This window comes from Heptranchias perlo, chromosome 23 (assembly GCF_035084215.1).
Source record: "Heptranchias perlo isolate sHepPer1 chromosome 23, sHepPer1.hap1, whole genome shotgun sequence".
Classification (NCBI taxonomy): domain Eukaryota; kingdom Metazoa; phylum Chordata; class Chondrichthyes; order Hexanchiformes; family Hexanchidae; genus Heptranchias; species Heptranchias perlo.
Genome location: NC_090347.1, coordinates 13955263 through 14027351, shown reverse-complemented (window position 1 = coordinate 14027351; position 72089 = coordinate 13955263). Strand labels below are relative to the sequence as shown.

Below are 72089 nucleotides of genomic sequence, written 5' to 3'. Positions count from 1 at the left end.
TATCCGATCATTATGTCGGATCATTATATCGGATCATTAGAACGGATCAATATATCAGATCATTATATCCGATCATTATGTCAGATCATTATATCGGATCATTATATCGGATCAATATATCAGATCATTATATCCGATCATTATGTCGGATCATTATATCGGGTCAATATATCGGATCATTATGTCGGATCATTATATCGGATCATGAGAACGGATCAATATATCAGATCATTATATCCGATCATTATGTCGGATCATTATATCGGATCAATATATCGGATCATTATGTCGGATCATTATATCGGATCATTAGAACGGATCAATATATCAGATCATTATATCGGATCATTATACCGGATCATTATACCGGATCATTATGTCGGATCATTATATCGGATCAATATATCGGATCATTATGTCGGATCATTATATCGGATCATTAGAACGGATCAATATATCGGATCATTATACCGGATCATTATATCGGATCAAAATATCGGATCATTATATCGGATCATTATATCAGATCATTATACTGGATCATTATATCGGATCAATATATCGGATCATTATACCGGATCATTATGTCGGATCATTATATCGGATCATTAGAACGGATCATTATATCGGATCAATATATCGGATCATTATATCGGATCATTATACTGGATCATTATATCGGATCATTAGAACGGATCATTATATCGGATCATTATATCGGATCATTATACTGGATCATTATATCGGATCATTATATTGGATCATTAGAACGGATCAATATATCGGATCATTATACCGGATCATTATATCGGATCAAAATATCGGATCATTATATCGGATCATTATATCAGATCATTATACTGGATCATTATATCGGATCAATATATCGGATCATTATACCGGATCATTATGTCGGATCGTTATATCGGATCATTATATCGAATCATTATACTGGATCATTATATCGGATAATTATATCGGATCATTATATCGGATCATTATACCGGATCATTATATCGGATCGTTATATCGGATCATTATATCGGATCGTTATACCGGATCGTTATATCGGATCGTTATACCGGATCGTTATATCGGATCATTATACCGGATCGTTATACCGGATCATTATACCGGATCGTTATATCGGATCATTATATCGGATCATTATACTGGATCATTCTATCAGATCATTATACCGGATCGTTATATCGGATCATTATATCGGATCGTTATACCGGATCATTATACCGGATCGTTATATCGGATCATTATATCGGATCATTATACCGGATCGTTATATCGGATCATTATACCGGATCATTATACCGGATCGTTATATCGGATCATTATATCGGATCGTTATATCAGATCATTATATCGGCTCATTATATCGGATCATTATATCGGATCATTATACCGGATCGTTATATCGGATCATTATATCGGATCGTTATATCAGATCATTATATCGGATCATTATATCGGATCATTATATCGGATCGTTATACCGGATCGTTATATCGGATCATTATATCGGATCGTTATACCGGATCGTTATATCGGATCATTATATCGGATCATTATACCGGATCATTATATCGGATCATTATATCGGATCATTATACCGGATCATTATATCGGATCATTATATCGGATCATTATACCGGATCGTTATATCGGATCATTATACCGGATCGTTATATCGGATCATTATACGGATCATTATATCGGATCATTATACCGGATCGTTATATCGGATCATTATACGGATCGTTATATCGGATCGTTATACCGGATCGTTATATCAGATCATTATATCGGATCATTATACCGGATCGTTATATCGGATCATTATACGGATCGTTATACCGGATCGTTATACCGGATCGTTATATCGGATCATTATATCGGATCATTATACCGGATCATTATATCGGATCATTATACCGGATCGTTATATCAGATCATTATATCGGATCATTATATCGGATCGTTATACCGGATCGTTATATCGGATCATTATATCGGATCATTATATCGGATCGTTATACCGGATCGTTATATCGGATCATTATATCGGATCATTATATCAGATCGTTATATCGGATCGTTATACCGGATCGTTATATCGGATCGTTATACCGGATCATTATATCGGATCGTTATATCGGATCGTTATATCAGATCATTATATCGGATCATTATATCGGATCATTATACCGGATCGTTATATCGGATCATTATACCGGATCGTTATATCGGATCATTATACGGATCATTACATCGGATCGTTATACCGGATCGTTATATCGGATCATTATACGGATCATTATATCGGATCGTTATACCGGATCGTTATATCAGATCATTATATCGGATCATTATACCGGATCGTTATATCGGATCATTATACGGATCATTATATCGGATCATTATACCGGATCGTTATATCGGATCATTATACGGATTATTATACCGGATCGTTATATCGGATCATTATACGGATCATTATATCGGATCGTTATATCGGATCATTATATCGGATCATTATACCGGATCGTTATATCGGATCATTATACGGATCATTATACCGGATCGTTATATCGGATCATTATATCGGATCGTTATACCGGATCGTTATATCGGATCATTATATCGGATCATTATTCGGATCATTATACCGGATCGTTATATCGGATCATTATATCGGATCATTATACGGATTATTATACCGGATCGTTATATCGGATCATTATATCGGATCATTATATCGGATCATTATATCGGATCATTATATCGGATCATTATACGGATTATTATACCGGATCATTATACCGGATCAATATATCGGATCATTATGTCGGATCATTATATCGGATCATTATATCGGATCATTATATCGGATCATTACATCGGATCATTATACGGATTATTATACCGGATCATTATACCGGATCATTATATCGGATCATTATGCTGGACCATTATATCGGATCATTATACCGGATCAGCAGCCTGTTATTCATCTCCCCCGATTTTCATTTCCATTGACTTCAATCAGGAGAGATGTATAATGGACGGGTGATCCAATAAAATGATCTGATATAATCATCTGGTAGAATGATCCAGTATAATATTCCGATATAATGATCCGATATAATGATTGGATAGAATGATCCGATTTAATGATCCGACATAATGATCCGATATAATGATCCGGTATAATGATCCGACATAATGATCCGGTATAATGATCCGACATAATGATCCGATTTAATGATCCGATATAATGATCCGATATAATGATCCGATATAACGGGCGGATGATCCGACATAATGATCCGATGTAATGGTCCGATACAATGATCCGATATAATGATCCGATACAATGATCCGTATAATGATCCGACATAATGATCCGGTATAATGATCCGACATAATGATCCGATATAATATTCCGATATAATGATCCGATATAATGGTCCGACATAATGATCCGTTATAATGATCCGGTATAATGTTCCGATATAATGATCCGGTATAATGATCAGATATAATGATCCGGTATAATGATCAGATAGAATGATCCGTATAATGATCGGATATAATTATCCGATATAACAGGTGGCTGGTCCAATATGGCCCGTTTTACACTATTGCCCAAAGTCAAAATGACCCCACTGTCTGGACTTGAAGAAAGGCTACCTTGATGAGGCAGTGGAGGGCTGCCTGTGGAATCGTACCCCAGTATGAGTCAATGCTTTCAGGAAAGGAAAAGAATAAAAGGGGAAGAAAATTATGGGAAACAGGAGAAGAATGACTTATTCAGAATCCCATCATTTTGTGAATAATGTTTATTTCTACATCCTCAACCGAGGAAGAAAGCACCTTTAACACAAACACCGTAACTCATGTCTAATTACAGGAGAATGACTCAAATTCTGTGTTAAAAAAATATTTAATTCTCAGAGGAGCGTGTGGGTTCAGGCCCATAATACATCTAAATGTACAGTCTCTTCGACTGACCTCCAATAAACTGAACATGGTCAGAGGGAATTCTTTGAAGTATTGTGTACGACTTTGTGTCTAACAAACCCCACCTAACTGTTTAGACTTGAACTGTGGGTCACAGCTGGGCTGCCGGCAGGTTCTGGCACTTCAGTAGTCACCAAGGTAAGCTCTAGCACAGCGGGAACTGGCACATACAGGAATCAGAGGCGTCAGGCCGCCAGTGGAGCAAGCAAATGTTTTTCCAACAGTACATGTACATACACACATCGGCTGACTACGTTCAAGATTTATTTTTGCACTCGGTTTGAATCCCATGAGCTGTGTGTGGGCCGTTAGAATCTGCTCCTGGTGACTGTGCTGAATCAATAAAACAAACGATGTAGGAAATGTTACGTTTCTTTGGTTTGTAATTCAGATTTGTATTTTTTGCACCTAAATGTTTGGTCGTGCAGGACAACAGGGCTGGAGGTGGAAAGTAACACACAAAAAAAAACCAACCAAAAATAACTAACTGGTATGGAAAGAACATTGATGCCGTGATCAGCATTTACGATTCTTGTCTTTACGTCTGGTCATTTACTTTAAGCTTCACTTCTGTTAAACATTTGTACTTTGGTTTGAGTGAGGAAGGGATGTACAGCCATGTGTTTCCTGAGTGGTCAGTTCATGACGTTGAAAGGAACAGTTTATTCAAAGCACCCCACTGTTCACTTCAACAACGTGCCTGGTCCGATGTGCCTCAGTGCAGCTAGGCTTTGGTCTCTCCTCGAGCTTTTAACTCTTTAAAGGTCTGACCCTGAGGGTACCACGGCGAGTGCTCCCGCGTGATGTTCTGTGGAATTAATGGCTTGTGTCCATAGTTGCCCTGTGGTAATGTCCTGGTGTTGACTGGGTTATTGGGAAAGCGACAAACACTGAATCGGGAACCTGGCCAATCCTGGAATGAGATGAGGCAAATTCGTGATTGATTCAACCCAGAGCTAGCACCATCTAGTGGCTGGTTATACACAGCACAGGCAGGGGACTGAGTCCTGCTCCTCAGACCTCTTTGTTGACTGGGGAATGCTGTGTGATAATGGGCAATGTGGGGAGGGCCATCATAAAGAGATAAAAATACATTAAGAATGGGGTCAAAATAAAAATCTAATCATTCTCAGTCTTCCATAATCTTGCTCCATCATCCCTCACAGGTCTCACAGTTGAAATATTTCTTTATCTTCTGTCTTTCCTTATTGGCAGATACATCACAGCACCATTTTGATCACCATTCATGCAGATGTGCTGACTTAGAACCTCACTTATTTGTGTGTCAGCGACAAAGTCCCATTGGCCAAAATCAGTACAGAGAAAGCTCCCACTAAATCAAAAATAAATTAAATGGACTGTCTGTTTAAATTTGTCTTTCGCAGGTTTTTATCTCATGGAATTTATCTTAACAATTACATTTTATTTTGTAGTCAACAGGGCATTTTGATCTAAAGTAGGGTTTTAACTTATATGATTGAATTTAATTCAACTTCATTGTAGCTTTTCATGTTCCCTTTGTTAATAAATCCTTTAGAGAGCAAGTGTGACCATCGCCCTGTTGCTAACACTTGTGGTTTTGTACCATTGTTTTAATGCGCAGGATTCATGGGGACGGAAAAGAGAGAGAGAAGTGGTCGCTCCCCCGGTGATTCTCATGCATGAAAAAATAGTATAAAAACAAAAAATGGTTAACAAGTTCGCAAGTGTTGAAAGTGCTGCCATTAGTTAAGGTCAGTTTGGAGTATCTCATACTAGATGTGGTTCTCACTGTCACACAACAAATTCATGCTGTTGTTTTCATGGAGCTGCAGATTCACATCTCCTTCATACAAAAAAGTACAAGAAAGGTTTAAATTTATACTGTTACAAACACGTTAAATGTAAGTCTATTACTGAACATTGGGGTAGATTTTTAACTTGCTGCCCGGATGTTGATGATCAATGGAAATGATATCGGCCGGTCTCTATATCGGCCGGTCTCTATATCGGCCGGCCTCTCCATCGGGCGGCCTCCACATTGGCCAGTTGATCCGCAATGCCAGTATTATGCTGAGGTGGCAAGTTAAAAATCCACCCAGATAATTTCTAGCCTGGTTCCCTTCTATAATCTGTAATGCAGGATATTAATAGGAAATAGCCCAATGATGTAAATGAAACTTAATAGAGGAGATTTCTTTGATTTCTGAAAGAAATGCGAAAGTCAAAATACTCTGCAGTGTTTTTTGTAGCTGCAGTTCTTTTCATGTGAACATTCGCAGTTCCTTTCTCTCGCCCAAGAAGGTTATAGTTAAAAAAAACATCCCACATCACCTAAGCACAACATACCCTTTTACCCTTTGCTTTCAACAAGCTGTTTTCCCATTGTAGCTGCTACTGTATTTCAATGGGAGTTTGTGGGATCAGGGCACAGGCTCAAAAAAGGGGCCGTATTTCATTGCGTGTATTGCTGGTGGTAGAATTGCCAATCCAGCGATTCTATCGCTGGCAATCTGCCAAATACAATATCTTACTTTTCCGGGCTTATTTTTGCAGTAGCAGAGTAGCACTCCTGCCGCTCCGCCATTTTGCCCGCCGTGCAGGCTGCAGCCGTGCCTTCCCTGCCATCAGGCAGCCCTGACCCTGCCTTTCAGGCCACGTATGGCAGGGTGACAGACATGAAAGGCTCACAAGTCGGCCTGTTAATCCAGCTGACTCGCAGAATACCTGAGGTGGGATTGATTGGATTAGGGAATTGGTTCTACCACTGTTAAAACATAAAATGAAGTATGTATAAAATAAAATAAAAAAACCATCGGAGGAACGAGCTTAAAAATAATATTTTCGAAATTAAATTATCAGGAAACACAGCTGCCTCACTGGCGGTCTGCGCCCCAGATAGCTCTGTGTATTTAAATTGGTGGGGGGAGGAATTGTTAACTACCACATGAGTGAGAATTCAGGCCAAGAATGACTGCAGAGGGGCTCGTGGGGTGGTCCAGCAACATCCCACCCAGGTTAAGTGGTAACGTTCCAGCCATATCCATGATGAGGCCTGGCATCGCATTCTGACCCGCATGTCAAGGGAAGCAGCAAATTTTACAGTCTGCACAATATATATAAGTTACAATCTTGAAATTCATTGCTTGCCCCTCTTTTCAGGCCGCTAAAGGTCACTTTTTTTCCAACGTTCTACCGTCCCCACCGCTGATAGCGGGCACGCTGGCGTCAACGCTGTATGCGGTGGGTGGTGAAACCAAAACAGCGAAGTGACTGACATACTTAAAAAACTTTCCACTTAGCAACTGCCTCTCCTACTTGTTAACAGTTGCACCCAGGATCTCACCACTAAGGTGATCGCACTTTACTGAGGTGCAAACAGCTGATTGGAGTTGCTTGAAGACCCGACCTTGGCAGAAATGGGTAAATGGGTAAATACAGGGTAAGCACTTATTGAACAGTTCCCAAAATAGTCGGCGTGCTTAATACATTATAAGTCGTGCCTTTGTAATTGGCACCTATGGTGATGGCAAATGATTGGCACTATTTGCCCGATATAGGCAGCTGCCCATGATAAGCACAGACGGTGTAAATGGTGGGAATTGTATATTCAGCCCTCTCAGGTTGACAGTTCCCAAGGCTCAGCCTGGGCTGTTTTTCATCTGGCTGCTGAGAGATGTACTATACTGTGCTGGCAAATATCTCTCCTCTGCCCTGTGGGGACATGCCTGACCAATGCTTGGCACCTCCTCAAAGTTACATGACTAAGATTTTCAACTTAGCGACGTGGTGCAATCAGGCGACACACCACTCTGTGACATTATGTTAGGAACATAGGAAGCCTAAGTACTGAATGCAATTGCATTTATTTTGGTGTCAACAGAGAAGGGAAAGCAAATCAGAGGAATTCAGAGCCTGGCTTATTCCCATGCTGGTGATACTATTTTATGTTTGTTTTACACTGACCCGGATCATAGGAAAAAGAAATAAAGACTTGTGTTTATATAGCGCTTCAAAGGTACTTCATTGGCTGTAAAGCACTTTGGGACATCCTGAGACTGTGAAAGGCACTATATAAATGCAAGTCTTTCTTTTCTTTCTTTTATGTCTTGTGTAAATTTAGATGAATTGTAAAGAAAGAAAAGGAAAGACTTGCAATTATATAGCAGCTTATCATGTCTGTTTGAGCTATCTCAATGCGCTTCACATGCAATCAGTTACTTTGAAGTGCACTGACTTTGTTACGCAGGCAAATGTACATATTTGTATCCACAAAAGAGAACATTTTGGTGTGTATTTGGCTGTGTAATCTAATGTCAGTAAACACACGAGCTGTATCTGGAAAGCCACAGTTTGTAAGGGAGGAGGTGACATTCAGTTCAGCTCATCTCACTGTGAATTGAGTCACATTAGTGTGGGGCTGCAACCTAATTTTTAAATAGAAAGAAAGAAGGAACATATTGTTAAGGATCTTGTAGATTCAAGCTTTATCTAACTAGCCATTGCAAAAGAGTCCTTAATGTAAATCTGAAGATGTATTTATTGTGGTGCAGGCAGCCCTGCCCCTGTCTGGTTATCCTGAGCTGTCTCTGACCCTCACTGTTTTATCAGTATGTGCTAATGGGCCTGACCTAAGGACCCTAAGGGGGTCCTGGTCATTTCCCTGAATACCAGTATGTACTCCGCCTGAGAGTTTGGTGTGACAAGCCATTCAAAATCAATTTCACGGAGTAAAAGAAAGATCGGCTCCTTCACAATTATTTGTCACTAGACCTGTACTGACTACAGCTCCAGGCCTGAGCTGCCTTTTTGATGTAGTATTACCAGTGAAAAGAGCTACAAGGGGCTCCAGCTGGGCCAGCTTTGAGGGCCTGTTGTGGCGGAAACAGGGTTTAATATTGACTTCTTGATAAAACAGTCGCCCATTATTGCTATTAATCAGCCAATTAGAGGCTAATTATTAGTGTGGAGTGCCAGGGCTACTGGCAGCCAAAAGCTGTCATGCTTGACTGTGCTGATGGGTGACTTTCCTTCCAAAACAATGGCTGGTGGTTTTTTTTTTATCAGTTAGTTGTGAGCTGTGTCTGTGTTTTACCCAAAGACTGTCAGTTCCCTTTCAGTGCACGTATTGTCCAGATCAAAGCAAGGCAGGCCGGATTGCAGACTGGCTGGGTCCAATCCTGACAATCACTGTTTATGTGAAGATACAGTAGGATATTAGTACTTACCAAGCTGCGTTGGCAATTAACCGTTTAAGTACTGACATTCTGTTCCAGCTCTCACACAGCTCCTGTCGCGTAGCAGCTAGAGTTTGTGTCAAGTTTCCACGGCTTCCATTTTCAAAATGCGACCGACGGTAAACACTTTTACACCCCTCGTACTTCTTGAATGAATGACAACTTGTTAACTTCATTCTTTTTCATCATTGCCACCACAATTTCCATGTGATTATATGCTGCAGGTTTCTTTCTTTATTTGGTTTTGCTCCATATCTTAAACCTTTTCTCACCTCTCGAGAAGTTCCTCTCCCACCCTCCCGTTTACCAACAGCAGACATGGGAAGATCCTGCCTGATCAACCTTCTCGATTTCTTTGAGGAGGTGACAACCCAACATGACTGTGGTAAACCCTACACCATTGAGTACTTAGACTTCCAAAAGGAATTTGATAAAGTTCCACACAAAAGATCGCTAACTAAGCTAATTAGCTAACGAGCGTGCTGCCTTGCAATCCCTTACCTCTACTCATCATTATTTACTTCAATAATATGCCATCGCTGAATCATCTAAACAATGTAGTCTATTCCTTTACTGTATAGAACACCTACAGTTTATGACAGCCCTGGGCACTTGTAGCTCTGTTCTCCACAGGAGAGCTGGAAGTTTCTCACTAGCTAAGGGTGCACTAGCTTAATGATGGTTTGTTTCTCCATTTCGGACATCAGCTTCACATGATGTGAAGATAGATCAGGTCACAAACAAAACAGTACAAGGAGGATTTTGCATACCTTTCAAAGTGACCATTGCGGATATGATGTTGAGCCAAGTCATATCAAAGGATGAAGGAGAAACTGACTCAAGAGGCTAAAAGAACACAAATTGGTATGGACCACGGGTACTCATAAACGTCTTGTTGAGGGGCTAAGCAATGCCTTGCATAAAGGTCATCCTCAACAACAACAACAACTTGCATTTATATAGCACCTTTAATGTAGTAAAACATCCCAAGGCACTTCACAGGAGCGATTTTCATGCAAAATTTGACACCGAGCCACATAAGGAGATATCAGGACAGGTGACCAAAAGCTTGGTCAAAGAGGTAGGCTTTAAGGAGGAGAGAGATGTACAGAGGTGGAAAGCTTTAGGGAATTCCAGAGCTTAGAGCCTAGGCAGCTGAAAGCATGGTGGAGCGATTAAAATCAGAGGTGCGCAAGAGGCAAGAATTGGAGGAGGGCAGAGATCTCGGAGGGTTGTGGGGCTGGAGGAGGTAACAGAGATAGGGAGTGGTGAGGCCATGGAGGGATTTGAAAACAAGGATGAGAATTTTTAAAATCAATGTGTTCCCGGACCAGCAGCCAAAGTAGCTCAGTGAGCACGGGGGTGATGGGTGAAAGGGACTCGGTGCGAGTTGGGAAACGAGCAGCAGAGTTTTGGATGAGCTCAAGTTTATGGAGGGTGGAAGATGGGAGGCCGGCCAGGAGAGCATTGGAATAGTCAAGTCTAGAGGTAACAAAGGCATGGATTATCCTCAGATGGTTACATAAAACAACTCCATGTGCCACGGTTTTGAATGCTGGTTTTCTCTCCATCCCTTTTTCTTTGCTGGTGGACAACAAATTTAGGCCAATAGACACATGGAGCTGCACATTCACCGAGGGCCACAGGTGAAGAGGGGAGCTGGCCCTCAATTGGCCCCTGGGCTGTATAATGAGTGTATAATAGTAGTGGTGAATTGTTGTTTTTCGGACTGGAGGGAGGTGTCCAGTGGTGTTCCCCAGGGGTCAGTACTAGGACCGCTGCTTTTCTTGATATATATTAATGACTTGGACTTGGGTGTACAGGGCACAATTTCCAAATTTGCAGATGACACAAAACTTGGAAGTGTAGTGAACAGTGAGGAGGACAGTAATAGACTTCAAGAGGATATAGACAGGCTGATGGCATGGGCGGACATGTGGCAGATGAAATTTAACGCAGAAAAATGCGAGGTGATACATTTCGGTGGGAAGAATGAGGAGAGGCAATATAAACGAAATGGCATAATTGTAAAAGGGGTAAAGGAACACAGAGATCTGGGGGTATATGTACACAAATCATTAAAGATGGTAGGGCAGGTTGAGAAAATGGTTTAAAAAAGTATCCGGGATCCTGGGCTTTATAAATAGAGGCATAGAGCACAAAAGCATGGAAGTCATGATGAACCTTTATAAAACATTGGTTCGGCCACAGCGGCAGTATTGTCTCCAGTTCTGGGCACTGCACTTTAGGAAAGATGTGAGGGCCTTAAAGAGGGTACGGAAGAGATTTACTAGAATGATTCCAGGGATGAGGGACTTTAGTTACGTGGATAGAATGGAGAAGCTGGGGTTGTTCTACATGGAACAGAATCAGTTGTGAGGAGATTTGATAGGGGTATTCAAAATCATGAAGGATCTGGACAGAGTAGATAGAGAGAAACTGTTTCCATTGGCGGAAGGATGAAGAACCAAAGGACATAGATTTAAGTTGATTGGCAAAAGAACCAAAGGTGACATGAGGAAAAACATTTTTACACTGCGAGTGGTTAGGATCTGGAGTGCACTGCCCGAGGGGGTGGTGGAGGCAGATTCAATCATGGCCTTCAAAAGGGAACTGGATAAGTACTTGAAAGGAAAAAATTTGCAGGGCTATGGGGATAAGGCAGGGGAGTGGGACTAGCTGGATTGCTCTTGCATAGAGCCGGCATGGACTCGATGGACCAAATGGCCTCCTTCCGTGCTGTAACCTTTCTATGATTCTATGAGTACCACTGTTTCAATCAATAACACACTAGACTTTCTCTCTCCATAAGGATGTCCTTAGGAGCAAATGAATAGTATGTTCTAATCGAAGGAATATTATGGACAATGTTTAAATGGCTTCTCTGCAGCGAGGGTGCTGCATACAGTTCTTATGAAAAGGTGTTGTGGTACAGCAGCATATTATAGTGAAAGCTATGACCATTCCAATTACAATGGAACTTCCATTATCCACCCTAATGAAGAGGAACCCCCTTCCCCCCAGGTAGAAAAAGGAAGTTGGCAGCTAATTGAGTGTCTTACATGCATGGTACCTTCAGCATGGGAATCACGATGAGTACAATACATATAATGAAAGAAATCTAGCTAGTTTCCATGTCTCTTACACAAGACTTTGTCTTGGGACCTTCTGCCAAACAATCGGGACGGTGAATAATGCTGGTTCCACTGTGCTGAGTCATTTCGAATTAGTTTCCATAAATCTGTGTGTAATTCTATATTTATTTTGCTTTCTGCTGTGACACACTCAAAGGTTTCCTAAGTTTGATGATTGAACAGGATAATACACATGTATTAAATAACACCAAGTGTCTGCACACAGCACTCCGGGTTCCAAGATTTAATTAAAGATGTGCTGGAGGTGCAGGTAGTGAGAGTAAGGCCAATCTGGTCAGCTGTGAAATACTGCCTGAACTGGGGGTTTTCACAGTCGAGCTGCTCTCGCTCCCTGTCACTATTTTCGTTGGCCAGATTGAAAGCTCGCCAAAGTCCCAGACATGTGCCATTGTTTAATGCAATGATTCTGGAGAGGTTTGAACTCAGAATAAAAAGCTGAGCTTCTTAGCTAGGGGCTATTAGATTGCTTGGGTGCTGCGTGTACAGTAAAAGTGAGTGGGGAGGAACACAAAACTGGAAGGGAGCCCGTACAATTTTCTATCCATTTAAATTGGGGCTGCATCTAGTGACACCACAAGTCCCAGCCAGAATGGAGATGATTGGGTAATTCCCCTGTCAATCATGCCTGGAGCCCTCACTGCTGTAAGTGACTGGGATTGATTTTACACACATCATTTGAATGTAACTATCCTCCACTCACTGCATTTTGCTGGGAGAAATAATCCTGCTTTTATCGGGAGGCTTTGTTTGCCATTTGCTGAGTAAGTAGACTCTGTTTGCTGTAAAATAGACTCTCCTTGCGGTAAATCCCACTGTAGGTCTCACCCCACCTCCAACTCATTTGCTGACACAGTGGTGTCAAAACTCAATCTGTTTAAATTGTCGGATGGAAAAATCAGGCAGACTCCGCTCGGGGGGAGCGGTGGGCGTGCAATCCTCCCCATCCCAATCTGCTGTATTCCCAACGCCCAGGCAACCCAAATAAGCCCAAGTGCAGGAATAGGAAAATCTGCCCATAGAATTGACTGAGTCCTAAATCAATCTGGAGTGAAGAGCCCGTGTGGTGAGAGGGCATCACTGAATTGATACCAGTGCTGCTAGCCTTTGAGGCGCTGCACACTGTTGCTGATTTTTATGCAGGCCATGGCTCATCCTGAAGCAAGCTGGTGACCAACAGCGAAGCTAAGAATAGCCAACGGAGGTGCAGCGCACACCAGCCACCTCCTCTAAAAATAGTTGCAATCTTTCCTCCTCCTAGCTGTTTATTTGGACCAGCCGCAGCTAGGAAATTGCTGATAAACAGCTCCCACTCCTCACCCTACAGTGGTTACTTGGACTGACTCCTCTGCTTTGGGCTTTACATGTGACAGCCAGTTTATAAATGGAAGCTGAAACCTTTCTGTTTAGTGTGAAGAATTATTCCCTGGTTTAACACCCATTATTTTCAATGGAAGCACATACACAAGTGTGTTATGAAAGGCAGACACTGCCCCATGAAATCTGGGCTGGACACAATCCAGTACGTATTACACTGAACTGTGTTAAATTAATAGTCAGTGAAATGAATATTGAAAAATTGGAGCAAATTATTGCCTACAAATTATTCATGCAGGAACAACGCTTCACTTTAAGGTTTTTAGGTGAATTTGAAACCCTGTTGGGGAGTTGCAGTACCTGCAGGTTAACTGCATAAATGTCCTGCTGGATCTTTTGAATACATGATTAGATTCACATAGTGACAGTAACAGAAATGTCTGGCTCACGGGCCAAGATTGATCCAACCCAGAGACAGCTGTCTGCGGTGGAATTCAGGAGAAAGGCAGGAAATTCGAAACTTGTGCTTAAAATTCACATAGCCTTTGTCAGCTCGAACCCAGCAAGCTTAGCTTTTGGCCTCATCGAAACTGAAGAAGTGACACACAGGCTAACCCCTGCATGTCTTATTCGGACAAAGCTCAAAGGATCACCATTTTACCTACCAGCAAATAAATTCCTGATTACAAACACGAATATCCTGGCTATTTGTTAAGTGGAATTTTGAATAACAGTGCCTAGTGATTCTACACTAACAGCAACAAGAACTTCCCATTGCAGAGGTTCTTGACAGCAATCTTTAGGCGAACATATTGACTGACTCGATCTGGTTATTGCTGAATGATCAGGTATCTGGTTGACCAGATTGCTGTATAAGTGACCAAGACGTTATGATTTTCCTCACTCATTTTTCCTCTCCTCTCCTTGCTGGGGTACAGATCCATGGCATTCGTCAACCTCGGGTAACTTACCCAGGATTTATGTTTGAACCTCAACAGTGATTGTTGGCAGAGCATTCAGTCATGGAGGCCTTTTACATCCAGGCCAAGTCTTGTCCTCACATGTCCTTCCAGCAAAGATCATCAGTCAGCAATCAAGAAAGGGAAGACTGGCTGATTTTCCCTTCACTAACCCATGACGAATGCCATGGATCTGTACCCCAGCAAGGAGAGGAGAGGAAAAATGAGTGAGGAAAATCATAACATCTTGGTCACTTATAGACCAATCTGGTCAACCAGATACCACATCATTCAGCAATAACCAGGTCGAGTCAGTCAATATGTTCACCTGAAGATTGCTGTCAAGAACCTCTGCAATGGAAAGTTTTTGTAACTGTAACTGCCCTACCACTGCCCGGCATGAGATCAGTGAACTCAGCAACAACAACAACAACAACTTGCATTTATATAGCACCTTTAATGTAGTAAAATGTCCCAAGGTGCTTCACAGGAGCGTTATCAAACAGAATTTCACACCGAGCCACATAAGGAAGTATTAGGACAGATGACCAAAAGCTTGGTCAAAGAAGTAGGTTTTAAGGAGCGTCTTAAATGAGGAGAGAGAGGTAGAGAGGCGGAGAGGTTTAGGGAGGGAATTGCAGAGCTAGGGCCTAGGCAGCTGAAGGCACGGCCACCAATGGTAGAGCAAATAAAATCGGGGATGCGCAAGAGGCAAGAATTGGAGGAGTGCAGAGATCTCAGAGGGTTGTAGGACTGGAGGAGGTTACAGAGATAGGGAGGGATGAGGCTGGGAAGGGATTTGAAAATAAGGATGAGAATTTTAAAATCGATGCGTTCCCGGACCGGGAGCCAATGTAGGTCAGCGAGCACAGGGGTTATGGGAGAACGGGACTTGGTGCAAATTAGGATACAGGCAGCAGAGTTTTGATGAGCTCAAGTTTATGAAGGGTGAAAGATGGGAGGCCAACCAGGAGACCACAGGAATAATTCAGTCTGGAGGTAACAAAGACATGGATGGATGAGGGTTTCAGCAACAGATGAGCTGAGGCAGGGGCAGAGACAGGCAATTGAAGATTGAACATGGCTGAGCTACATACAGGATAAACTCATTGAACCATCAGGAGAGCTTGACCATGTGTTTTGGTATTTGACATTAGTAAGCTTTTCCTCACAAGTGAAAATTCTTGACAATGCAAAAGCTGTGAATTCCCCGTCAGACAATACTTAAGATTAATTTGATATTGTAAATGGTTTCCTCTTCTCAGGTACTGTCTCCCTCACTTTCAAATTTGACGTCATCATCTGCCTCAAAAATCCCACCCTTGACTCCTTTGTCCTTGCAAACTACCATCTCATCCCCAATTTACCTTTCAACTTGAATGTGTTGTTACTTCCCAAATTCATGCATCTTTCGCATAGTTCCATGTTTGTAACTATCTGATCAGGTTTCCATCCCTGCCACAGCACTCAAATGGCCGGAATGAATTCCCTGTCAGCCAATAATTAAGATGGAGACAGTACCTGAGAAGAGGAAACCATTTACAATATCAAATTAATCTTAAGTATTGTCTGACGGGGAATTCACAGCTTTTGCATTGTCAAGAATTTAATTTGATATCGTCCTTCATGATTTTCTGTCCAATTTCCACAAATGACATTCTCTGTTTCTATAACCATGGTGCATTTTCCTCCTTATCCTCCTTGACTTCTCTGCATCCTTTGACCACACCATTGTCTTCCAATACCTCCCCTCCGTTGCCCAGCTCAGTGGGACTGCCGTCGTTTTGTTCCATTCATACTTATAGCAAATTGTAGCCAGAGCATCTCTAGCAATGGCGTCTCTTCCCGCCCCCTGCACTGTTATCTCTGGAGTCCCCCAAGGATCTATTCTTGGCTCCCTTGTGTTCCCCATCTACATGCTGTCCCTTGGCGACAACATCCGAAGACATCGGGTCACCTGCACATGTACACTGACAACACCCAGCTCTACCTCGCCACCACCTCTCTCAACTTCTCCATTGTCTCCGTGTTATCAGACTGTTTGTCCGACATTCAGTCTTGCATGAGCCACAATTTCCTCCAGTTTAATTGGGAAGACCAAAGCCATCCTCTTTGGCCCCCACCCCAAATGCCGTACTCTTGCCACAGATTGCATCCCCCTCCCCGGCCACTGACCCAGGTTGAACCCGATAGTTCGCAGCCTCGGCATCCTAGTTGACCCTGAGCTGAGCTTCTGACCCCATATCCTCTCCATCGCAAAGGCCCCCTACTTCCACCTCCATAAGATCACCTGCCTCCACCCCTACCTCAGCTCATCTGCTGCTGAAACTCTCATCTTTGCATTTGTCACACTTGACTATTCCAATGCTCTCCTGGCTGGCCTCCCATTATCCGTGCTCTGTAAACTTTAGTTTATTCAAAAGTCTGTTGCCTGTATCCTATTTCGCACCAAGTCCCGTTCACCCATCACTCCTGTCTTTGCTGGCCCACGTTGGTTCTCGGTCCCCCAACGCCTCCAAGTTAAATTTGTTATGCTCATGTTTAAATCGCTTTGTGGCCTCACCCTTCCCTATCTCTGTAACGTACTCCAGCTCTACAACACCCCCTCGAACTCTCTCACGTTCATCAGACTCTGGTCTCTTGTGAATCCCCTCTCCCTTTGCCGAACCATTTGTGATCGTGCCTTCAACCATCTAGGCTCCACGATCTGGAATTCCCACTCTAAACCCCTCTGCCTCTCCACCCCCTTTCTTCCTTTAAGACCTGCCTTAAAAGCCACCTCTTTGACCGAGCTTTTGGTCACCCTTCTTAATATCTTCTTTGACTTGGCATCCATTTTTGTCTGATTACACCTCTGTGAAGCACAATGAGACATTTAGTTACATTAAAAGGTGCTTTATAATCACAAGGTGTTGTAGGTAGATGGGCAGGGAGCTAGTGAGTGGATTGCTTCATAACTACAGTATTGATCAAGATTCACGTTCACTGACGTACTCCTCACTTGCAAGTATTATTCCCCTTTTGGGGGATTAACTCCAGAATAAAACCTAGGGCACTCTGATAACCATGTTACAGTAGATATTTAGTGAAATACATCTGCTGAGATCTTCTAAAATGCAGCAATTATCAGCATCTGCATCCTCTCCCAGTGCTCCCTAGTTCTTTGAGCTGGTTCAAGCAAGACCTCTAGCAAGTTTTTGTTTCGTGTATCAACCGTACAAGGTGAATTGCGATGCTGAAGCAACTAACAGACAGCTCAGATATAGCTTCTTAAAACAGCACCCTCCAGTGTAAGGCTGAGAAATTGCCTGTACCTAGCAATGGCAATTGTGAGAGTTGGAAGCATGAACCAGCAAAGGTTCTTTTGGATAAAGTGCTCTTGCTTGGAAATGTAGGGGCCAACTTTCCTCAGCTGCGAGCCTGGGAGATGCTCAGTTTCCAGGCAGACAGGAGTGGAAAAAAGAGTGGTGGATTTCCAAAGCTTTCCCGGAAGGGTGCGGAGTGCTTGCACCTAGTCTGGAGCACCAACATACAAACATACAAAATTGTCAGGCAGGGAAAGACCAGCTGGTCTATCAAGCCTGCCCCACACCATGATGGCCAGAGCATCACAACTAAATACTTCTTCCCTCCCCACCTCCCACCCACCTCAGCCATGTAATCTCCCTGCCCCTGAAGGGAACCTTGGGGCTCCCCATGACCCGGGCTTCCCTCTACGTCAGTCAACCCCGATTGCCTCCGGACTCCCCTGCCTCGTCACTTACCTTATGCCGGAGACCATTCTCTCAGGTCCCCTGGCAGAGGCCTTGTACCTACTCCCGCCAGCCGGCCACCTCTTCATTCCCACCGGGTTCAGGGGGCGGGAGTTCCAGCTGCTACGTGGAAATCAGGCCCCCGCAATTAGAATCTGCCGAGCCTCGATCCAATTTCTACTTCTGGGTACGCCACCTACCTCAGCTCCCCCACCCCAGATTCTGATCCCGCTCTGGGTTAAAATCGCTCCCTATATTTTAGCTGGTAGTAATAAATTTGATTTGATTTTCAGGAGGTTCAAGTATTCATGAGACCACGTCCAAAGGTCCAATAAAAATATGCTACAGCAGGGCAGCCAGTACAAGCAAGACAAATATTAAGTAAAAGAATTTTTGTGTGTTTTTCTGGCCTAAAATTGACCCTCAGTTGTCAGTTTGAAGAAGCCCATAACTGTTTCATACCTGGTAACTGGCCATAAATGTCATGAAGTTCATTAGCCGTGTGCCAAAATCGGTCTCTCCTTCATTGTACAGATGTAGTCGGGATTACACCATCACAAGCAATAACACATGGGTAGTACTTGTCATTGGCTATATGTCAGGATGATGATAATACAATACCGGCCAAGTTGGATAACAACCATGTTAGTCTCCATCAAGGTATCCAATTTAAGCCTGACATGCACAAATAATAATCATAGAATGGTTACAGCACAGAAGGAGGCCATTCGATCCATCGAGCCTGTGCTGGCTGATAATATGATGACTGGCGTGTGTGGCCTTAAGCTGTGCACTTCATATGCCGTAATGGTATGTCCTGGGTGGATTGACTATCTGCGAGAATTGTTTCTCTTGAGTAGATTTGCTTGTGGATTGCCTACCATACTATGCCCGAGGAGAAAGAAGCAAGCACGATTATTAGTGTTGCCCATTTAGCTCATCTATGTTGTCATGGCTACCTAGCTAATGCTTCAAGTCCATGATATGCAATGTTGTTTACTGGAGTAACTTTTCCAGCATCTATAATGTTAAATTCTACCTGGTTGACTGTCCCAATTTTTTTTACTTTATTCATTCTCGAGATGTGGGCTGTACTGGCAAGGCTGGCATTTGTTGTCCTTGAAAAAATGAGTGGTTTGCAAGGAAACCAAGCAATTTCAAGATGCAGTTAAGAGTCAAGCATTGGGACTGGAGTCACATATATACCAGACCGGGTAGGAATGGCAGGTTTCCTTCCCTAAGGAAAATTAATGAACCGGTTGGGTATTTACGACAATCCAACAGCTTCATGGTCACTTTTACTGATACCAGCTTTTTATTTCTAGATTTTTATATTAAATTCAAATTCTGAAACTGCCATGGTGGGATTTGAACTTACATTCCCTGAATTACCACTTTATGAAACATAATCACTTCACTGCCCATAGTGGTGTTCAGTCACTAATTACTGATGCTGGAACTGATCAGGTTGTTCAGTAGTTCTGATGGGGTACTGGAGGGTACCTTTACTAAAAAAACTTGCATGACTTCTTTAATTTAAATTCAAATGCATCTACTTTCTATATGTTTGTGTTGGATGTTTCTTGATTAATTTTGATTGGAATTAGTAGATGTGTAACATAAAACATGTGGCAGGGAGTCATTTAAAAAAGTTGCTAATTTCAATGAGGAGTTATGTGAGGATTTAAGACTTGAGCCTGAAGCTGTTTTATTCCAGCGATGCATCTGAATCAGCACCAGCACAGGACTTTATCTGATAGGGAGGGGGTGTGTATGCTTTAAAATGGGGCCGATTCAGACAGTTAATTTGGCGAAAGGAAATATTATTTCAGGAAGAATTCAACCTCGGTTTGCCACTAAAATGGGGTATCATGTGTGAGATTTTAATTTAGATCAGCAGCTGATTTGAATTCAATGACAACATGATTCATCCTGTGGAGGCTTCATAGCTATCCAATCAGGAATCAAGCTAATGGGCCTTCAATTAACAGGATCCTCTCCTTAATGGCCTTTATCAGGAAGTGCTAAGCTGTGATAAGAGGCTTGGAGTGAGCAGTTGAAGGGGAGGGGGGAAAGTAAGAGGAGAGAGTTGTCAAACTTTCTTTTGTCACCTCAGATTAAGGTAATTGAAATTGATGAGCACTGCCTTCACTTTCACACAGGAACACTTCCGAAGTACATTTTCCACATGCATTTTGAAGGTAATACTATCTCGTCGTGAATTTTTGTCAATACCCACTTCCCGAGTTAGTTATTAAAAAACGCTTTCTTTCCAAAAAAAGCTGCTGAAATATACAGTAAGTACTTTGAATTTCAAATATTGTTAGTCTGCTCACATAGTTCCTTTGGGTTTGTGTGGCGCTCCAAGGCTGTCTCGAGGGCAGATTGAATAAAAATGGGAAAAAAATTAACCCTACATTGCAAAGGTCTGTCATTGCTGATTGGCCAACTCAAAAGCTGCAAAGCTGACTTCAGGAGGACCAGAAGGGTTTATTTTATATGAGAAACAATAATAGATTCAGACATCTCCAAAAACACATTAATTCTAACCTTGTCGTCATTTAGCACTCAAAGGCTGTTTCAAACTAAATTGACCTTTGGTGACCTCCCCACAGATTTTTTTTGCCCCACTTAGGTTAAATAGTATTGGAGCTCACCTTCTCCAAAGATGCTTATTTTAAGTTGTACAAGACAGTTAAAAAGGGATAAATTATTACCATGAGTTCTATTTGGGAGCTCTGAAATAAAGAGAACAAGCAAAAATAACCCTCTGAAGTCCAACAGTGCAAACCTTTGATGAATTTCCTCTGACATTAAAGGACCTGCAGCCAGTGTAGTTCACTGCCTGCGACAAAACACGTGGTAAATACAAAATTAATCCATTAGCTCAGGGTAGTTTCCCCATAAATCCCATGGTTCAATGGGTATGAAACTCAATGTACAGAACTGTTTGTGAGAAATTCTGTACTAACCTTGAAAAGTGTGCAAACATGTACTTGTATGAAACTGTCATTGCTAATAGATATTCCAGTTTAATACACTTCTGGAGGCTGTTGAACACAATATCAGTAAAGTACAATGCAGTTCAACACTAGGATTTTCCCTCGAAGCCTGGTTGAGGATGTGCTCCCACTTTACTTTCATGCTGATCATCTGAATAGGGAATTGAGACCCTGTCTCTGCTTGCGGCTTCTTTAGAAAGGACTTGCATTAATACAGCACCTTTCACGACCTCAGGACATCTCAAAGCACTTTACAACCAAAAGATTACTTTTGAAGTGTAGTCACTGTTACAATGTAGGAAATGCAGCACCAATTTACAAACAGCAAGGTCCCACAAACAACAATGTCCAGATAATCTCCCCTGCTTTTCTTCAAAATAGTGCCATGGGGTCTTTTACATTCACCTGATAGGGCAGATATTGGTTTAATGTCTCATTGGTTTAATGAGACATTGGTTTAATGTCTCATTAAACCAATATCTGCAGGACTTCCGACAGTACTGTACTAAAGTGTCAGCCTAGATTTTTATGCTTAAGTCTCCGGAGTGGGACTTGAACCCACAACCATTCTGGCTCGGAGGCTCGGGTGCTACCAATTGAGCCACCTGCGTGATGCACAAACATAATTCAAGTACAGGCCTCCTCTCAGACTTTAGCAGTGGTTTCCTGAAAGAGTTATTTGGAATCGGTGCTCGCATGGTGTCTGGCTGTGATAGATCAGTGCTGTGAAAGAAGTGATTGACAGGACATTGTCAGGCTGCTGTTTGAAACAGAAAATATGTTTTTTGGGCTCTGTACTGTTTCTCCTGGCTCACAAAGATGGCTGAGGCTATGTCAAAAAGCTTAACATAACACCACGAAGTGAAATACAACGACAGTCCAAATAGCTCTTACCTCTGTGGTTCCCAAAAGTTGAAAAAAAAAGGTTAACCTGACCATAATTACAGTGGTCATGTCACGCAAATTTTATTTTTCTGTACCCGCTGAATTTGAGAATTTGTGCTGCAGAATTCTGTTTGGTCTTGTCAAAAAAATCCCACTGTCACTTGCCCTGAACCCCCATTCATTTTGTCAAGGACTTGGAGTGAATGATACATCTGTCAAAGATCTCAAAAACTGTGTTAAAGGTCAATCAACTGTTTTACAACCAGTCCCCGTTTGTCCAGGTGGAATATTTTGATGTGCTCTGATATTTCAACTTTGCAGAGGTCATATACGCAAAGAAAAAAGCAGATAATATAGTCACATTCTGATACTAGTCCATTTGATCCTATGGGTTAGTTGAGTGCAGGAGGCATTTGTGCAGACGCTCTTAGATTCCATTGAGGAACCATTGCGAGTATCACTGTCCTTGTGAACAAGTTACTACCTGGCATTGCACAGTATAGCAATTCTGCACCGAAACATTTGAGGAAAAGAATAGTGCCCTACTTTTTCAAAGAATGCTGTACATTGAACATATTTTAAATTCTACTTTATTATATTCAGATTTTTCTAGGTTTTTTGCCTGTTTGTTCTGTGTCTTAGATAGATCCACAGGCTAAGGTAGCAAGCACGGGGAGGAAGGAAGGGAATTGCAGAGGCAAGGCTAACAGGGCCATGCTTGCGGTCCCTTTCAGTCACCTCAATGATAGTGCAGGAGAGATCTGGAACCAAGTACCAGCGTTTTGGATGGGGATGGGTGCGTTATACAGGGAACTCCTGAGGAAAAACATAATGTTAAGTTTACATAAAATTGAGTTTTATTTGCAGAAAGCTGTAGCACCCATTCTCAGAAGGTGGTGACTTTGAGTGTCTTGGGCTAAAAGATGTGAAGCTGCAATTTTGTTTTCACTTGAGTAAAATAACAATGCTGTGCAGAAGAAATCTAACATTTCTGGGCACAGAATAAAATAACCAGCAAACACTGCTTGAACCATTTATTATATTCCACAAACTGTTCCCATTTCTGTTCCCATATAAAATTCCATTAAATAGTTCTTAATGTCTCACAAAATGGTGTGGTCTGCCCTGGCATCTCAAAGTTAACGTGAATGATAAAGGGTTATGCTAGTGCATTGACCTCTTATTTTGTTCAGGCTCTTCTGGAGATTTGCTTTTTGTTTTATATTGTTGGATCAACGTTTTACCTGTAAAAATATTCCTCCGTAAACCCAGCCACAGCGAGACATTCCATTTCTGGAGGGCAACCATTTGTAACGTGCATTCTACAGCCAATTGCAGAATCTTCCATATACTCATGGTGAGGGGGGAGATGATAGAGAGATAATTCACAGAAGTCAGTCTCCATGTATTGGACGCAGTGTTAATCTACGTTTCCATTGCCAAACAGCCAGGAGATCAATACAACAACATGATAAACACTGCTCACCCCACATTCTGAGATATGTAGTCCTCACTCTATCCACATTGGAAGGATGAAATGTTGAGTGGACACTGCTGGGATTTGAAGCCAAAACTTCCTGGCCCATGTCCGGTGCTCAACTGACTAACCTGCTCAATCGTAACATAACATAGACTTAACTTGTGCGAGGGCACAATTGATTGTGAGCTAGTTTGCAAGTAAGAGCGAATGGGTGTTTACAAATGTGTCAGTGTGCATAGTAATGCAAGGACTCTCGCATCTGCACCCAGCTTAGATGAAGAGCAGGTGATTTTTTGCATGATGTAACAAGCCCTGCCTGCCTATCAACCCATACTCAAGTATTATGGATGATGTTTTTAAAGAAATGTTACTGTGAAATCTGGACGGGCTAAGAGCTATTGTGTAAGGAACAAAAGTTGAAAACAGTTAAAGTGGAGGTGAGTAGTGATTAGGTGATGCCAAGCTTGGGTTTTAAAAGCTTGAAGATTGTAGGAGGAAGGAATGGCTGTGGGTGGTAAGGAGTTTGAGTAGTGTGTGATAAGTATTGATTTTAACACAGTGAGGGCAAAGATAGGAGGAAGAATGTGCAGGACGGCATATTTTGGAGCCGAGGAGAAATCAGTGAGGAAAGTTCTCAAGAGCAATGACCAGTAGTTAAAAAAAGAAAAAAGGATGGGCCTACATCAACTTTTTCTCCTTCTGAAGTTTTACTTAACATTATATGAGTGTTATATTATTTCAAACCATCTCATCTCATAGCCCAGGCAAGAACTAACAAATTTCATCATAAAGTGTGACTGGTGTGCTCCAGTGATCCTCAATCCACATCAACCACTTTGATTGATATTCTTCCAGGCAGATTATATTGTAGACTTCCCTTTAGGAGAAATTCAGAGGTAAGACTGAACAAATTGACTTCTTTTGTGTGATAAAACAGCAGAAAAATGTGCTCATATTATTGAGGAAATAAGGATAAACCAATTGTCAGTGCGGGCAAATTGTTAATGATCATGAGGAGTTGAAATAGATAAATTCCAGATAAAATGGTTTCCACAGTTGTGTGACATTGAATCAATTAAAGTGATTTCCATTGGTTTAAATTTTGGCACACAGTCTTTGACATCACCATTGTAACTCTTAGTCATGAGTATTAAAAGGCTTCATGTATCAATTTAAGAGTAATATAATGTCAAATTTAACAGTCATTTATAAACGTTTGTTAAAAAATCTACCTTAATCCAAATTTTTTTTTAATTCACCGCTAAAATATATAGGTTCTGTATTACAGGATATCAAATTAGCTCTTTTTTCTCTTCACAGTAAACCATGGGGAAATCTCAGTACAGAATGAATCACTCTGGAAAAAAAAATAAAAAGGCCAGCTTTGTTCTATACCTTGTTTTTTAATTTGACGAGGAGCTCATTTTGCAACTTTCCCTTCGAGGAGAAATGCATCCCAGATCGGTAGGAAACAAATGCTGAAAAGGAGTCAAAGGACTGTTGTCCAAGAATGCTTAGTGTGCTCGAGGCGTTGATTGACTGACCCATTTCCCACCAACATTTAGCCATGTAAAAGGAGCTCATGTTAAAATATGTGTTGTGGGTGCTTTCAGTGCGTTTCGATTACAGTGGAAGGATTGATAAAATACAGTTGACTCCTGATAAATGCATAACCAATTTAGTATGAAATGTTCTCCTTGGATCAGGTATGTGTTTATCCAGACTCAACAGTATAAACTATTTAGCACTGCCTCTTAATTCACGATGATATATTTTGGAGAGAAATTGCAGCCACATTAAACATAACATAGTACAGGACTGTGTGTAATTTGGTATGGGAGCATGTTTAGGACAAAACAGTGTTGCATTAAGAAAGGAATGTGCAGGGAAACAATTTTAGATAATGAGAATGAATCCGGCGAATGTAGACTGGAGAAGTGTCCACATTTATTCCGTTCTATTCACAGAATTGACTAGTACTGAATGTCTGAAGCTCATTCAGACTATCACACCGATGATGTATGATCTCACCATTCTCTAAATGTCACAGTCATGTATAAAATTTACAGCACAGAAACAGGCCATTCGGCCCAACTGGTCTGTGCCATTGTTTATGTTCCACACGAGCCTCCTCCCACCCTACGTCATCAAACCCTATTTGCATATCCTTTTATTCCTTTCTCCCTTACGTATTTATTCAGCTTCTCCTTAAAAACATCTATGCTATTCGCCTCAATTACTCCATGTGGTAGCAACTTCCACATACTAACCAGTCTCAGGGTAAAGAAGTTTCTCCTGAATTCTTTATTGGATTTATTAGCGACTATCTTATATTTTTGGCCCCTAGTTTTGGACTACCCCACAAGTGGAAATATTTTCTCTGCATCTGACCAGTGAACATTGAAATAGCCTATTCAATGTGAAAACAACACCAGCAACATAAATGCCATGATACCAGTCCATAACTGCACTTGAAACTATTGGAATATTTCCTTGAATATCATGTTTTTCCCTCTTGTGCATCCCCGATTTTAATCGCTCCACCAATGGCGGCTGTGCCTTCAGCTGCCTAGGCCCTAAACTCTGGAATTCTCTCCCTAAACTTCTCCGCCTCTCTACCTCTCTCCTCCTTTAAGACACTCCTTAAAACCTACTTCTTTGACCAAGCTTTTGGTCACCTGGCCTAATACCTCCTTATTTGGCTCGGTGTCAAATTTTGCTTGATAACGCTCCTGTGAAACACCTTGGGACGTTTTACCACATTAAAGGCGCTATATAAATGCAAGTAGTTGTTGTTATATTCCATGGGTACAACATCACATGACCAAGTGTTGCTGGGAGAAGAATTGCCCTGAGTACTGCGCGAGGGCACAACAACAACAACAACTTGCATTTATGTAGCGCCTTTAACGTAGTGAAATGTCTCAAGAGGTTTCACAGGAGCGTTACCAAATGGAATTTGACACCGAGCCGCATAAGAAGATATTAGGACAGGTGAAAGAGGGAGTTTTTAAGGAACGTCTTAAAGGAGGAGAGGAAGGTGGAGAGGTTTAGGGAGGGAATTGCAGAGCCTAGGCAGCTGAAGGCACGGTTGCCAATGGTAAAGCGATTAAAATTGGGGATGCGCAAGAGGCCAGAATTGGAGGAGCGCAGAGATCTCGGAGGGCTGTAGGGCTAGAGGAGGTTACAGAGATAGGGAGAAATGTGAAATCAGAAATGTGTTTGCACAATTCCCTCTGGTATTCCAAACATTCTCTTATAATATGCGTTTACAATTTTGTTACAAAGGGTGAAGAGAGGAAACCTCCTCAAACGCCATTTATGATGCTGCTACAAATAGTGACTGGAGGAATTCTTACCCTTTCAAGTTCATTGAAGCTGATGATAAGGAGCCAGAGGATCATTTCCAAAACACATTAAAGACATGTAGTGGCAGGTAATAAACACTGGACGAAGTACAAAATAAAATTAAATGACACCTTTGTGAGAGCCAATTTTTTATAACTGGGATACCCCTTATATTTTTCAGTCTGTAACAGGTTTCCCTCCAATCAGATAAAACACAGCTAAAACTATCAGAAATAAGTATTACAAACTTGATAAATGCTTCTGCAATATTCCCTGAGTTATTTTTTACAAGCCGAGAAAGAGAGAGATCCTCTCGTATGTTCTCCTCAATGTGCTTCTATCAAATTCTGTTCTCCTCTATTTTAGCAGAGTCCTTAATATTTTAACGGGTTAATAGTTCCATTGAAATAGTGGAGAGAGGAATTTATACAAACATCAGTCATGGTCATTTCCAAGTTGTACTACTCGAATTCAATGAAAATGCGAACAGAAAAATGAAAATACAACACAGTATATTAATTAACTGTACAGTTCCAGACAATAGGAGCCGACATAATAAACTGTGTAGATGAATAATTTAAATCTCTGGAAATGGTCTGTTTAATGTTCCATTTCTGTTTTTATTTGGGGAACGTATTTTTTGTGTTTAAACGGAGTGCCGATGAATCACCTGGGGAAGTGACTCAGAGGAACCAATGACAGCACAAGGGAGCTGAATTAACCTCCGACAATGACATGAAAGGTCATGGAAACACACTGGTTAAATCAGCTCCCTCACACCGTCTGGATTGGGAACTGCTTCAAACAGGGTTCCCCAAACGATCTCATCAGTGCTTAACAGGATGCAGGCATAAGAGGGGTGACGATCCCAGGCACCGGAGGCACTCAGGTCAAAGCCTCCTTGTACATGGACGACGTCGCCGTCTTTTGCTCGGATCAGCTGTCAGTCCACAGATTGATGAGCATCTGCGACCTGTTCGAACTGGCCTCAGGGGTCAGGGTAAATCGCACCAAGAGCGAGGCCATGCTCTTTGGGAACTGGACCAACCGATCCTTTGTCCCCTTCACCGTCAGGTCGGATTACCTGAAGGTGCTGGGGATCTGGTTCGGGGGGGCCAGGGCGTGCACCAATAACTGGAAGGAGCATATTTCTGAGGTGAAGCAGAAACTGGGACTGTGGGATCGACGACCCCTCTCGATTGTGGGCAAAAACCTGGTCATCAGGTGTGAGGTGCTCTCGGGGTTGCTGTACTTGGCACAGGTCTGGCCCATACCTCGCTCCTGCGCCGCGACAGTCACCCGAGCCATCTTCCGCTTTATCTGGAGATCAAAAATGGACCGTGTCCGCAGGGACACGATGTACAAATCTCTGGAGAAAGGGGGGAATGGCGTGCCCAACGTGGCCCTCATCCTGATGACCACTTTCCTGTGCGGCTGCATCAAGCTTTGTGTGGACCCTTGGTACGAAAACACAAAGTGTCACTACATGCTGAGGTTCTACCTGTCCCTGGTGTTGCGAAGGATGGGCCTGGTCACGCTGCCATGGAACACTCCGTCCAGTTGGACCGTTCCGCCCCATCTATCCCTCGTCGAAAAGTTTATGAAAAAAACACTTTCGACCAAAATGCGATCAGTAAGTGGTCCGCACGTAACGTCCTCGAGACCCTGCGGGAAAAGGAGACGATGGATCCGGTCAGTCGGTTCCCCGAGCAGACTGTCAATGTCATTTGGCAGAATGCCTCATCGCCAGAACTTTCAAACAAGCACCAAGACCTAGCTTGGCTGGTGGTGAGAAGAGCCCTTCCCGTCAGATCCTTCATGCACTCCCGAACTCTCAGCGCCACCGCACATTGTCCCCTTGGAGGCTGCGGTGCAGACGAAACCGTCACCCATCTCCTTCTGGAATGTGCCTTTGCAAGGAAGGTCTGGAGAGAGATGCAGTGGTATCTGTCCAGGTTCGTCCCGAGCAGTTCCGTAACACATGACTCTGTGCTCTACAGGCTGTTCCCGGGGACACACACCGAGACAGACATCAACTGCTGCTGGAAGACCATTAACTCGGTGAAAGATGCCCTTTGGTCTGCCCGAAACCTGCTGGTCTTCCAGTGCACGGAGCTGTCCTTGACCGAGTGTTGCAGACTGGCACATTCCAAGGTCCAGGACTACGTGCTCAGGGACGGACTGAAGCTGGGTGTGCCCGCCGCAAAGGCTCTGAGGGGAAAGGCAACCGTTTAGAGCCTTCCCACCATTCTATACCGAGGGGCTGCAATCAGGGGAACCCCCCGGGCAGAATGTAAAATTCAAATCGCTGTAATGTGCCTGTAATGAATCTGTAATCAATAATCTGTATTGAGTATAATGCAATGAGACACCCGAGGGTGTCATGAACTGTAATTATGCACAATGTGTTCATTGAACTGTACTTGATTTAACCTGCAAATTGTATTGTGTACGATTGGAATGTGACATGACAACTGTATTGTATGTATTGCTACAAATATTATGAATAAAGTATATTTTTTGAAAAAAAAATCAGTGCTTACTCTTGAACCTATTTTTTAAAAAAGGAAATGGTTAGGAAAAAAAACCAGGACGTTACTGAGTTTGATATTGTTTAACTTTTAAAAGAGTTACCGATGGAGGGACTCCCACTTTAATGATCATGAATGTGCTTCTCAGGGGTTTCCATCACGCCCTGTCGTGAGATGAGGTGAAAAGGTATTGCGAGTGAGAGATGATGCTGTCTCTCCTGGAGCTCTGGACATTGTGGAGCCCCAGCACACTCAGCCGCTACATCATCTCACAGATATAATTAGTTCGATCATAAGGGAGATTCCCTCTGGTCACTGTGAGTTAGTGACATTGTAAACACAGCGAGGAGATTCCCTCTGGTCACTGTGTGTTAGTGACATTGTAAACACACTGGGGAGATTCCCTCTGGTCACTGTGAGTTAGTGACATTGTAAACACACTGGGGAGATTCCCTCTGGTCACTGTGCGTTAGTGACATTGTAAACACAGCGAGGAGATTCCCTCTGGTCACTGTGAATTAGTGACATTGTAAACACACTGGGGAGATTCCCTCTGGTCACTGTGAATTAGTGACATTGTAAACACACTGGGGAGATTCCCTCTGGTCACTGTGAATTAGTGACATTGTAAACACACTGGGGAGATTCCCTCTGGTCACTGTGAGTTAGTGACATTGTAAACACACTGGGGAGATTCCCTCTGGTCACTGTGAGTTAGTGACATTGTAAACACACTGGGGAGATTCCCTCTGGTCACTGTGAGTTAGTGACATTGTAAACACACTGGGGAGATTCCCTCTGGTCACTGTGAATTAGTGACATTGTAAACACACTGGGGAGATTCCCTCTGGTCACTGTGAATTAGTGACATTGTAAACACACTGGGGAGATTCCCTCTGGTCACTGTGTGTTGGTGACATTGTAAACACACTGGGGAGATTCCCTCTGGTCACTGTGAGTTAGTGACATTGTAAACACACTGGGGAGATTCCCTCTGGTCACTGTGAGTTAGTGACATTGTAAACACACTGGGGAGATTCCCTCTGGTCACTGTGAATTAGTGACATTGTAAACACACTGGGGAGATTCCCTCTGGTCACTGTGAGTTAGTGACATTGTAAACACACTGGGGAGATTCCCTCTGGTCACTGTGAATTAGTGACATTGTAAACACACTGGGGAGATTCCCTCTGGTCACTGTGTGTTGGTGACATTGTAAACACACTGGGGAGATTCCCTCTGGTCACTGTGAGTTAGTGACATTGTAAACACACTGGGGAGATTCCCTCTGGTCACTGTGAGTTAGTGACATTGTAAACACACTGGGGAGATTCCCTCTGGTCACTGTGAATTAGTGACATTGTAAACACACTGGGGAGATTCCCTCTGGTCACTGTGAGTTAGTGACATTGTAAACACACTGGGGAGATTCCCTCTGGTCACTGTGAGTTAGTGACATTGTAAACACACTGGGGAGATTCCCTCTGGTCACTGTGAATTAGTGACATTGTAAACACACTGGGGAGATTCCCTCTGGTCACTGTGTGTTGGTGACATTGTAAACACACTGGGGAGATTCCCTCTGGTCACTGTGAGTTAGTGACATTGTAAACACACTGGGGAGATTCCCTCTGGTCACTGTGAGTTAGTGACATTGTAAACTTGGGGACTTCAATGTCCATCACCAAGAGTGGCTCAGTCGTACCACTACTGACCGAGCTGGCCGTGTCCTGAAGGACACAGCTGCCAGGCTGAGATGGCAGCAGGTGATGAGGAAAAAACCTACTTGACCTCGTCCTTGCCAATCTACCTGTCACAGATGCATCTGTTCATGACAGTATTGGTAGGAGTGACCACTGCACAGTCCTTGTGGAGACGAAGTCCCGTCTTCACACTGAGGACACCAACCAGCGTGTTGTGTGGCACGACCACCGGGCAAAATGGGTTAGATTCAGAACAGATCTAGCAGCTCAAAACTGGACATCCATGAGGCGCTGTGGGCCATCAGCAGCAGCAGAATTGTATTCCAGCACAATCTGTAACCTCATGGCCCGGCATATTCCTCACTCTACCATTACCAATAAGCCTGGGGATCAACCCTGGTTCAATGAGGAGTGTAGAAGAGCATGCCAAGAGCAGCACCAGGTGCACCTAAAAATGAGGTGCCAACCTGGTGAAGCTACAACATAGGACTACATGCATGCTCAATAGTGGAAGCAACATGCTATAGACAGAGCTAAGCGATTCCACAACCAACGGATCAGATCAAAGCTCTGCAGTCCTGCCACATCCAGTCGTGAATGGTGGTGGACAATTAAACAACGAACGGGAGGAGGAGGCTCTGTAAACATCCTCATCCTCAACGATGGCAGAGTCCAGCACGTGAGTGCAAAAGACAAGACTGAAGCGTTTGCAAGCATCTTCAGCCAGAAGTGCCGAGTGGATGATCCATCTCGGCCTCTTCCCGATATCCCCACCATCACAGAAGCCAGTCTTCAGCCAATTCGATTCACTCCAAGTGATATCAAGAAACGGCTGAGTGCACTGGATACAACAAAGGCTATGGGCCCCGACAGCATCCCAGCTGTAGTGCTGAAGACTTGTGCTCCAAAACTAGCCGTGCCTCTAGCCAAACTGTTCCAGTACAGCTACAACACTGGCATCTACCCGAAAATGTTGAAAATTGCCCAGGTATGCCCTGTCCACAAAAAGTCGTAAAAACCCATCTGGTTCACTACTGTCCTTAGGGAAGGAAACCTGCCGTCCTGACCCGGTCTGGCCTTTTTGTGACTCCAGACCCACAGCAATGTGGTTGATTTTTAATTGCCCTCTGAAATGGCCTAGTAAGCCACTCAGTTGTAAAATCTCTCTAAAAAAAGTCATAATAAGAATAAAACCGGTTGGACCACCCGGCATCGGACCACTAGGCACCGGACGCGACAAAGGCAAACCAAGCCCAGTCGACCCTGCAAAGTCCTCCTCATGAACATCTGGGGACTTGTGCCAAAATTGGGAGAGCTGTCCCACAGACTAGTCAAGCAATAGCCTGACATAGCCATAATCACAGAATCATACCTTTCAGCCAAAGTCCCAGACTCTTCCATCAACATCGCTGGGTATGTCCTGTCCCACCGGCAGGAGAGACCCACCAGAGGTGGCGGTACAGTGATATACAGTCAGGAGGGAGTGGCCCTGGGAGTCCTCAACATTAACTCCGGACCCCATGAAATCTCATGGCATCAGGTCAAACATGGGCAAGGAAATCTCCTGCTGATTACCACCTACCGTCCTCCCTCAGCTGATGAATCAGTCCTCCTCCATGTTGAGCACCACTTGGAGGAAGCACTGAGGGTAGCAAGGGCACAGAATGTACTCTGGGTGGGGGACTTCAATGTCCATCACCAAGAGTGGCTCAGTAGCACCACTGCTGACCGAGCTGGCCGAGTCCTGAAGGACATAGCTGCCAGACTGGGCCTGCGGCAGGTGGTGAGCGAACCAACACGAGGGAAAAACTTACTTGACCGCGTCCTCACCAATCTACCTGTCACAGATGCATCTGTCCATGACAGTATTGGTAGGAGTGATCACCGCACAGTTCTCGTGGAGATGAAGTCCCGTCTTCGCACTGAGGACACCATCCAACGTGTTGTGTGGCACTATCACCGTGCCAATATGGATAGATTCAGAACAGATCTAGCAGCTCAAAACTGGACATCCATGAGGCGCTGTGGGCCATCAGCAGCAGCAGAATTGTATTCCAGCACAATCTGTAACCTCATGGCCCGGCATATTCCTCACTCTACCATTACCAACAAGCCAGGGGATCAGCCCTGGTTCAATGAGGAGTGTAGAAGAGCATGCCAGGAGCAGCACCATCTAAAAATGAGGTGCCAACCTGGTGAAACTACAACTCAGGACTACATGCATGCTAAACAGTGGAAGCAACATGCTGCAGACAGAGCTAAGAAATTCTATAACTAACGGATCAGATCAAAGCTCTGCAGTCTTGCCACATCCAGTCGTGAATGGTGGTGGACAATTAAACAACTAACGGGAGGAGGAGGCTCTGTAAACATCCCCATCCTCAATGATGGCAGAGTCCAGCACGTGAGTGCAAAAGACAAGGCTGAAGCGTTTGCAACCATCTTCAGCCAGAAGTGCCGAGTGGATGATCCATCTCGGCCTCCTCCCGATATCCCCACCATCACAGAAGCCAGTCTTCAGCCAATTCGATTCACTCCACGTGATATCCAGAAATGGCTGAGTGCGCTGGATACAGCAAAGGCTATGTGCCCCGATAACATCCCGGCTGTAGTGCTGAAGACTTGTGCTCCAAAACTAGCCGCGCCTCTAGCCAAACTGTTCCAGTACAGCTACAACACTGGCATCTACCCGACAATGTGGAAAATTGCCCAGGTATGTCCTGTCCACAAAAAGCAGGACAAATCCAATTCGGCCAATTACTGCCCCATCAGCCTACTCTCAATCATCAGCAATGTGATGGAAGATGTCGTCGACAGTGCTATCAAGCGGCACTTACTCACCAATAACCTGCTCACTGATGCACAGTTTGAGTTGCGCCAGGACCACTCGGCTCTAGAACTCATTACAGCCTTCGTCCAAACAGGGACAAAAGAGCTGAATTCAAGAGGTGAGGTGAGAGTAACTGCCCTTGACATCAAGGCAGCATTTGACCGAGTGTGGCACCAAGGAGCCCTTTTACAATTGAAGTCAATGGAAATCAGGGGGAAAACTCTCCAGTGGCTGGAGTCATACCTAGCACAAAGGAAGATGATAGTGGCTATTGGAGGCCAATCATCTCAGCCCCAGGACATTGCTGCAGGAGTTCCTCAGGGCAGTGTCCTTGGCCCAACCATCTTCAGCTGTTTCATCAATGACCTTCCCGGCATCATAAGGTCAGAAATGGGGATGTTCGCTGATGATTGCACAGTGTTCAGTTCCATTCGCAACCCCTCAGATAATGAAGCAGTCCGAGCCCGCATGCAGCATGACCTGGACAACATCCAGGCTTGGGCTGATAAGTGGCAAGTAACATTCGCGCCACACAAGTGCCAGGCAATGACCATCTCCAATGAGAGAGAGTCTAACCACCTCCCCTTGACATTCAACGGCATTACCATCGCTGAATCCCCCACCATCAACATCCTGGGGGTCACCACTGACCAGAAACTTAACTGGACCAGCCACATACATACTGTGGCTACAAGAGCAGGTCAGAGGCTGGGTATTCTGCGGCGAGTGACTCACCTCCTGACTCCCCAAAGCCTTTCCACCATCGACAAGGCACATGTCAGAAGTGTGATGGAATACTCTCCACTTGCCTGGATGAGTGCAGCTCCAACAACAATCAACAAGCTCGACACCATTCAGGACAAAGCAGCCCGCTTGATTGGTACCCCATCCACCACCCTATACATTCACCCCCTTCACCACCGGCGCACAGTGGCTGCAGTGTGTACCATCCACAGGATGCATTGCAGCAACTCGCCAACTTCGACAGCACCTCCCAAACCCACGACCTCTACCACCTAGAAGGACAAGGGCAGCAGGCACATGGGCACAACACCACCTGCACGTTCCCCTTCAAGTCACACACCATCCCGACTTGGAAATATATCGCCGTTCCTTCATCATCGTTGGATCAAAATCCTGGAACTCCCTACCTAACAGCACTATGGGAGAACCTTCACCGCACGGACTGCAGCGGTTCAAGAAGGCGGCTCACCACCACCTTCTCAAGGGCAATTAGTGATGGGCAATAAATGCTGGTCTTGCCAGCGACGCCCACATCCCATGAACGAATAAAAAAAAAACACACTGGGGAGATTCCCTCTGCTCACTCTGCATTATTGACATCGTAAACACAGTGAGGAGATTCCTTCTGGTCACTCTGCGTTCGTGATATTGTAAACACATTGGGGAGATTCCCTCTGGTCACTGTGCGTTAGTGACATTGTAAACCCAGCTGGGAGATTCCCTTTGGTCACTCTGCATTAGTAACATTGTAAACACAGTGGGGAGATTCCCTCTGGTCACTGTGCATTAGTAACATTGCAAACACACTGGGGAAATTCCCTTCAGTCACTGTTTGTTGGTGACATTGTAAACACAGTGGGAAGATTCCCTCTGGTCACTGTTTGTTAGTGACATTGTAAACACACTGGAGAGAGATTCCTCTGCTCACTGTGTGTTCATAACATTGTGAACACACTGGGGAGATTCCCTCTGGTCACTGTCTGTTAGTGAGATTGTAAACAGAGGGGGAGATTCCTCTGGTCACTGTGTGTTAGTGAGATTGTAAACACATTGGAACGATTCCTTCTGATCACTATTTCTAATGATGTGGTAATATGATTCTTAAAGAACATGTCTACCATTTCAATAGAATTGGTAATCAGAGGGAATCTCCCCGCTATGTTCATAATGTCACTGTCACAAAATGACTGGAGGAAATGTTCTGCTTTCGAGACTGAGACACAGCAGGATACAACAGTCACTACTTCAAGAATGAGAAAAGCTGAATAAACTCGGTCTTCGCACAATTCATCCTAGTGAGTGGTACAGCTCTGTGTGAAGTGAGATGACTGCTTCCATCTGTTACTGTATGATTGTACATTCTAAACGTTGCACTCTCTGGAATTGTTATTACGATTGTCACAAATCTATCTATAGGGCGGAAGTTTCTTTTACCAGTTAACTAAACTGAAATATGATGATCCTGCTGAAAATTCTACATTCCTGTTAATTTGCAAGTGAATAATGTAACTGATATAAAAAAGTTCTCTTTACCCAGAATTTACGCACAGAAAGAAATAGCATATTTTGCTTTGGTCTGAAGTTTTAAGGATATAAAATACCATTTTAATAGTTGGAGGAATTTCTAAATTTCATTGACCCTAGCGCTGTTGATGATTGAAATGCAAAGAGATGCCAAATGAAATGAATTCTGACTAACTTAATCCCTCCACCGGCCCATTGTGTTTCCTGTTCAATTCACTAAATCCTGCCTGTCTGGTATTTGTTTTTGTGTATGTGTTGGGGATTTTTTTTTCACAGCTCTACTTTTCTTAAACTCTGCTTGGCTCCTGAGCCTTTTATTCACAGCATGGCACACAGTTGTGAGATTTTGTTGCTTTGCATAGAAATGTGACATCCGAAATATGGGCCATCCTGAAGCCTCAGGCCCAAAATTCTGACGGACCTCTGCAGACAATAAATTGCAGGGTCAACTAATTTCAATTCGTAGAGGCATTGAGGCTGTCTCAGTAGATAGGCCAGGGGTGGGCAGAAAGCTCCAATACTGTTAGGAGTTACACCGCAAATGGACTTGGTGGGGCGGGTGGAAAATTTCAGGGGATGGGGAGTGTGGAAAATACCTGGTGCATCAGCTGGATGGAAAACTTGTTGCTGGCCGTGGTGACACAGCCAACTGGAAAGTTCTCCCAGAATTCAGAAGTCCTGAGACAAGGGTCACCTCGGTCCCAAGACGGTCATGATATCACCACACAGCCGAGCATCCCTGGCCACCATCTTGCCTCAGCACAGCACCAGGGGTAGCCACAGTGGTAATAAGAAGTACTTGCTGTTAATAGACATATGCATAGCAAAACCACTTTGTGATATGAAATCCAATGTTCTAAATTTAATGTGTTTGTGTTTGAGAGGATGTTTGAAGGTAAGTTTTCAATGGGAGACAGAGGTCCTTCTATGCCTCCTTACTGAACCGTTGCGTTCTTAAGCAGATCTCTTCTGAGACATCATCAAAGTGTGCAGCATGGCCTATGGATCTGGTGGAAGGGCACCTCATGGTTGGTCGTCTTCTCCTTTGGTGTAAGCCTTATCCTGGGTGCCTCAGTCATTACCTCTTCCTCTTACTCCATTATTAGGGCACATATCAGAATTCCGAAAGTGAACTCCATGGTAAGGGCTCCTTGACAGAAGGGTGGAAGGCAGAACATTTCCTGCCTGCAACTACCAAAGGGCAGCTTGCAGAATCTGCTCTTGGCAGCGGAGCTGAATAAAAACTGAATTGCATCAGTCAAAGGTCATGTTTCAGACAAAGTTTGTGAACTTAGCCACTATCTGGCTTTGACAAATCATGCGGTGACACCCCTCTTTTCGACAGGCTCAAGTTAAGTTCGGTGCAATTCTGGTGTAATGGCAGGATTTCTAGGACAGCAGCTTTTGCCCTCATTATTCTGCCATTTTCAGACATGCACATCTTCTGCCAGTTCCACCTGAATTTTGCATATATTGGATCATTTAACTGTAGATATTTTACAAATTATGGGTAATTACTTAATTTGACTATATACGTACTTCAAATTATTGGAAATTATATCTTTGAACGATATAGATGTGTGAAACTATGGATAATTATACCATTTAGCTATATACACGATTCAAGCTATGGGTAGTTATATCATTTAACTAGAAGCAAGCTTTAAAAATGAATAATTATACCATTAAACTATATACATGCCTCAAATGATGGGTAATTATGTATATTGATTATAGACTTGTTTTAAACTCTGAATAACTTCATCATTGAACTGTACACATGCTTCAAACAATGGTAGTTATATTATTTAACTATATATATGCTTCAAACTACAAATAATTGTATAATTGAACTATATTCATGCCTCAAGCTATGGGTGATTATATAATTTAACTATAACTATATCCATGTGTCAAGTATGGGGAATTTAACTATATACATGTTATAAACTATGGGTTATTATAGCATTGAACTACACATATGCTTTAATGTAATGGTATCACTTTTCTATATACACACTTGGAATTATGGGTCATTGTGTCATTTAACTATATACATGCATCAGACAGTGGATGTTATAAATTTAACTATTTACATGCTTCAAACTTTAGGTAATTATATCATTAAACTATGTAAATGCTTCAATGTATGGGCAATTATATCATTGAGCTATATACATGCCTAAAATTATAAATAATTGTATCATTGCACTATATGCATGCTTCAAATTATGGGTGCTTACAGCATATAACTATAGGGAACTGTGCTTGAATTTTTTTTAATATTCGTTCATGGGATGCGGGCATCGCTGGCGAGGCCAGCATTTATTGCCCATCCCTAATTGCCCTTGAGAAGGTGGTGGTGAGCCGCCTTCTTGAACCGCTGCAGTCCGTGTGGTGAAGATTCTCCCACAGTGCTGTTAGGAAGGGAGTTCCAGGATTTTGACCCAGCGACAATGAAGGAACGGCGATATATTTCCAAGTCAGGAAGGTGTGTGACTTGGAGGGGAACGTGCAGGTGGTGTTGTTCCCATGTGCCTGCTGCCCTTGTCCTTCTAGGTGGTAGAAGTCGCGGGTTTGGGAGGTGCTGTCGAAGAAGCCTTGGCAAGTTGCTGCAGTGCATCCTGTGGATGGTACACCCTGCAGCCATAGTGCGCCGGTGGTGAAGGGAGTGAATATTTAGGGTGGTGGATGGGGTGCCAATCAAGCAGGCTGCTTTGTCCTGGATGGCGTCAAGCTTCTTGAGTGTTGTTAGAGCTGCACTCATCCAGGCAAGTGGAGAGTATTCCATTACACTCCTGACTTGTGCCTTGTAGATGGTGGAAAGGCTTTGGAGAGTCAGGAGGTGAGTCACTCACCACAGAATACCCAGCCTCTGACCTGCTCTTGTAACCACAGTATTTATATGGCTGGTCCAGTTAAGTTTCTGGTTAATGGTGACCCCCAGGATGTCGATGGTAGGGGATTTGGCGATGGTAATGCCATTGAATGTCAAGGGGAGGTGATTAGACTCTCTCTTGTTGGAGATGGTCATTGCCTGGCACTTGTGTGGCACGAATGTTACTTGCCACTTATCAGCCCAAGGCTGTATGTTGTCCAGGTCTTGCTGCATGCTGGCACGGACTGCTTCATTATCTGAGGGGTTGCGAATAGAACTGAACACTGTGCAATCATCAGCGAACATCATTTTTTTTCTTAAAATATACTTTATTCATAAAATTTGCAGCAATACATACAATACAGTTGTCATATCACATTCCAAACGTACACAGTACAGATTACACAATTTGCAGGTTACATCAAGTACAGTTCAATGAACACATTGTACATAATTACATGATGTGGAGATGCCGGTGATGGACTGGGGTTGACAATTGTAAACAATTTTACAACACCAAGTTATAGTCCAACAAATTTATTTTAAATTCCACAAGCTTTCGGAGGCTTCCTCCTTCCTCAGGTGATGAGGCGTTCTGCCAAATGACATTGACAGTCTGCTCGGGGAGCCGACTGACAGGATCCATCGTCTCCTTTTCCTGCAGGGTCTCGAGGACATTACGTGCGGACCACTTACTGATCGCCTTGTGGTCGAACGTGTTTTTTTGCATAAACTTTTTGACGAAGGACAGGTGGGGCGGAACGGTCCAACTGGACGGAGCATTCTTCGCAACACCAGGGATAGGTAGAACCTCAGCACGTAGTGACACTTTGTGTTTTCGTACCAAGGGTCCACGCAAAGCTTGATGTAGCCGCACACGAAAGTGGCCATCAGGATGAGGGCCACGTTGGGCACGCCTTTCCCCCCTTTCCAGAGATTTGTACATCGTGTCCCTGCGGACACGGTCCATTTTTGATCTCCAGATAAAGTGGAAGATGGCTCGGGTGACTGTCACGGCGTAACAGCGAGGTATTGGCCAGACCTGTACCAAGGACAGCAACACCGAGAGCACCTCGCACCTGATGACCAGGTTTTTGCCCACGATCGAGAGGGATCGTCGATCCCACAGTCCCAGTTTCTGCTTAACCTTGAACCTGCTCCTTCCAGTTTTTAGTGCACGCCCTGGCCCCCCCGAACCAGATCCCCAGCACCTTCAGGTAATCCGACCTGACGGTGAAGGGGACAAAGGATCAGTCGGTCCAGTTCCCAAAGAACATGGCCTCGCTCTTGGTGCGATTTACCCTGGCCCCTGAGGCCAGTTCGAACAGGTCGCAGATGCTCATCAATCTGCGGACCGACAGCTGATCTGAGCAAAAAGACGGCGACGTCGTCCATGTACAGGGAGGCCTTGTCCTGAGTGCCTCCGGTGCCTGGGATCGTCACCCCTCTTATGCCCGCATCCCTCCTGATGGACTCGGCAAAGGGTTCAATGCAGCACATGAACAAGAGAGGACAGCCCTGCCCGACTCCAGATTTGATCGGAAAGCTTTCTGATTCCCACCCGTTGATTGAAACGGCACTACTGATGTTTGTGTAGAGCAGTTGGATCCAATTGCGGATTCCCTCCCCAAACCCCATTTTGGAGAGCACGTCCATCATGTACGTGTGGGATATTCTGTCAAAGGCCTTCTCCTGGTCCAGGCTGATCAGGCAGGTGTTCACCCCCCTGTCCTGTACGTAGGCGATCGAATCACTGAGTAGCGCCAGGCTATCAGAGATCTTCCTGCCGGGTACAGCGCAGGTCTGATCGGGGTGAATCACCACTTCCAGGGCTGACTTGACCCAATTGGCGATGACCTTGGACAGAATTTTGTAGTTAAGTAGTGAGATGGGTCGCCAATTTTTGATTTCTTCCCTCTCCCCCTTCCGCTTGTAGATGAGCGTGATGATGCCTTTCCTCATGGAGTCTGACATGCTGCCTGCCAGAAGCATACCCCCGTACACTTCCAGCAGGTCTGGGCCTATCCAGTCCCACAGAGCCGAGTACAACTCCACCGGTAAGCCGTCGCTTCCGAGAGTCTTACTCTTCTCAAAGGAATGGACGGCCTTTGTCAGTTCGTCCAGAGTTAGCGGGTGATCCAGAATCTCCCGCTTGCTGTCGTCTAGAACCTCCGTGATTGACGACAAGAAGGACTGGGAGGCCGCGCTGTCTGTGGGCTTCGCGTCGTACAGTCCGGCATAAAGGGATTTGCAGATCCTCATTATGTCGGGCTGCAAGGACGTGACCGAGCCGTCCTCTTCCTTCAGGCTGCTGATCACAGAGCTCTCCCTGTGCACCTTTTGGAAGAAGAAACACGAGCAGGTCTCATCCTGCTCCAAGGAACGGACTCTGGACCGGAAAATGATCTTGGAGGCCTCGGAGGCAAAGAGCGAGGCTTGCTGGTCCTTCACCTCTCTGAGTTCCTCCCCGACATCGATCTCCATCGACTGCAGCAGGAGAAGATTCTGCATGCTTTTCTGGAGTTGAGATGTTTCCCTCTGCCTCTCTCTCGCCTTCTGAACACCTTTGATGATGATTTTCAGACCTTATGATGGAGGGAAGGTCATTGATGCAGCAGTTGAAGATGGTTGGGCCTTGGACACTGCCCTGAGGAACTCCTGCAGCAATGTCCTGGGGCTGAGATGATTGGCCTCCAACAACCACTACCATCTTCCTTGGAGCATAGATCAGAGATAGGGTTACGATGGCTACTCTCCAATATGCTCCCTTTGTGCGCAGCTTCCTGTGAGAATTATGGGATATCTGTAATTACACTCATCTACATGCTTCAAACTATGGGTAATTGTATCCGTTATCTGTTTACGAGCTCTGAATCATGGATAATTTGCATAATTTAGCTGTACAAATTATTTGAACTGTGGAGAATTACATCACTGAACTATGCATCTGTCTCAAATGAGAATTGTTTTGTGCTAATTATATATGTGCTGTAAGCAGTGACTTTGTAATGTTTAGCAACATACATGCCGTTTACTATACTGCAAAACTGATGATATGCCTGGCCTTCAACAAAATGTAGCCTAGATGTTAGTTACCAAGAATTGTATTTTTTAATGCATTTTTAATAATTTTGTAACATTCCATGTATAATATGCATATATAAACCTGATGAAACTCCTTCCAATAGACAGAAGCAATAGTGAAAGAGAATTGCATAGCATTGATCTTTAATACTGCTTCTTTCTCTACTTTAATTGTTCCCTATTTTTTCTTGACGCTAAAGTATTGCAAAACAAATGTAGGAGAATATTTTCAAGCGTGATGCTGTAGAACAATATTTTATTGTAAAATCTACATTACATTGACAGGTTCTTGTGTGCTCAACATGACCAAAGGCCAAAGTATTTGCATCCCCTCTCCTTGAACTTGTAGGACTAGGGTTGAGGTACTTGTTGAAATATGAATGGTAACTCAATAAAGTGTGTCTACATTAATCTCTGCTTGTCAACATTTGTATCTGAACCTCCCAGTCTAAACTGTGAACTGCCTGTATCTGAGTGCACACTTGCTAAATTCAGGGATAAAGTTGAAGCTTGAGCAAAAGTACAAATTAATTTATCAACTCTCTGCTCCAGGAACTTTGATGTTTCAAATGTGAAGGATAACACATAAATAGAAAACTACAAAAAGAGAATGAATCAGTTTGAGTCTCAGACTTATGTAAAGAACTCTGATCCTTATTTCGGTAAGCTTCAAGTTCTGGCTTTCACAGCCCTTGTACATTGCTGAAATTGTGACTTCTACTGTACAGTTGGCAATGCTGTTTGAAAGAAGAAGGACAGTTTCTAATGATTTCACTTAATTTATTGACAGCATGTCAAAGTTTTTATGTGTGGGTAAACACAGCAGCGGGGAGCCGTGCTTAAAAGCATCAGAGGTCCGAGATAGGCCTATAACATCATGGCACCGATTCTCTCACCTTTTGTTCCGTCCAGTGTGGTTCCCTGCTGCGAGTGAGGGATTGATGAATTTATCCTATAATAGCAAATATTTTATACAGAATTGTTTTTCACCTCTCACAGGTCATTGATTGATCCACATGCTCTGAATACTGTGAATAATGAGGTGGAATTATATAAGAGATGGGATCTAATACAAGCAGTGCATTGTGTTGGAGGCCTCTCCACCACTTGGTCCCACAGACTTTCGATTTTATTTGTACCTGGTGAAATCCCAATCTCAACTGTACGGTCATGTAAAGGTCCAGAGCAGAGGTAAAGTTGCTCCTCACTGACAAGAGGGAAAAGCTGGATGGAGAGTCATTCAATGTACTCCCACACAACCAGTTAGAAAGTGCCATGAACCTGGCCAAATTCTCAGCTCCTGGTGATGCATGGGGAGAACAAGAAAGGAGGAAATAAATGGCCTGCCTAAAAAAAAAAGAGTGAAAGGCCTAATACAAGGCAGATAAATCTCCCCAAAATGTAACTTGCTCAATATAACTGTAGTGATTCCTTGAAATGACTTAATTTCCAAACCAAACTCCCCTTCGTGAGTGAGCTCCACTGACACAACGCTGTTTAATAGCAGATTCCTCAATCTCGGAGGATGTAAAGAATGGCAGGATCTGTAGCAGCCCAGGGATGTCGAGCTTCTCTCTGCCAGTTAAACTAATAAAAAGTGAAGAGTTGCCACATGCTCGGTAACATCGTCATAGAGCATTGATGGTTAAGGGGTGATTTAATAGAGGTATTCAAAATTATGAGGGGTTTTGATAGAGTATATAGGGAGAAACTGTTTCCACTGGCAGGAACCAGAGGACACAGATTTAAAATAATTGGCAAAAAAGCCAGGGGGGAGATGAGAAGATTTTTTTTTTACGCAGCGAGTTGTTATGATCTGGAATGCACTGCCTGAAAAGGTGATGGAAGCTGATTCAATAGTAACTTTCAAAAGGGAATTGGATATATACTTGAAAAGGAAAAATTTGCAGGGCTATGGGGAAAGAGCAGGGGAGTGGGACTAATTGGATAGCTCTTTCAGAGAGCCAGCACAGACACGACGGGCTGAATGGCCTCCTTCTGTGCTGTATGATTCCATGATTCTGTGTCACATGCTCCTGCATTGTGGAGAAATCTAACTTTTAAATTGCATTTTTTGCTTCTATTAATGGAATTCAGTCGCTTCCCTGACTAAAAAAGCATTCTGGGTGGAATTATATTCTCGTATCGAGGTGTGCTCGAGCAGTGATAGCGACAGAATTATCCCTAATGAATGATAACAGGTGTTTTCCTGATGAGCCAAAATTTGGTGAAAATTTATATCACACTAGTTTATTAACACAAAGACCCAGAATGCACTTTTAAAAACTTGCATGGGTCATGCATTTCCTGTCCAAAAACTTTACTTTCTGTTGTCACGATATTTTTGGTCACGCTATTATTTAAGTATTTACCATTGTAAATTGCCATGTCAGCATTTCCCATTGAATTTGGCGGTCTGCTGTCACAACGTAGGTACAAGCTCTGACCAGTAAGTGGCTCTGTGGAGCACATTTCTGAAATCTCCCTCCTTTCTCCATCACTATCTTTTTTCATATATATAAAAAAAACTTATATTCATCAACTGACCGTGGACAATACCACAAGCAATGTATTATTATTTTATATAAGATGGAGAATTAGGATCATGTTCAGAATTCTATTGTATTTTCATGTTTAAAAATATTGATTTTGTTCTGTGGGCATTTAAGCTATATCAAGTATAGCTGAAAGGAAAAAAGAATAGAACTGGAGATGGAGAAGAAAATTTGCCAAAGGTAGAGATGGATTTCCAGGATTTTGGCTTCTTGAAGTCAGAGTCCTAAATTGTGGGATTCTGGGTGATCCAAACATCCATCTTCAAAGAAAAAGGATAATACAGGCTCTAAAATTATTTTTGAGGATTGCAATCAATGCTGCTGGCTGGTTAATGTTTATTACTCTTTAATGCCTCGCTTCCAACACCTCGAGACAGAATGCCTCATTTTCATACAGCGTTCCACCTAGTGGCCTCGAACAGTAACTGATTGATCTCACCCGACTGGAGAAATGAAATGCAGCAGAACAAAGCAAGTGTGCACACCAATAGAGTACCATTCAGTGTGACACTGCTGGAAATGCCGCTGCAGTAGTACAATATTTTTGTGTTATTATGACATTGATAAAGCAATAAAAACACTCAACATTTTTACAGATGCTAATGAGTGAGATCAATGATCACGTTAAATCAGTTTCATAAAACAACAATTTTTACTGATTAATTGTAATGGATTCCCTCAATACTTTTTAAGAAAGCACAATAGCTGCTGGTGGTCTCGTTAGCTGAGAGAAAAAAAATGCAGGACGTATTACTTAATAAATTCGATTTTTTTTTTTAATTAATTTTTTTTTGCTTTGTCAGCTGTCTGGTTCAATCTGGATTAATGTTCTACTGAAGTGTGAAATTTTTCTGCTCATATTATATCCACAACAGCCTGGAGGCCAGAATGGGAGTGTTATTTCTTCATTTCATTTAAATATTACAAACCCACAGGCTGCTGCGATTAATAATCACATGTGGTTTCCCCACATGTGAAGAAATATTTCGCTATTTGCAGTTTAGTGCGGAGGTGAAATGAAACACTCTAATTGGCCGCCCGTTCGTGGAGAATGTCGACTTTCTTGATGAGCAAATAAACATCACGGAAGAGCAAAGGAAACAGTATGATGAGCCTTGTACTGACGTGTTAGAATGCTTGGCTCCAAAACCAAATGATTGCGGTCTCAACTTTAAGGCTGCCCGTCACTCAAACCCCCTGCTGCAATTGGAACAAGTCTGTCCATCTTTTGTCCAGGCCATTGGTCTTGGGCACGCCTTCGGAACTGTTCACCACGACTAGTACTACAGACCCCATCACCGCCACTGTGCTGCTTTCCAGCAGTTGTGCCTCGTAAGCTGATTCAGCCTCCGCAGTTGGATCACTCCCTTTCCCCGCCCCTGCTTTGGTCGCGGTTGTCAGTACCCAGCAGAATGTAAGGCATGCTGACTCTGCAGAGTAGATCCATTCCACTTCAGGTGTGAGGTCGACTCTGCCCATGCAGCAGATCACAGACTCGAAGTCTTGAGCCACGCAGGCATACGGGGCGGATGGCATGGCGGTGAGTTCACACTGCCATCTCCTATTACCTGCATGCGTAGTGGTGCAGTCCGGAGACAGACTCTCAAGTCACTCCAGATCCACATTCACGCTGGCCAGCCTCCAGATCCAAACCAAAGTGAAATTCCCAGACAGGAGACATGACTTTCTGTGCTGGTCTAAATCCAGACTACATACTCTTGGTACATTTACACGGCATTTTATTCGGGAGCTGTGTCAATACCAGAACCATAAAAGATGTAGCATGAGCAGGGGTCACATGGAAGTGCCTCATAATGAAGTGAAAAGGCACATTATTCACTACAATTAAACAAATTACTTACTGTGGTTCCATAATGACAGCCTTTAGCATTCACCCATCTCCTTCTATTGATTACACCCAATCATTTGAGTCAACATTAAATTTTCCATAAACATGGATCATGGAATCTGTAGGTGTGGTTTTGCATGCAGTGTATGTTACTCTTAAAATCTCTCATATGCAGGAAACACTCTTTGGAGAGTAGGCATCACTATAGTGAATACATTTTCCAACATATCATTCCCACAATATAAATAAAGCAGCCAGTGGTACATAGAGACTACGGTTAATATTACTTGTGGTGTTATCTATAGTTTTATAGGTAACTACTTTCTTGTTACTGATCATTTCTTAAATGAGTTCCAGGTTGGCTTTTCTTGGCAGCTGTGCCTCATGTCAGGTTTTTATTAGGCTGTGGTCGGAGCAGCCCGCTTTCATTTTCAGAGGTGGGATAACTTACTCTTTGTATAAACACAGAGAGGTGAAAGGGAGCCTGTCTGTCCGAGCCTAATGAACAAGCATGTAAGGCTCCACGCGTCTAGTTAGGGCCTAGTAGGCTGCCGCATGTGTGTCCTTTCCAGCTTCCGCCGGTAACCACAGCTCCACAAGGAACATCTGTGCTGGTGTGTGGAGCTCGGGAGTAAGGTAAATAGTTCTAAATCTCAGTGTTTCAGGCTGCTATTCAATCCTATGGAAGTAGCACTGACTATGGCCAGACATTGCTGCTTCCGTTGAGATTTAGGATGTAGAGTTCTACACTTCATTTGCTCAGGATGGGATCTCTGCCACACTTTCAGCACCTCACGTTGCTGAACAAAATTCCCTCTTTGAACATTGTTCCTGCAGCCCTGCAGTACATATCTTCTGTTACAAATTAACCTGTTAATAATGCTTCCCGAGTTAGTACTCTCAGTAACTCTTTGAGGATTATTGTATTAAATTGAGGATTGAATGTTCTACTCAGTTGGAGGATGTTAATGGAGATTGCTTTTTACTTTGCACCTTTAGTTCTACTTTACGAAATGATGCCTGTTAGAAATTTATAGAATAACAATCCATATTGCATGACATGACTTTTGTTTGTTTTGAGAGGTGCAACAGATATTTAGCACTCAGATACTTCATTTAACAGAGCATTATGATCGTTATTTGAGTCTACAGCACATATATATTTGATATACTTCATATATTGTTTGAAACAACAGGGTGTATTGACTGATCCCACACTCCAATTGGGGTGTTGCACTTTAAGAGAGGTCACGAATCAGATCACCAGCACTGCAGTGCTGCAGCCTTATCTCCTGCCTACACTCCCTTTGAATTTGGTTCTCCTCTGGTGACCCGAGATCAGAGAACATCTCCTAAAATGTCACAAGGCTTACACTTCAGTGTATGTTTGCATCACTGCAGAATGCCTCCTACTTTGCAGCAATGCTGAAGTTGTACTCTCACTGTCAAGTTAATTCCTGCCCTGAATTCGGAGAGAAGCAATGCGAGACACTGGAGCACATGGCTTGGCTTTAGCGTTGCATGGGGCCTAACTCCAGTGGGACATCAAACCTGGTTTCACAAGCGCTGAGGAGATCCCTTGGATCCCCTGAGCACTTTTTAAAATACTTACCTGGAGTTGATTTAACTGCTGAGCGATGCTTAAGCCTGCGCTCTCCATACATTGATATTTTAACTGATGAGAGGAGCTTTGCCCATGTGTACGCACAATGTGCATGGCTCTTTCTTTGGCAGAAGAACTGCAGCTGGTGCCAGGCAGTATAAATGAGGTACTGTCTGACTAAAGCCAATACTGTAGGTACCGATCTCAAATCAGTGGTTGCAGTTATAAACGTAACCCCAAAATATTGATATATTAAATAGCTAAAATCATTTCTGGCTTAAGTATTATTTGTGTATGTTGGGTTTATTAACTTTCTACCACAAGTCCATCAGCACTGACCGAAAGCATTTCACATAAAATAAATTACCATAACTATCAGCAGATGACCACAAATAGTCATGGAGCTTTACTGTCAGTTTTTTTGTTATTGTGAGATTGTGTCAAAGAGTCAAAGTTCAGTTCCCCCAATGGCTCGGTGTGTGATTATACTGTAAACTGACCGAAGAGGTCTCAGGTTTGATCCCCAGCCTGTGCCGAGTGAACTGATCTCAGCCAGTATAGCATTGAAGCTGTTATAATTGGGATCAGATCTCCTGGGCTAAGGGAGGAGGAAGACATTCAGAAAGGGTTCCTGCTCCTGAACAATATCCGGGGAAACCCTGCAGGCGGATGCACGCATGTGGATATTGAGTGAGAACAGGATCGGGTTCAGCTGCGATGCTCCCCATAGTTGAATAGTCTGCCAACACCGCCGAGGCTCACACGCGAAGGATGGCTCTTAGGGCAAGGTACTGGAGAACAGCCGTGAAACTGTACCCTGGCATGAGTCATGGCCTTTGTGTGTGAGAATGTGGCTCCCACAAACAGTCTCTCTTAAAATGCTGACAGGAATAAGGAACATAACATTGTGGTCAGTTTCCTTCTTCAGTGTGAAGCTCTATGCCGAGAGTGCAGAAGATTAAAATTTGTCCCATTGCGAATTACATGTTGATGGCACCAGACAATGACCTATATATTCGGCTGTGCAAGGCCCATTTTTCGGGCGCTAACTGGCCTACTAAGCAGTTAGCAAAGGGCTGAACGCCTGTTTCAGGAGTGGGCACTGTAGGTCACTTTTTTTCCTTTACCAATATGGCGGGCAGGAAGACCGCCATCCGCCATATTGGTAAAGGAAAAAAATGACCTGCAGTGCCCACTCCTGAAACAGGCGTTCAGCCCTTTGCATGTGCAAATAAGCAGCCTAACGCCTGTTTGAGGCCCCTACTGCAAGATTGGTTTGCCCCAAGGCAGCTGGCGCATTCAGTAAAACCAGACCTTGGGACCACCTGCTACCAATAAAAGCAAGTTTTACCTGAATGTGGAGCCGGGAGGAGCAGGAGTTCTTGTCCTGACCCCACCTTTAAAGACCGCAGACCGCCGCTTCCCTCACCCCCCACCCTTTCCCGGCCTCATATATCTCTCGACTGTTTGCACCATGCCGGCCCCATTGCAATGTGGCCCGAGGCCCAACATTGGGGGCGCCTCGGGCCTCACCATTCAGGTGCAGGGAACGTACCCAAAAATGGTACGCACCCAAATTTCTACCCCAAAATTTCCCAAAGTGTGCTGGATTAAAATTCATCACATAACATCTTCCTTATAGGAAATGGACTTCTTTTCAAAATGAAGAAACAGCAACAAATTTGCAAGGCCTCATATAGGCAAAATTCGACCAATACATCAGAGACACAGCCACATATATTTAATATTGAGCATTTTTCAGCAAATTCTTCTAACATACAAAAGAAAAAAAAGTGTATCTTTAAATATGGATAAGAAAATATTTACAGATATTCAGTGATAATGGAATATACTGAGAGAAGAGATCTTCATCTCACAACAAAGCTGGGTTTAAGCACAGGTCCCAGAGGTAAAAATACAATAACCCACTTAGTCCGGGTTCAATTCATAGTTGTGTCATCTTTGTTTCCCTATGTAAACTGTCTTCAAATGTATCACTTGCATAATCTTTACTCAACACATCATTAAACATCCTTAACATTTTTTTTAAGAATGCAGTGTATATTATTTAAAAGGTTTTGTCACAGTATCACGATGCAGCATTCTGTAACATATATAAGGCATTTAATTTCTCTGTAATATGCAGTAAAATAAACTCTGATATCACTACAGTTTGACTCACATTGTGCAATACCGTCTCAGTCCAAATGAGGAGATTCAATCACTGGAACCCGCTGTCCATTTGAAATCAGCTTGTCTCAGCTGCAGACATGTCTTATTTATGAACTTAAAATGGTAAGAAGCAATTGAAGAAGTAAGCGTTATAAATAATTGCACAACTATTTCAATGATGTAACATATCTTGGAAATCAGATGGTGTTGGTGTCTCTGAACCTCTTAATGGGGTAGATCTTGACTTTGTGCAGTGGTGTAAAATCAGTGAAGTCAATGGAAATAATAATCGGGAGAAATATAAAACAGGCTGACGCCTCGCTACCGCCCGTTTTACACCATCGCATAAAGCCAAGACCTACCCCCACTGTGTCATTGCCTTCTATTTGTACTTGTAGCTAACATTTAATAATTTACTATATAATGAGGTGAAGTGCTTCTGAGGTGTAGACATGGAGTCTGAGCCATACAAACCAGGAAGATCCCTCGTTCAGATCCCCAGCTTGAAAATACTTAGCAGATCATAACAGGGGCTGCAATAGGGGCATTACATCCAGCTGTGTGGTTGCCTGCAGGCAGGGCAGATTGATAAAATGAGCCCAAAAGCCTACTTATAAGTTCCAACTTTCTGATCATGGCAAAAATGGTGTTGAGTTGGACCATGAAGCAGGGTTGCTTGGACAGGCACCTCAGAGAGTGGGCTGTGTCAAATTTTCTGAAGGGAGCCCTTCCCTTTAATTTGAATAGATTACCGGCAAGTTGAAAAGCTTCTGTGGCACATTTGGCTGGGGGTGGAAAATCCAATAATGCAGCAGCTTTTAAAGGGCTGCAGCTCACCATTAAAGAGGAAGCTGTGACAATGACAGAAAAGCTGGCTAATTGCTCTGAATGTTACAGTGGTGATAAATGCGCAGCTTTGCTCCCTTTGATGCCGAAGGGTTCAATGTCCTGCTGCAGGAGGTGCATCAAAGGAAGGCAGCTGCTTTTGAGATTGAAGGCTAATGTCCAGTCAAAGTATAGGTGCAAGCTGCATGGGGGGAGGTCACCAACTGAGTCGATGTAGCCATACAGGTCCCTTATATTTGGCTCCAAATGAGGAAGAGGTTTGCTAGCACCAGGCGGAACGTGAAGGTACTGCTCAATTTTGTTCACATTTTTTGTGCGGCCCATAAACCATGGCCCAAAACTAAGTTGGGAACTGCTGCATCTTCTTGGAGGAATCATCTGAAGCATTGTACACAACCATTTCCCTTTTGTACGCACTCTTTCATTATGCTAAAAGTGCTCGGCATATTTTTCTTGAAGATAGAGAAGGCAGCCAAGGAACATCAATGAAATGTAGAGATATTAAGACCTAGGCATTCCTCTGCTGGTTTCTCAGTAAGGTCAGTAGCTATGGTTGAAAAGAATCCGTTCTTCTAAGAGCCACCCAATGTTTCTTCTTCAAATAATATGCACGAAGGAACCATCATGGCTACTTCCCAGATAATGGCCATTGATGTGCCTGTGGTCAGATACCAGCTGAACAGTAATTGAGTGCCAACCCGTGCAGTTTAGGTGGTTGATGTGAGGAGCTCAGATACCTGCATAGTCGCTATCTGCAATGCTCTGTACTCAAGTGAACTCTGACACCCAGTCAAAACTGTGTGGCATGTCCAGTTGATGCTTACTTTCCGCACAGTGTTAGTCACTTGCTTTAATCAGATGTGCACTATAGACTGCACTATGTGGCAGATGTCTTCAGGGTGGATTAGAAGGATGTGATGGCATTCAAGCTCCATGCTGTGGTAACTTGCCCTTCGATGAGAAGAGCTGTCCTTGTTTCAGGTGTTGTCTGCAGGTTGCCCTGCAACAAATGGTCCAGCTCTGTGGCACTTGCTCTATGAAGCAGATACAGCAAAGGCAGGGCTCCTCTGACATGTCCAGATAGATGTGGAAGGACCTACAAACTTGGTCCTGGGGTAATGATGAGTCCGGAGCAAACACATCTACTGTTGTTAGACCAGTATTTGTTGCCCCTCATCTAAATTACACAGCGTGTTCAGAACCCCCAAAAGAATGTCAAACGTCCGCATTTTGTATTGTGTGATTTAAACGGCAGCAGCAAACAAGAATGATGAAGGAAAGTATTGGCGAGGAGAAAAAAACAAAAGTGCAAAAATGGAAGATTACCCAGCAAAACCAAATAATGCATGGAGCAAAACACATGGGGGAGAAGCAACAGCATTTTAACTCTTGTGTTCTTTAATATAGAGGGAACAGAAAGGCACAAATACTTGTGTATATATTGGACCATAGAAGTTTTCAGCACAAAAGGAGGCCATTCAGCCCATCATGTCTGCACTAGAACAAACCAAATCTAATTCTCCTGCTATCTGTATTGCAGGTACAGTAAGCAATTGGGAAGGCAAATGGCATGTTGGCCTTTATTGCAAGGGGGTTGGAGTACAAGAGTAAGGAAGTCTTGCTGCAATTGTACAGGGCTTTGGTGAGACCACACCTGGAGTACTGTGTACAGTTTTGGTCTCCTTACCTAAGGAAGGATATACTTGCCTTAGAGGGGTTCAACAAAGGTTCAATGGATTGATTCCTAGGATGAGAGGGTTACCCTATGAGGAGGGATTGAGTAGAATGTGCCTATTGTCTCTGGACTTTAGAAGAATGAGAGGTGATCTCATTGAAACATATATGCGTTCAATTAATTAGTCTTTGGTGCATAGTGCATAGTGCATAGTGCCTGTTGTTATGTAGGCCAGTGCAGCAAACATTTTGATCACAGCAAGATCTCACAAACATCAATTTAATAATTGAACAATTAATCTGCTTTTGGCAGCATTAGTTGAGGGAGAAATATTTCCAAGGATAAAGGAAGAACTCTCTGCTCTTCTTCAATAACGCTATGGGATCTTCAATGTTCACCTGATCAGACAACAGGGCTTTGGTTTAACATCTTGTCCAAAGAGCGGTACCTCCAACAGTGCAGCACTTCCTTGGTAATGCACTGAAACATCAGCCGAGATTTTGTTTTCAAGCCTTGGAGCTTGACTTGAGTCCACCATTCTTTTGACTGAGGCAACATTGCTACCGATTGCTCAAAGCTGACACTGAATAGATGTAATAGAGTGATTTAACTGAAGTCTCGCTCAGTTAGATAGTTAACCTCACAAGGAAATCTCGCTCATCCTGGATTATTACTTATTGAACAGATAGATACCCGCCACAAGGATATAAAACCTCATTCACACTTCTTATCATTCCCGACCATCCATTTAATTAAATGGTGTCATTATGAGCTGATAGCAACCTGGCCTATGTACCTGATAGCTACTCTGCTGACAAGTATACTCCAAGTTTAACATCACTTCAAACAAAGAAATCACGACACATGACCACAGTCACAGAATGCAATGGTAGAGACAGCAATTTCATGAAAAGATGTGCAGGAAAATAAAATCATGACAGATACATAATATTAATAATATACTGGGAGCAGTCATTTGTTCTGAGGTCATGCAATTATCCTGTATATTTTATATTAAACAAAATCCTTTCAGTAAGATATGAAAGGCTGGAATATAACCTTGATGATAAACTATTGCCACACTTTTTTATATATATTATGAACCGATGAAACTTGACCATCAAGAAATGTATTAATGGGAAAGGAGAAGAAGTGAAGGGTTAAGGATTTGGGACAGGCAATCTCTGTTTCACTTTCTAGAAACCAAACCTGATCCTCTGGGAGGGAGTTAAAGCAGACCCCCAGTGCCAGAGTATCTCACAGCAGCCCAGCTGTGAGGAGTAGACAGGAAAGGGTGATCTCCAGCTATTAAGTCAATCACATCAGATCAGTGTGTGTACTTGTGAACAACTGGGTTCAATGTCCTGAGCAGAAATTTGTTGTAATTATTTTTTTTTAAAATGATAAACAAAATGTTTCTGAAATTATGTCGTAAATTTAGGCAGATACAGTGAGCAGTTCATGTCCATGTATCGATAACTCTTTCACCAACACGAATGGACAGAGTCAACATTCAAACAAAATGCATACCTGATTCAACTGGAATCCTGAAGGAACAACACTCTCCATGAAAAATGTATAGTCTCAAGGCAGCCAAGGTCACCAGTAAATTACCCCTCAAGTTGCATTAAGGCAGAATAATTTAAAATGATGACTTTCTACTGCTTTGTGTGGGAGAGAATTTGCTGTGCTAATGGAAAGAGAAAACATGAAGTGGGTAAAGTATTTCTCCCAGCAAAGGAAGGTCAAGAACATTTTTATAAGGGCTCTTGTTTTTTTATTAAGCGAATGTAAGTTAGCCAATGTAACAGAAAAATGTGTAAATATGTACGAGTGGGCGGGTGGAGGGGCAGAAAGTTTAGCTCTGCTGTGTTATTGTAGTAACACTGCTGGAAATCCCTCCGTACTCTACCCCTACGTGGGGAAATAGATAACATGTGTGGACTTGGGAAAGGATTGCGCCACTCCCTTCTCTGCCTTTCACCTAATCGCTAACTTTATTCATACTATCGGTGAAAATGATGCTTTATTTCCCCCTTTCAGCCAATGAAAGATATTGGTTACTTGTAAATATTGATAGGCATGGCCGAGAGACTAATGCATTGTAATGGCGCAACCGCGTTTTAGGGCTTGCTTTACGGCCCGAAATTGAGAGGAAATTGTGGCGTGAGTAAATTACGTCATTACTTACGTCGTGCCATAATTTCCTGGGACGTTTGCGCTGCTCTGCCATTACCCTTGCTGAAACATTGACAAGTTCAATATCACAGCTCCCCCCGCCCCCCACATTGTATTCAACGACGATCATAAATTTCTATAATTAACACATGTTTTCTTGCCGCTGTCACTGAGACTGAAAAATAATTACCTTAGTGACCTGGCAGCGGCATGATTTATATTGAAGGAAGAGAACTGCAAAATCTCATTCGAGGACTTCCAAAAGGCACTAGCTTAGTAAGTGTTAAAACAAACTTTATGGCGAGGTATTTTATGGAGTAGATACTTCGTGCAATATCAAGATGCGTATGCGCATATTTGCAATAAAAGGCGGAAAGACTGATTACAAACAGGGGGAATGCAATCAATGCAAAGACATTGCCAGGGTTCTCTGGGATCAGGGTAGCAGCATTAATACTTGGGAAGTAGGGCACATTGTCACTGGGGAGAGTAGACGCCAGTGTAGAAGGCGCTGTCCAGGATAGAACAGGGCCAGTTGAATGTTCTGTAGTTGAAGACGTTGGTTGGGTAGTTGGTCTCCAGGTATCTTGTGGCCACTTCCTGGTTTCTCTTCCTGATCAGACTCTTGGATGCTCCATCCTCGGCATCAGGAATTTAGACCCTGGTGGAGTTCTTGGACAGATCCTGGAAGCTCCCTGGTCGCCCAAGAGCTCGTTCCTCAGCATCTTCCGTGGTAGGACTGCAGTGGTTCCGTGGTCATGAAGGCCACTTAGGGCACCCATCAGTCTTCTTAGCCAGGGTGATGGCAGCCATGCCTGGCAAGCAGATGGCAGGCCTGATGACTATCAGATGGAGGTCATACAGAGTTTTTCCTCTGACTCTAGATGCCATGGACATAAAACCAAAAACCAGGAAGACACTGACCAGGGCCACAACTAGCCCTGTCCTAGGGTTGATGTTGTCAGGTCTCATTGTGAATTACCAGATTGGTAATTAACTATCGAGGTGACTTAAAACCAAAAAGTCTTTATTGTCACACAACTTTTGGGATAGACGGTGGCTGCCCTTCTCTATTTCCCAGTTGCCCTTTTTCTCCCTCTCTGATAACAGGCAGCATTAAAGGAGATGTGCCCACTGGGCTCTGGCTTCAGGCACCTTGGTTCCTGTCCGAGATCTGGAAGGCGTGGGTTATACTGGGCAAACAGACTGGCACTTCAGCCTCATCAGAGTGCAAGAGAGGGGAAAAGAACCTTAGGAAAAGTCACGAGTAATTAGAAACCCTTTCCATATTTACGGGGGCATTAGAGAGCTCAGTCACTTTGTGCTTTCTGACAGTTGCACTCTGTAAAAGGGGGTTAAGAAGAATAGAGCAGAAGTGCTAATCAGCGAGAAATTGTAACGGTAGACTGAGAGGATAATCTTTTCATCCAGCTCTCATTAATCAGATATCCTTTTACATTTAACTTTGGATAAACACCCATACTGCATATATACATATATATATATATAATTCCATGTCATACAGCCTGATATCTACTTCTAGCTGGAGATTGCCACATCTTCTTAGCTTTGCTAGTTTTTAATTAATTCTGATGTACAAGCAATATATGGAGTTTGTAACTGTACATCTGTTCTGTGTATATCAGCTCATTATTATGATTGTCACTTTGTTTGATAATGTAAATGCAATTTTTTTAGATTTTGCTAAACATGAGGCCTTTTCAATATAACCATGACCTAAAATAATAAATGATACTTTCACTTATATACAAAGTAAATGAGTTTTATTTCTACGCTATGAGATTATGATGATCAGTGGTACCACCCATTTCCCACTTTCTACCGGCAGGTTTCATTTCTAATTTAAAAAAACACATGTTGGACATTTTGCATTTCGGTTATTCCAATGCTTTGATAACATGCAAATAAAATTAAGCTTTTTTTTAAAGCATTTATTGTTCAAACAACATACAGAATTTGTTAACTACGAATTAGATGCAAAGAAGTCTCACTGCAAGGGATCAGTAATTGGCCATTGGCTGCGCTGTTTCTGATTGGCCGCTGTGTTCACTGCGGCATATTCTAATTAGAACACCAGGACGTGTTGGAGTAACTTAGCAGCGGCGAGATTTACGACCTATGTCGCCAATATTGCCGTTGCACGAAATTCTGACTCCACATGGCCATTTAACATGACCTACCTGATGATTCTCTTTAGCGTTATCTTATTTATCAGCTGCGCGACAGAAGAGGTGCATGAAGAGTGTTAAATCATTCCCATTGAGCCCTATTTTATACGATGATGGATTGAGCAACTGGCATCCCATCTGCCAGGACTGAAACAACTATTGTTAAATACTGTGTGGCAATGTGGACAAAAGTCCAATTTCTAGACCATGCTTGACTTCCAAGGGTCTGACAGTGATTGGCACCCGAGATCATTGTTTCATCCAGGCATATTCCCTACCGCGGATAATTCACTTATTTTTTCAGAGGCGGCATCCATGTCCCTAAAACTTGCTCCGCATAGGGCAGCCATATTTCAGGTAAGGACCCTCAATCAAGCAGTAAGCCCCTCATTAGCACATGCAAGGTATCTAATGCTTGTTTTGGGCCTGGACACCTGAGAAAGGCCCAACCCAATTTTGGATCAGACGTTTTTCAGGCCTCCTTGGTGCACAGGTGCCCCAAATTCGGTTCGATTTCTACCCCACCATTGTCAACGTTTAAGAATAGGTGGTTGAAGGAAAGGGGGATAAATGGATTATAGATACATAAGGGATCAGGGCGGGATTAGGACTACTGCTCGTGTGGAGCACAAACACCAAAATACGAACATACCAATCAAGAGCAGGACTAGGCCATTCGGCCCCTCGAGTCTGCTCTGCCATTTGATAAGATCATGGCTGATCTGATTGTGCCCTCAACCCTACTTTCTCGTCTACCTACTATTACCTTTGACTCCCTTGTTAATCAGGAATCTTTCTAACTCATCCTTAAAAATATTCAATGACCCTGCCTCCACCGCTCTCTGGGGAAGGGAGTTCCACAGACTCACGACCCTCTGAGAGAAAAAATTTCTCCTCATCTCCGTCTTAAATGGGAGACCCCTTATTTTTAAACAGTGGCCCCTAGTTCTCGTCTCTCCCACAAGGGGAGACATCATCTCTGGCCAGTTGGGCTGAATGGCCTGTTTCCATGTTGCAATTTCTATGTAATTCTAAGTAAAAAGAAAAGTTATGCCCGAGGAAAGTGAATACCCGTATCTTTTAGGAATTGAACGCTGTGGTTCAGGATGACAGTTTGTTTATTCTTATATAGTTTTTCCTTTTGCAAAAAAAACCACCTTTACCTATAACCAACTTCCTTTCAAAAGGGACGCCTGGAATTTTTTGGGGGGATTTCCCAAATCCACTGCCGTAAACACGATGAAAGATCGGAGGAAACCCTGGGGAAACAGCACAAACAACTATAAACAGCCTTATTTCGGGAAGGACATACTTGCATTGGAGGCAGTTCAGAGAAGGTTCACTCGGTTGATTCCGGGTATGGAAGGGTTGTCTTATGAGGAAAGATTGAACAGGTTGGGTCTATACTCACTGGAGTTTAGAAGAATGAGAGGAGATCTTATTGAAACATGCAAGATTCTGAGGGGACTTAATAGGGTAGATGCTGAGAGGATGTTACCCCTCATGGGGGAATCTAAAACTAGGGGGCATAGTCTCAGAATAAGGGTCGCCCGTTTAAGACGGAAATGAGGAGGAATTTCTTCTCCCAGAGGGTCGTGAATCTTTGGAATTCTTTACCCCAAAAAGCTGTGGAGGCTGAGTCATTGAATACATTCAAGGCTGAGTTAGACAAATTTTTAATCAGCAAGGGAGTCAAAGGATATGGGGAAAGGGCGGGAAAGTGGAGTTGAGGTAAAAATCAGATCAACCATGATCTCATTGAATGGCGGAGCAGGCTCGAGGGGCCGAATGGCCTACTCCTGCTCCTATCTCTTATGGTCTTATGGTCTAACAGCCGTTTAAGCTGTTTCTGCGGGGATTTCGTTGATGTTATAGCAGGAGGTGGGAAGAACCACATGGAATTTCAGGGGCCTCATTTTATTGATACTTTTATATGGTAGAGTGTCTGGCACTGCTTAATAGTCAGCATTAGAATGAATACTAGAGCTACAAATGTGTGGTAACTGCTCTTAAATACTATTAAACCCTGACCCAACTGCAATATAACTTGGCAAACTTGTTACTTGGATCATGAGTTTTTCAATTTCATCAAAGTGTCTCCAGGGTTGCACCCACTCTGTAGATTTGGCTTTTGTGGGCTTCCCATAAATTAAATTTAAATGAGGCAGAAGATTTAACATAAAGTATTTCTCAAATATGGAAAAATAAATTCTGATGGATAAAAATACCGAATTCAAATCTGTATAGGATAAGCAGCATTACTAGAAAAATAAATCATTGAGTGACATCAGACCACATAACCCACAGGATCAGTGACGGACTCAACTGAGTTGAGATCAAGAGACCTCTTTTTCTGTGGCTAAAATAACCAAGTCATGTTGGGCTATTGCTAGTTGGGTAAGACAGTGACGTCACGATTGCTCTTTCTCTGAACTTTCTGTGATTGTTACCAACTGTATATAATGGGAAGCAGCAAAATGACGCACATGCAAACTGACAGGGGCTGCTTCTGGACTCACTGAAAATAACTTCTGTTATGTCCTGAGTTCAGACAGTAGATCACACATGGGATCGAACGTCAGATCAGTGAAGCTCACATAACGAATAATTAACACACTCGTACTGTATTCCGATAAGAAAGACTTGCATTTCTATAGCGCCTTTCATGACCTCAGGACATCCCAAAATGCTTTACAGCCAACGAAGTATTATGTGCTCTAATGTTATGCAGGCATTAACTCGTTTAAAATAAGTGAGCTAATGCCAACGTAAAAAGAGTGCCGATGGGAATGCAGTGCAAGTGCATCAAACAGTCGTATGTGAACTCTGTTGATCGCAAGTTACACTTTCTGAGGCAAATGTTGGTCGTTAAGTTAGTTTTGAATGTAATATGAAGCAAAAATGTTGCTGCAGACATTTTACTTTATTATTTATATTTTATTGTGAATTCTTGTGCCCCTTAGGTCTGAGGAATCTCACTGCCCTTAGTGTCAGCATCAAATACTTTCAGTCAGATCGAACACAGATGTAGTGTGAAACTCCCTCTATTCCACACCGACAGTATCCTAAAGGGACATTGTTCTCATGGATAGTATTTGACAAACCTTTTTTTTGTTTCTGGAGAGAACAAGCCAGAAGAGCCGCACATCATTTTGGTCACAAGGACTTCACACACATGTGACATGAATTGCATTCCATTTCAATTTAAGCATTTGAGGCAAAGAGTACAAAAGCAAGGAAGTTATGGTAAACCTTTATAAATCACTGGTTAAGCCTCAGTTAGAGTATTGTGCCCAATTCTGGGCACCACACTTTAGAAAAGATGTCAAGGCCTTGGAAAGGGTGCAGAAGAGATTTACCAGAACGGTACCAGGGATGAAGGACTTCAGTTAGGTGACGAAACTGGAGAAGCTGGGATTGTTCTTACAGCAGAGAAGGTTAAGGGCAGATTTAATAGAGTTGTTCGAAATTATGAGGGATTTTCATAGAGCAGATAAGGGGAAACTGTTTCCACTGGCAGGAGCGTCAGTAACTAGAGGACATAGATTTAAGATACTGGGCAAAAAAATCCAGGGGGATATGAGGGGAATTTCTTTTATGCAGCAAGTTGTTATGATCTGGAATGCATTGTCTGAAAAGGTGGTGGAGGCAGATTTAATAGTAACTTTCAAAAGAGAATTGGATAAATACTCGAAAAGGAGAAGTTTGCAGGACTATGAGGAAAGAGCAGGGGAGTGGGACTAATTGGACAGCTCTTTCAGAGAGCCGGCACAGGCACGATGGGCCGAATGACCTCCTTCTGTGCTGTATGATTCTATGAAGTCGTTGCATCATGTGTTTAGGGAAAATAAAAACCAAAAAATGGACTCTTTGTATAAAACAGTGGGAACAATTTTTGATTAATATGTAAATTGGGCAGGTGGTGATAGTGGAGACCCCTAAACCCACACAACGACATCGACATGAGGTTCGAACCATTTTCTTGGTCGGGCCTCGTTATAATAATATTGGCGAGCTGCCAGCGCTGAATGAGCATTGACAGGCAGCTCACCGATCAGAGGGGAGGGGCTTGGAAATTTGGCAGCTTTTCCGTGGAGTCAAACTCGGAAGTGGAGCATGAAGTGTGGCGATGGGGTGTGGGCATCCTACAGAGGGGGTCACGAAGGGATCGGCAGTGGGCTAGGAAGATTTTTGTGGGATTAGGAGCATTTATGCTCCGCCTGGCCCCACAGAAATCCTTGGCAAAGCTTTTTTAAAAAAAAATATTTTCCTGAGTGGCCTGCAGGAACGTTGGTGCGGACGTTCAATGGAGAGCACATTTGCACTAGTGGAAGACTAAAATTGCTTCAAGATCCCAAATACGGTGTAGAACCCTAATTTGCAGATTATAAGTAGGCCTGTTTTGGGCAGGAGAACTTCCCAGCTCGTTCTAAAATCGTGACGGGCTGAATGCCAATGGGTATGGGGTGGTAAGTGCTGTGCCATGACTTTCTGCAACCCGCCACCCCATTCCTACCTAAAAATGGTGACAAAAAAATCGCCCCCCAGCATGCTTTTAAGCCAACAAGGATGGAAGCATCGCTGGTTCTGGCTATGAGCTAATAAGTAGGTCAGGTAGATAGACTAAGTATGGGTGAACATCTTGGGTGTACTGACCATAATGATTATAAAGATTAACATTCAACCTGAAAGGGAAAAATAGTCAGTACAAAAACTAGAACATTAGAATTAGGGCAGATTTTAGAAAGATAATGAACAAGCTAGCTGAGGTGAGGTGAAAGGAGAAAGTGGCACATTGGACTGCAGAGCACTAATGGGATTTTGTTTTTATAAAAGAGATTGCAAAGGTACAGACATGTATATTTCATTTAGAAAGAAGTTGCCATGGATAAATAAGGATTTTAGAAACCAATTCAAAATGAAGAAGGGCGTCTATTCCTTACTGCCTGGTACATATTTGCATATTTCACCAGCTTCCCCCCTGAAGCAGGCATGCTGTGCACCCATTTACACATCTGCCTGAAAATTGCATCAACCATGTCCCCCCTTCCCTCGATTTTCCTCTGCTGACTGCCCATTTTTCAGGTGAGAAACAGAGTATCGGCTGTTGAAAATTGTTCCTCAGAGACTTGTGAGGCTGTGGAATTCACTTCCAGAGTTCGTGGTTGAGGTATCTCAAAATTTGAGATTAGATTGGATGGGTGGTTGAAGGAAAATCGGATAAAGGAAAAGGGGATGAAGGGATGTTGGAACAGGGTGGGTAAATGTGGAGGGTAAATGCCGACACAGACTGGTTGGGCCGAATGGCCTGTTTCCGTGTTGTAACTTCGATATATTTGCAACCCTTTAACAATGATCTCAGAACACATCTTGCCACATCTTGTCCTGCGGTAGATTTTTCTTTTTTCTGCATTCAGCACTCTTTGAAATTTAATTTCTTCTGTGTGCTATTAGTAGCACATTGGGTTGTGCTTTCATATTAAATTCCAATCTGTGCTGTTTTAACGCAGTCATTAAACTATTATTTTAAACAGCTTGATGACTGCATTAAAATACACAAACAGAAATTTAACCCAAATGTGTTAATTACTGCATTAAAAGTATTTCAGAGAGAAATTATGGGGTCTCTGTGTGAGAGTGACAATTTAGTGCCAAATGATGTGCCATTTTGAATAGACACATGCACCAAAACAGAATTGAATTGTCTAAACACATTTCACAGTGGACTTATACACTTGGCGGAGAGAGGGAACTTTCATGCTATGGGTTGGATTTGAATCCAGAATGCAGAGGTGGACTTACAGAAATAAAATCAGGGAATAAAGTAAGGTGCCAGTGTTTAACATATTTAAATTTAATTTATAACAATTTTTTTTTTAAGTGTAACCACTTTCAGATATCAGCAGACTAATATATGAAGTAGTCTGTGTTTGTTTTATGTTTCATTTTTGGCTAGAATCATAGAATCATAGAATCATAGAAGTTACAACATGGAAACAGGCCCTTTGGCCCAACATGTCCATGTCGCCCAGTTTATACCACTAAGCTAGTCCCAATTTTCTGCACTTGGCCCATATCCCTCTATACCCATCTTACCCATGTAACTGTCCAAATGCTTTTTAAAAGACAAAATTGTACCCGCCTCTACTACTGCCTCTGGCAGCTCGTTCCAGACACTCACCACCCTTTGAGTGAAAAAATTGCCCCTCTGGACCCTTTTGTATCTCTCCCCTCTCACCTTAAATCTATGCCCCCTCGTTATAGACTCCCCTACCTTTGGGAAAAGATTTTGACTATCTACCTTATCTATGCCCCTCATTATTTTATAGACTTCTATAAGATCTATAGTCTGGGTAAGAAGGAGTGAAAACTGATACATTTCAGCTAAGTTTTATATTGAATGGTTTTAGTTCTGCATTCAAGGCTATTCAAGACTTTATATGTGATTTGCTGTTTATGGGCTGCGGACTCATAAATAAAATAGTTTTTCCAGTATTGGGAAAATCAGTTTGCGCCACTAAGACCAAAACGGATTGTGTTCACTACGTAAAATAAGCAAACCCACCCCTTTCTTTGTCTAAGCTGCTGTGTAACTGGACCACATGTTTAAATTATTCGACTGGAGTCAAGGATCCCATACTAGTCTTCTATATTGAACTGTGAGCTTGTAATTAATTTACTCTGTATTCTTCAGTAAATGACCTGATTTTTTAAAAAAGCTTGCCTTTATATAGCACCTTTTATGATTTCAGAACGTCCCAAAGCCAATTAAATATTTTTAACGAGTAGCCATTGTTGTAATGGAGGGAAATGCAACAGCCAATTTGTATGCAGCAAGGTCCTGCAAACAGCAATGGAATGACTTCCAAGTAAGCTGTTTTAGTGATGTTAATTGAGGGAATAAATATTGGCCAGGACACCTGGAGAACTACTCTAATCTTCTTCAAATACATCTACCTGAGTGGGCAGACAGGGCTCCGGTATAATGTCTCATCTGAAAGACAGCATCTCCAACAGTGCAGCACTCCCTCAGTACCGCACTGAAATGCTGGCCTAGATTATATATTCAAGTCTCTGGAGTGGGGTGTGACTCAGAGGCAGGAATACTACCAATGAGCCACGGCTACAACTAGCAAGACTTTACATTTTAAAATACATAAATTCTTTGAAGAATTAGGTTACTTTGTGTTAGCAATATAAAATCTATTATAAAATGAGGCTACATATATCTTGTACCTTGCCTTTTATTGCATTGTCTATACTATTAACGCTTAGACATCTCAGTATGATGGATGAAGAATCCAAATATTCACCAAGGATCATTCTCCGAATTGTTATTTGTACAATTGTATGGAATGGGGTGAGGACAGGATTTGGTGTGATGCTCCCTTAGCTGTGATGTCCTTCCCCCATCATTTCCATGGTCAAATAGCCTGCTTGACACTTATTATTCAGGCTCCAACAAGAAGAAGGGACATTTGGACAAGCTAGCAGCTGGCATCCATGGAACTAATCACTCTCATCAGCAGAGGCGAAGTAAGATGAGAAAATTGAGAAAACACCTCAATATCTCAAATATAAAACATATATTTACATTTCCTACATTACAACAGTGACTACACTTTAAAAGTACTTCATTGGCTGCAAAGCGCTGTGGGACATCCTGAAAGGCGCTATATAAATGCAAGTCTTTCTTTTCTTTTATATATTTGATAATGATATTGGTAGTTTAGATGTCTGGCATATGAGAGATTAGCAAAAGGCCATGCTAGTTGATCCATATTTAGTATTATTAACAGCAACCAAAAAATGAAATTACAATCAGATGTCACTGTTAAATTTGCAGAAATTGGCATCGAAAGATCTTCTTATCAGAAGTTACATCTTATTGAGGTTTGAGCTCCTCTACTACATTTAATAGAACTTCCATTGGGACCAGGGAACATTTTTATAATGAGGGGTTTGTTTCAACAGAGTTGGTAATAATGATGTTTCACTAGAGGCCGCTTTATTAAGATGAAGGATGAATAGAATCTGCTAAAGAAAGCATCAAAAGTATAGAGGTAGTCATTAACAAAGGTATATTTATCATATATATAGGTGCAAATATTATTGACTGCATTGGTACAATATTAATCAGTGGCAATCTAAATTAATAAACTGTGGGCAAATAGCCAAGCCATGAAAAGAAAACTTGAGTTGACTCCCTTGTCATGATAGTGGTTTGGATCAATTCCATAGTACATAACGAGAAAAGAATCAGCTGATTCATACAGGATTTGACCACAAGAGGCCCCACGACCACCTCATCCTTTTCCTGTCATTCCTATATTATTTGGCATTCACTGCAGCTTAATTATAACATATTGAAACTGCAGGCCCTTATATTAACTCTTTGAGGCTGCAGTAGCTCTTGTGCACCAAAATATAAGAGTGCAATTTTTTCTTCTTCTATTAACCTGTGGATTCAGAAGTAGCCTGAGAGTCCGCGTCTCTAAATTCTTGCTTTCTTCTTCCTTGTTACAAGTACACAGAAAACCATTCTTGCAAAAACAAACAGGCTGTGATTTAATGGCTAAAAATGACTCGCAGGGATGAAACAGTTAACAAAGGCACGCTGTAATGTATTTGGCTGAATTTCTCCAGCTTGCATTACTTCAACATCATCTTGGTTTCAGCATGCAATTATAATAGAATTATTTTGATGGATTAGTCAGTAATTATCAAGGAAATGTGCAGGAGACAGAAAGTGAATCATATCGAGAAAATTGGGCCTAAGATTAAACGTAACTGTTAGTATCAAAATTATGTGGTTTTAGTTTGGAAAAAAATGCACACAGTATGGAGCTATCCTGCAATCACATTATTTTTAAATAGGATTTCCCTCACAATGCAATGGTCAATAACTGTTTCGAGAACAGGATTAAATTCAGGTATTATCCTGCTTAAGGCACAAACACACATTCATGTAAGACCATACAATGCCTTCTTTGTTAATCGGAACATTAAATATAATGAATATAAAGAGTCCTTCTATCATTTCTTAGCATTTTTGACTTTGATGCTCATGCAAGCATCAGTTTTCTTTTAATTTTTCTGAGTTTTTGTGTCCCGTAAAGCTCAATATTTTATTAATTCAGTAATTACTGTAGTGGTGGATCCTGATGAGGGAGAAACACTGAAATCCTTATACCTTCAGATTAATAAATTGCCTTTGAACTTGAGATTGGCTGATCCTGAGAAGAACCACAAGGGCTCAAAATCTCAGAGCGGATAAACAAACATTCTGTTGCCCTGTCGGACTACTGTCATGTTAGAACCTTACTAGGCTGGAGTTGCCTTCAAAGAGACTCCATCATCTGGAGCTCCTGTGGCAGTGATCATTTCTTACTACAGTTTGCCTCACGGTGTCATTTATCAGAGGAACAGTCACTTATAGAATTACATACAACTCGTTTGTCTGGAAATAATATGAACAGAAGCAATTTTGGCTAAATGATCCTTATTCCCTTCTTCAATAATTCAGGCACCTCAGACTCCTGCAATCTTGTTTTCACACTAAACTGATTTCAAAATGGGATAATAGATCATGTCAGTCATAGTTGCTTGCACTGCACACAAGACAATTCATCACATCAGCAGTCTTAAGATGTGACTATGATATAATATGAAGTTTGTTGTTTAAGTAACACTGTCAACTCTCTGAAGCCAAACTATAGAAAGGCTTGATGAATTTTTAAGGCACTTCCATGAGTCAACCTACCTGCAGGGACCAACACCCAAATGTGATCGGTGGGGCACTCAATTCAGTGAGGAGTTTGACGACTGGACCAGTTGATTTAGATGGCTTACCAAAATGATGCATTTAATCTTCAGTCTAGTACACTCTTCTTGTATGGAAAGGAATTCATCTTGCATTTAGGCTATATTTCTGACTTGTCACTAACTTGTGATAATTTGCATATCAAATTTACTTCTAAAAAACTGAAACATTTCTAAAATATTAGCGAAGATGAATTTTCCAATTTTAGATATCGCAGATGTCCCAGGTTTTGAACACATGGTTTATGTTACTCATTAACAAGTTATGGGCAAATTGTGAAATGACTATTTTCAGTTGTCCTGCTTTCAGTTCTCTTGTTCCCATGATAACCTCAGGCTCAAACAGTATAATCCATTTGAACTCATCAGAAGATGGATTACTCCATTCTGGCCAGTCACTAAAGATGACATTCGCTTTTCCTTTGTTAAGTTCAGTTCAATATGATCCTACCATTTCCAGTCTCCAAGACTTATTAAATAACTTTTTCTCATATTCTCAGTATTCACATTGCCTGCTTATAACTGAAAAAGATTAAGGCTCCAAGTGATGTCTTGGAATGAGAAACCAAAAGCTTTACCACAAGCTAACGCTGGATCAAAGAGAGATTTACCTTTCTTACAAGATGTTTGTAGTTTCACATTACACTAAGATGTTAACATTGTTAATTGGGATCATCAGGTCTGGAAATTCCTTAGAGCACCATCACGACAAGGACTGCAGCAGTTCAAGGTGATGGCCCACTATCATCTACTCATGGGCAACTAGGGACGGACAAAAGATGCGGCCTTGCCAACGTCACCCACACGCCGAGCACAATCTTAAAAAAATTCCCATCTATCCTTGCTAAGTGGATGGCTCAGTTCATTGTTAATGTTCCAAGTAATTCAGGAATGGTTGCCCTGCTCTTAAGCTGAAACTTCTTTAGTGGATTCTTTTTAAATTGCTCCTTCAGCCCAAAGGTTATTATTCTAATTATCAACTCTCTGTTCATTGGGCAATGTCTTTGTCAGTGGGTTATGCACAAAGACTTCATCTAGGAATTTAATTGTGTGCAACTGGCAGCAGATTTCCTTCTGTCATTTGATTCTTCACTCCTTACCATATTTCAACAATGTAACTTTGGTGATAGATCTCTGCAAGCTATCTCCTCAAACTCAATAATAGTATGCCGCCTCCTCTAAGTCCTGGTATTAGAGATAAATCTATCTTAATTCTTTAATGTTCATAGAGCTTTTAAGGTTCCTCCTTTAGTCTTCAGTAATATATCTGGAGATTCCCCTGCTGTGGAGTCCGATATCCTAACATACCCTTAGATGACCTGCTAAGATCACAATAGTTCTGGGATCTCTTCGGGTTCTTCTATCGTAAAAGAAACACAAAAATCATCCATTGTCCTACAGGATGCAATGCTCCAAATGATTCACCTTAATGTCAATGCCACAGGAAACAAAGCGTGTCACCTCACTTTTTGAAAAATATTCCTTTTCCACAGATGGACGCCCTGGAACGATTAAGCATCATTTCCACAACTCAGTGGAGGCAGAAATTCACCGACATCATCATCTATTCTGTGTCATTAATCAAGGAAAAAGTTAATTCAACAAGGTAAGCTTCCTCAAACTAGATTAGGGCTACTTCCACTCGTTAAGCCTGCACTTGTTTGTTGTGATATTCAGACAAAATTTCTGTAAATCTAACTTCATGGTTGTTTATTTGTGTGCCCATATTCCACACAGTTCTCTCCACAGCAAGACGTGGGGACACAGCTTTTGTACTCCTTCTTTTTCTGATTGGTAAGCACTGTGTAACATGGGGTAGATTTTACAAGTTAATAACAACAACAACTTGCATTTGTACAGCTCCTTTAACAAAGTAAAATTGTCCCAAGGTGCTTCCCAGGAGCATTATCAAACAAGATTTGACACCGAGCCACATAAGGAGATGTTAGGACAGACTTGGTCAAAGAGGTAGGTTTTAACGAGTGTCTTAAAGGAGGAGAGAGAGGTAGAGAGGGGGAGAGGTTTAGGGAGGGAATTCCGGAGCTTAGGGCCTAGGCAACTGATAGCACGGCCGCTAATGGTGCAGCAAAGAAAATCGGAGATGCACAAGAGGCCAAAATTGGAGGAGCAGAGATCTTGGAGGGTTGTCGGGCTGGAGAAGGTTACAGAGATAGGGAGGGGCGAGGCCATGGAGGATTTAAAAACAAGGATGAGAGTTTTAAAATTGAGGCATTGCTGGACCGGGAGCCAATGTAGGTCAGCGAGCACAGGGGTGATGGGTGAACCGGATGGTGCGAATAAGGATACAGGCAGCTTTGGATGAGCTCAAGTCTAAGGAGGGTGCAAAGTGAGAGGTCAGCCAGGAGAGCATTGGAATAGTTTCCAAGCAGAGCTATGTGCGATGGAAACCGTGTGGGGCATATTGACTTCCATGCCCAAATTCGCAGATGAGTATTCGATACATGAAGTTGTTCATTAGGAGCATTTATTTGTAAAACCTAAATCTGCGGTATGATTTTAGCTGGGAGCTAGGAACCCAGCTCATCCCTAGATATTCGTGTGGAGAACCCAGAAGCCAAATGAGCGCGTTGCAATGTGCGATCGCAACTCAACTGAAGGTGAGTATTTGTGTTTCTGGGTTTCCCATGCGCCAGGCAGCCAGATTGACTACCTGTCGGAAGGGAAAGGAGCAGCAAATCAAAGGACGGGGTGGGAGAGAGAGAGAGATCGTGGGCACTGGAACAAATCAAACAGGCGAGGGGCGGGAGGTAGGGGGTAATGGACGACGTCGGGTGGGCCTTGAAGATCTTGTGGTCCACTACCGGTACGGGGTGGGGGGGGTCCAGAATCGACCGATCGCGGGATCGTGTCACGCCAGGTGAGCATGTTGGGCCTGGTAGAAGCACTCCTGTTCCTCCGGGCCCACAAGCAGTGTAATAAAGGCACTCACCTCATGGATCTGGCCCTTCCCGTCTGCTTTCACCTGACATGAATCAGAAGTGATGGGAAACCCGAACAGGTAAGGTTAAAGTTGTTTTCCTTTTGTAGTACACAAAAAAATGAAGTACTTCAACTATATCAATGAGGTACATTGAACCTTTAAGTATCGGCCCGCTGGCTTTAAGTGGGGGCGGGACTTCTGGGTGTCTATTGTGTGCGCATCCAAACGCGACTGGGTCAAACCCAAAAGTGGGCTCGTTGGATGCGGTCCCACTCCATTATTTTAACCTCCCACCAGTCCCCAACCCACCCGTTTTTGGGGGCTAAAATTACCCCCCTGATGTCTACACATCTAGCTCAGGATAATAGTGAAACTTGAATCCTTTCTCGATCACAATTCAGCCACGTATTTAAAATGATATACATTTACAAATTCATGCAATCATCATAAAACGTTATTCTTAGTAATTGAAATGGAATTGTACAGGAGGAGAATTTTAAATAAAAAGAAATTATATTTAAGTCAGAATGTCCATTCACTTTTTAATGTGAACTTTTCACTGAACATAGATAAAGTACAGACCAAAGTTTCTATTGGATGGAATTTACATCAAACAAAGATTGTTGAATAAAATTAGATCTTTCTAGAAAAAAAAGCTGTTCAACTTAACAATTGAGCCTAAACAGGGGTGTGTTGAAGCTCAAATTAAGTAAAACATTTGAAATGTATTTGTGTTTTAATCCCCAGTAAGAGGTTTCCTTTTGAATCAAATATTTTAATCTGTAACTAATTTTATAATGATATTTCAAAACATTCACAAACTTTTTTAAGAGAAGAAAACTTAATTCAAAACATCAGAATTGTTCTATTATTCGGACTGTCACAGAGAAAAATATATTACTTTTCTGAAATCTGTCTAGACTTACTGAACTTTGGATTAGCCATGAAAATATTGAATGGCAGAGCAGGCTCGAAGGGCCGAATGGCCTACTCCTGCTCCTATTTTCTGTGTAACACACTTACATTGACTTTTATGTGTCGTACAGCCTGCTCAATCTGTCTCCTTTTTTTGTTACTCTAACTGGATTAGAAGTCCTTTTGGTCCTTTGTATCTTGTATTACTTTCTCTCTAAAGGAAAACTGTTTTAACTAATTTGCCGATGTGATTAGCATAATGTGTCCAAAATGAAACTGTCAATACGAAAATTGCTCACAATTGTTACTATTTTTGCAGATCATGTCTCCCTCGCCACAAACCTACTGTTGGATTATGCAGGTGTGTGCTACAAGTGTAACAGATATCAAAGAATTGTTTTTATGCAATGTATCTATCATGAAATACATTTAGCATATAACCACACATATTGTACAAATTATAAGTCTGTATCAGGGACTTTTACTGGGGACAGCCACAGACACTCAGTACATTAAGGTGATGAGCAGGGGAGATGTATATTCGAAACCCACAGCTCACCTTTTGTTTGAGATGACTGGGAATGGGCGGGCCGCCTTCCCCCCAGAGAGATAAGAGCCCATTTCCTCTTGATGAGATTAAGTACCTTGCCATTGTCCCATGTCGTTAGCATCACTAACCATCTCCTCTTCATGAGGTTAAATACCTTGCCACTGTCCCATGCTGTTAGCATCACTAACCATCTCCTCTTGATGAGGTTAAATGTCTTGCCATTGTCTCAGCAAGTCGACGATGTCAGGTCAGGTGCTGGACCGTGGGAATCCCTTTTGTCAAGCCGATGGACTACGTCTAGCCTCATTATCTGTGCTGAGGATGTTTAGTCAGCTCAACACAGGACTTCCT

At 42.7% G+C, this 72089-nt stretch overlaps 1 pseudogene; it reads right to left on the bottom strand.

Moving 5' to 3' along the window:
* Positions 1-55798: 55798 nt before the first annotated feature.
* Positions 55799-56293, bottom strand: LOC137341449 (transmembrane protein 215-like; annotated as a pseudogene).
* Between the last annotated feature and the right edge of the window lie 15796 nt (positions 56294-72089).